The following is a 72089-nucleotide window of genomic DNA, read 5'->3' as shown; positions in this document are numbered from 1 at the left end:
TTCCCTGCTCACAAGCTGGAACTTCTCCAGCTGAGGTAGGCTATGCAGAGTCATTCACTGAGTAGAGGGCACAAATGTTTTGCTTAGAGACTGAAGCATGGACAACATGACACATTCGTTGTTCTTCAAATTCCTGAAATGATCTGAGGTTGGTGCAGGAGCAAGGAAATAAGGGAATTACTCAAAAATGGTTGGTGTAATTAAGAAAGGAAAGAGATCTTTTTGCGCCTGGATTCTCTCCTTTTCCTTCCTGCTGCAATGCACTTCACTACTTTACTTTCTCCTTTCCCATAACAGCATTATAATCTTCTTTTTAACCAGTTCATAACAGGAAGCATAATGACTGAGAGTTCAACAAAATACCTGTACAAACATCCCTTGGGAAACAGTTAAGTGATCAAAGCTTGGAAATGTGGTTTATACTGTTGTATCTGCACTGACATTTTGCTTGCCTTCCCATTCCCTTTTTTGAACATACCTAAATGAAAGGTATAAACTAATTCCCCTTCCACCATACTCACCTTTGAGTCAGAAAGATGTATTCTTCACGACCTAATTTTTACAGGATTTTCCAATAGGACTTTACACAATCCATGGCCTAAATGACACATGTTGTAGTTACCAAAGAATAGAAGTAGTGATTTCCACCACAGTGGTGAGCTAATTTAATAATGGGCACAAATGACAACTTACAGAACCAGAACATCAGAGTATGTGATTATAATCCCTACACTTCCCAGCAAACACTTTGAGAAAGTGGGGATCAATGTCTAATAGTATTGGTGGCTATTAGTATCCTCCTGACACATCCAGCTGGTTTTGATCTTATTTGATACAAAAATGAGGTCACTTTGAGAATGTATTGGCAAAGAAACTTTACAAGAAATGTTGGAGGCTTAGGTGCTTGGGGTTTTTAACCATTCTATCGTCTAACCATTAAGCCTACAGAATGCCTTCCAAAGAACATAAAGCCCTTAGCTCAGGCAGTGTGGGCTACAGGAAAAGGAACTAATTGATGTCAGCACAATTAATTTTTCATTTTCTGTTAGCTTCTTGCTACAAATTTCTTTTCCATGGAGACCACGTGATCTCTGGTACATCTCCTTGAACACGACAGTGGAGCACGTAAACCATCTGATGAAGGTCAGCAGTGTCAAAAAGAAAGACAAAGAGTAAGGCACCAATCCAAACTCTTTATACTTGGGTGTTCAGTTTTATAGTTCTACCCCTAATCACTGAGCACAGGTTGGGAGTGCTCAGTAAAACTTACTACATCTGGAAAAAGAGGCATATGTGTGTGTGAGCAAAACAATGGGTGTCACCAGGTGTCACTATTACACGGGTTTCTTCTTTATGTGTGAGCAAATGGCCAGTTTGGGGAAGATATACTGCATTATGATTTCATGCTTAAGCCTTTGGTTTGGAGCCATCAATGTAGGTAGAAAGAGTTTTGCAAGTGCAGGAGAACTTGCTTTCTTCTCTGGGCTGGTGTTTTGCAAAACATTTATCACTGGGAACAGAGAGCACCATTGGACTGAGGTTCCTGCTATAGGGCGTTGCCCCATGTACTGTTGTAGCACCTCTGTTCTAGAATTTATATGTATACATACAAATAAAAGGTATTGTAATATCTCCTGTAAATACATCACTGCATCTTCTTCACTGACAAATTTCCTGCAGACGCCCGATCATCTGCTGCTATCTAGCAGAAGATAGATGTGGTACTAAAACAAGGTGCACCACTCATGTTTGTTTTACAGTGTTGGTGTATTATATATCAAGCAGAGAAAAGAACTGCAAATATTTGGAAAAAAAAATGGTAGCTCATAAGTATAATGGTGACTGCAGACTTATTTTTACTATAAAATTGCAGACATGGACTTAACAAAGGACAAATATGTGCTCTATTTGAAGCAGCGGCGTATCTTTCTTAGAGGATACCATGCAACTTCCCACAGTACCTTACATTTCAGAAATCCTAACTGATGTGTGGGTAATGCACTGAGTGACTCTCAGACTCAACCCAAGCTAAAGCTTTATGACAAATCGCACTTGCATTCATTAGGAGCACGCAAAGAGCCCCACTTCTATCTTGCCACAGGTGGGAAGGGCATAGGCAAGCACAGAATGAGTTTGGATGTTTGCGGAAGGAAGCAATATTGACCAGCTATTGCATGAGAGAGACAGTAGTCTAGGTTGATATTTGTATACTACCATTGAAGCAGCTGGCATAGCTGCAAGTATTTGATGTGTTCTGTTTGATATCAAGTGAGGTTGGTTAGTTTTAACGAAGCTTTATATTCAGCCTGCCTGACAGCCCCAGGGTGGTAAGGAAATGTGCCTCTGCTGACCCCAGGGGGTGAGCTTGGTGGGGAGCTCTGCAGCGAAAGCTCTGAAATGCTCCAGGGTGTATTTGTTGCTTCAGCCTTAGTAATCCACCAGAGAATGCCATCTGCAGCAAAAGGAATTTCTGGCAAATAAAACTGTTTTCAATAGCTGCCTTTCTCCAAAGCTTACTGGAGGTAATAGGTATCTTTAATCTGATCAAATAGACTTCGCATCATTCCCTGTTTTGAAGGTTTCTTCCTTCCTACCTAATATTGTGGCTTGTGATGTGCTGCATTGCAGCTCTGTCTCTGGAAGAAGCAGTTTTGGAATTGATGAATCACTCTCTCTCTCTTGAGATATTGCCATATAGGCCTATAACTGTCATAAATAATATTGCAGTGATTGAACTTAAAAGTCACGATTTGTGGAAGAATCTAATCCCCTTTGAACACTCACAGCTGCCTGCCTTCGCTCTTTACCAGAAACTTCACCTGATTCACTTCAAGGGGTAAACCTCTTTCAAGATATTTTCTTTCCTTTGCTTAAGAAACACTATCCTTTTCTCTGCATGCTCTGACATTGCTTCTTCCCCTGAAAGCTGGTGCCCTTGGACATTTGAACCTCATTAAATTTAGAAAGCCCAGTGACTTGGCTTTGTTCCCATAGTGATGTTGCAAATCTCATATTTGCAAGGGAATTGCATAGGATTCTCTTTAAACAGATTCATTTTCTCTTTTGCTTGCCAACACGAAGTATAATATCACATCCTCTTCTATTTAGAAAACATGAATCTGAGACCTTTGCATGAGACATGGAGCTTTATAGCACTGTAGAGAAAAGGACACAGTGCAGCAAAGAAGTAACTACTAATGTTTAATAGGAAAATGCAGAAGGTTAAAAGAACAAAAAAAGCTTGAAGCAAAAAAAACCCTCACGTATATGATATGTACCAATGTAAATTGAGGACAAATTTTTGATACCTGGGAAAGCATTCACAATCCTCTACCTGTCTCAGGATAAGGCATGTGACAAGGGACTTACTGTGCTGGGGTAACAGACCCGTGATGAATAACAATTCCTTCTTGTGGCTCAGCAAGCACTGTCCTAGTTGAGACTACTGCAGCCTGCAGGTGCTGACTAGCACGTCTCCATCTTAAGCACTTGCTCCTGGGCACTCAAAGGAGGTCCAGTTTTATTAAGCAAGTTGGAGCCCATCAAAAAGATGATACTCATGATAGCTCAGGACTAAAATAAGGTAATGCATTACACATTGTGTAATGAAGGTACCTGGAAGCATTACAAAATGGCTGGAGAAATCTCCAACATTAATATTTGATTCAAGATCTTTTAGTTGTCTGTGGCATATTTTGATTGAGGAGGCTTGTGAGTATATTTATTTATTTTTAGATTTATGTAAATGTGCGCAGTCAACATCTCTTGAGGCACCAGTAATGACATCCAGTAATATATACTGCATAGCGCAAGCCCATTTCCATCAGGGCAAAGAAGCAACCCTGCTCACCCCACCCAAATTAAAAACAAAAACAAACCAAAGAACAACTGCTGAATTCGCTGGGGGAGCCCTTGACAAAGCAGGTAACAGCTCACAGCACTTCCCCCTGGCCAGCGGTGAGGCAAGCGCGATACCGGGAAGGAATCTGTGTTTCAGGGTCACAGGCGCTGGCCCTACGCAGCTCTGGCAGGTTCAGTGACCCGCAGGGTGTTTGCGCGGTGCCCCAGCCAGCCTGGAAGTGCACTGGAGGAGAGGCAGCTCTGCTGCTGCTCCTGCTCCCCAGCACGTTTCCATGTGTCACCCAGAACACATCCGCGGGGAAGCCAGGAGCCCCGGTAGCAGGCAAATAGCCCCAGGCAGTGGAGCAGAGCCCAGGGCAGGCATTGGGACACCCTCTGTCAGCCCCGGTGGAGAGCACAGTGAGCTCCAGGCTGAGCCATTCCAGAGCCTACCTAAAGGCAGAACTTGTTCAGGCAGAAAGGCACGTGCGTGCAGCCCATGCTCTTTCCCTGAACTGTGTAGCATTGCAGATGTAAATTTCAGATTGAGGTAGATATATGTTTGATCTTTTTAGTTCTAGCTCTAATGTCCTATCTGCCAATGAAATGACACATGATTATCCCTTAAAAACAAAATCTATCCTGCCAAGCCCTAGTAAAGCATCTTTCTAAGTAGGCTTTTCTGATGGGGGATTTGTTGCAATGAAGAGTCTTATGAAAACTATATGCAGTTTGCACGGATTCAGAAAGCCAGTATATAACTAAATGATGGATGTATCCTAAAGCTGAGCAGCTGAGGGAAGGGCTTCCTAGGCTCTGTGCTGCGGGTGGTGTCTGGCACTGCTCAGTGTGCTGCTGGGGAGCTGGCTCCTGCCTGCCGCAGCCCAAGCACTTCCCCTTCCCAGGAATGGACCATGAGGTTGTCTGATACAAGAGTTTTCCTATACAGCCTTTTCCCCACATCCACCCATACAGGTCCCTGCTGGAATCTCTGACAGGGAAATCATGTGCTGCAGGAAGTCCAAGGATGTGCAGCACTTGTTGCCAAGGAGGGGACATCCAGCACATCTCAGGGGGTTACGGTGGGCAGCTCCATTCTGTTCCCCTGCTCCAAGTACTCATTCAAGCTGAAGCACAACTGAAGAGTGGATGGCCGCACACAAAGAGTTGTGGTCAATGGCTCAATGTCTGGCTGGAGACCAGTAACGAGTGGTGTCCCTCAGGGATCGGTGTTGGGACCCATCTTGTTCAACATCTTCGTCGCTGACATGGACAGTGGGATTGAGTGCGCCCTCAGCAAGTTTGCCAATGACACCAAGCTGTGTGGTTCGGTTGATATCCTGGAGGGAAGGAATGCCATCCAGAGGGACCTCGACACGCTTGTGAGGTGGGCTGATGCCAACCTCATGAAGTTTAACCATGCCAAGTGCAAGGTCCTACACCTGGGTCGGAGCAATCCCAGGCACAGCTACAGGTTGGGCAGAGAAGAGATTCAGAGCAGCCCTGCAGAGAAGGACTTGGGGGTGTTGGTTGATGAGAAAATGAACATGAGCCGGCTTCAGTGTGCGCTTGCAGCCCAGAAAGCCAACCGTATCCTGGGCTGCATCAAAAGGAGCGTGACCAGCAGGTCGGAGGAGGTGATCCTGTCCCTCTACTCTGCTCTTTGAGATCTCAGCTGGAGCATTGTGTGCAGTTCTGGTGTCCTCAACATAAAAAGGACATGGAACTGTTGGAACAAGTCCAGAGAAGGCCACGAGGATGATCAGGGACTGGAGCACCTCCCGTATGAAGACAGGCTGAGGAAGTTGGGGCTGTTCAGCCTGGAGAAGAGAAGGCTGCGTGGAGACCTCATAGCAGCCTTCCAGTATCTGAAGGGGGCCTATAGGGATGCTGGGGAGAGACTCTTCATTAGGGACTGTAGTGATAGGACAAGGGGTAATGGGTTAAAACTTAAACAGGGGAAGTTTAGCTTGGATATAAGGAGGAAACTCTTTCCTGTAAGGGTGGTGAGGCACTGGAATGGGTTACCCAGGGAGGTTGTGAATGCTCCATCCCTGGCAGTGTTCAAAACAGGTTGGACGAAGCCTTGGGTGATATGGTTTAGTGTGAGGTGTCCCTGCCCATGGCAGGGGGGTTGAAACTTGATGATCTTAAGGTCCTTTCCAACCCTAACTATTCTATGATTCTATAATTCTATTATTTAACCACTTTGCTCTTCTCCAAGCCTGAGCAGGCCAAACTGTCTAACAAGGGCTGGGCTCACAGTAATTTTGGCCAAGATATTTTTTGCAGGTAGAAATACAACTATCAGCAGAAAATTAATTACAAAGTGTTGTCTTGTATTTTTAGTAAGAGAAAGAGTTGTGACAAACATTTGTGACTCTTCTATTGGCCTGAAAGCACAAGGAAACATCTGTTATTTTGCAAAATCTTTTCATTTTCTTAAGAAAAGTGAGGCAACAGATTTACTTTTTTCAAAAATAGGTTAAAGATGAGAGAAATTCACCCCTCAGCTTGAGGGTGATTTTTTTTCCCCAACAGTAACATTTCAGTGCTCTTAAAATCATTTCGCACTTTAAACTGCTGTTTGGTTAACTGGAATATCATTTTAACAGGGTTTTTTATGCCTCGGTTTTCTTTCAAGTGAGGGCATTTAGCAAAACAAACTTTCTTAAAGGAAAAATATTCCAGAATTATCTTCTCTATTTTACAGCATGAGTGGAGTTAAAATAGAGGCTAAACTCTTCATCTGCATATTTTCCCTCCTAAATTTTCCTGTACTCAAACACAATTATTTTCTCACTTACATCTTCACTCCATGTAAAGAAACGTGAAACAAGAGAGGGGGCTTCTTGCTTCATCTCATTCAAGGGGAAGTTTTGAAAAGAAAAATAGAGGGGAAACCATCAACTTAGAATCTGATTTTCCAGAAATATTTCAGGACAGAAATCGTGCATGTCCACCAGGACACTAGTCCTCCTCACCTTGAGATGTCCCCATTGCCTGCTCTTCCATGAAGTTCCACCCATGAAAGCTCTCTCCTTTCTTCTGGCTCCTCTAAGTAAGGAATAAACACCGGTTTAGAGCTGTCACTGTTTCCGCTGGTAGGCAAACTTCCAGCTTTCTGAGGATGGCTTTTGTCTAATTGTTCTGGTAAGTAATTCAGCTGCAGCCTGAAGAGGACAGCGATTCCTCGTGGCTGACGGGGGCTGCTTTGTGCTCATGTCACAATGCCTGTGGAAAATTGTTAGCTTGCACTGTGGTAATTCAATTTTGATGAATACCCTGTAACTTAATTTACTCTGTGTCAAAACACAATTGTATAAACAAATTGGTTCTGTCCACACCCATCGTATCTTCACAGCGCATCATTTTAATATTAACTGCTTTGAGCTATGATAGATTCTAGTGTAAACCCTAAAGCAGGAACATGTCTGTAAGCACATTATTTTAGTTTCACAGTACAGCTTTTACAGAGGTTATGCATTGAATGTGAGAATAACAGACCAAAATAAAGGAAAAAAAAAAAGGAATTGCCCCAATACATCAGAAAACCTGAGTTGTGATAACAGCAGAGAGACCCTGGCAGGGACACGCACTGCTGTGTGAGGTCCTGCACATGGTCAACACAGTGATAGTCTTTGCTCCAAGGAATGTGTAGCAGTTGTGTTACAAATGTGTAAAATATTCCCCATCACCAGCACAGGAAATTATACAGAGTAGTTAAAAAAATACCCTTAAAACCTGGATAACTGACTAAGTTGGTTGCAGGCATACTGATGGTCATTGACTGTGGAGTTGTGTTGTGGTGAGGAGAGCTGTTTTGGGTAACAGATTATTGAAGGCAAAATCAATAGAGATTTGCTGTATCATGTTTGCTTTAAATTTTGGAAGTGTTGCATGCAAATATTAACAGAATTATAATATTTAAGCCTAATAAAAGAGGGGGGAAAAAAATCAAGGAAGTATTAACAATAGCGAGGCAATTCCAGTCCCTTCATTCCCTTCAGAGCCACCCTGTGAGTTTGACTTCCATTCACACAGTGGCCGCTTTGTGCAGGCACAGCTTTACCTGGGAAAAAGGGTGATGGAAGATGTTCTAAAACAGGCCAAAGACACTGACTGTCTTTGCGCTGCTACAGAAATGCAGTGTCAAGCTGGCCAAGCTCACCTTTGAAAAAATCCTGATAACCCCATTGATCAGAGTGGGATTATATCCAGGGTCAGATCAGCCCAGTGCTATTTCTAGAATCAGTGTTATCACCTCCAATTCCCACTCCATGCTCTCCAAATGTCCACTTTGAATGGACATCCACAGATGTTTCCAGGCGCTCTCAAGGCAAACATGTGGCACAAACTCCTTGCACCTTTTTCTTTAATAGATCAAGATGGTCTTAGGAAGGTGTTTAGCATATGCTTCCCATTTGCCCCCTCTCTGATGCACAGAGGGGTCTAGGAAGTCTGCAGATACCTCCTGCTGCCCAGGTGCCTGGCATTGGAGGCTTGGTGCTATTTTAAAGCCTCACTAGCATTCATGCTGCATCTTTTGACACTTAAATGTATGTAAAATTCTGGCTCTTCTCACCAAACCCTCTGTGCATGCCAAGCTACACCATATTCAGTTCCTTTATAAAGCAAGAGGGGACCCTGCACCAGGAGGGGGCTGTGTGTTCAGAGCTCCTGGTCAGCAGGCAGCTATGACCAGCTTGCCAGTGAATCAGTCATGCTCATTTGAAATCTTTTGTGTAGGTTTCAGTAAGTGGTAAAAACTAATGTAGGTGCAAACAAACTTTTGAGAAATTGACTTGCAGAAAGCAGTTGTGACTTTGTCTTGGGCCCAGGGTGTTCTTTACAGATACTATTTGTTGTTTGGAGCATCTGCCTAGGATCAGCTTTTCTAATCTGTGGATCTGTTATTAAAGAGAAAGGTAGAAATTTAAGACCTACTGATCTAAGCCATGTAGAGGGTATGGATTTAAGCTAAGGATGCTTTGCACAGCAGCCAAAAGCTGTAGGAAGAGCCTGTTACTTACTGTTCCAGATTCAGTGACCTGATGTTGTTTCTGCTCCCTGACTGTATCAGGCCTTTGTTTTTAACAAGGACCTTTGGTTCATGCTATCTTGGACAAACTCAGGTTTCTCTAACACTGTGGTGAATATTTGTGTCTAATAGAGAGCATGATCTTACAGACAGTAGCAAATTGCATTTAAATTGCATATTCACAGGCAGCTTCAAAACTTCTTTTGAGTTTCTCTTGAGTTTTGCAGGACTAGGAATGATTTTTAGCCATAGACTGCATGGCCTTCAAGAACTAGAATCATTCAACAGTGTCATGGGTTATAAACCCTTACCTTACACTCCATATGGTATGTATGGAACTGTCATTTACCAGCAAGTTAAGCACATGACTCAATGCTGTCCTGAACAGGACTGGATATAACAGTGTCCTCATATGCTTTCCTGGCTTGGGACTCAGTAAATGAATTTAAGCATGTACATAAATAGTTGCAGTATGGGGCTATAATAATTGTTCCATTTTATAAAAATGGATAAAAATAGAATAAAAAACGAAATCAAAGTGTTTCACCTTAATGTAGAGCAGATGTCTTTTAACCAACATTTTTGAGTTTGATCTTTTGAATTTTATTGTTGGTTTCAGGATTTGCTCAATCCTCTGATCTGTTGTGAAATGTTAGGTTATTTCCACCAAAGGTGGTCTCTGTATTAAGATGCAAGCTGCTTCAACAGTAGATTAACCATTGTGTAATGAAGATAATGGATGAATGCTTTTGTCACTAACAAAACTGCATGACCACATATTTAAAAACAGCATAAAAAAATAGCATTGTTTAATCTGTTTCAAGAAGACTGTAAATGCCTTCAGATATTGATCCAGCCTGCAAGCCTGCTTATAAGGATACTCTCTGCCTGCTGTACTGTGCTTAGATGCAATCTAATAAGAGCTCATTGAATAATAAACAATGGTAGCCACCCAATCCGAAAAATTTAGATTGACGGAACTCCCTCCCCAGTGAAGAGAAAAATTCTAGAGCTGCCCATAAACCCATTACTGTCCACTCACCCTAAGCCAATAGAAGATCTTGGGTTATTGGAACTCTTAGCTTTAAGAGAAATTGCTTTCCTAAATTTGACCTCCCACACTAAATATAAAATATGGACCATCTGTAATGAAGGGATTGCAGCCCAAATAGCTATCATCTCTCGGTGGCAAAGGTTAGAAGGTTGATGCACATTGGTTCCATGGGGATGGGGATGTTGGTGACCTTTGGCATGAAAATGGTCACTTGGAGCTGTAATGTGAGAGAAAGGGGTCGGGTATTAGCCACTAAAGACTCTCTGATGCTGTGTCCTTGTTAAGCTTTTACAGAAAAAGGCACAGAGGCATTGTGGGAAACAGCATCAAATCCCATCTACCAGATCTGAATATGATACAGAGAAAAAGTGAAACTGGATATATGCTCCATTTAGGTAACATTTCTTCACTTCTTAAAAGGACAAATGTCATTTGAGCTTATATAAAGCATTCATTTCAAAGGAAAAAAAGGTAAAAAGATTCATCTTTTGCCACTCCTGGACTCAACGGTGGTATTTGACTGCACATGGTGGGCCAAGTGTATGTGCACAAAGATGCGTTCCCTTTTCTTGTTTACTTATGGAATTCAACATTGCAGAAGGCAAAACAAAAATACAGTATGTGGTTAAACAAAATTGCTGCCGTCCATACCCTGTGTTTTAGTGTAATTCCTGTAAATGATTGTGAGGGGCTATAGAGGGAAACACAGTGAACACAATGTTCCTTTTTGATCAGCAGCTTTTAACAAAGGAAGGATGTTGAACATCTGAAAGTAGGGAGTGCGGAGTTCACTGCAGGTCACCATTAAGGACAAGAACAAGGTAATGTAAGAGGCTGTGTGATTCCAGGTTGACAGGAGGATTTTAAAAGATCAAAAGTGTTTTCTATATATGCTATAGAGGACCAGAAGTGCTTTCAGTCAACAGATGAAAATGCTAATGTTTAGAAATGATGAAAGCAAGACAAATGTGGTGGTGAATTCCAACTGAGTCATCAAAACAACAAGTATTCTTAGTCTGTGGTTTTTAAAAGATTATTGCAAATTGTCCATCAGTGCAGGTGTGGTAAAAATGGTTGTTCTGTTGCTATATGAACAGTTCACTGCATTTGTTATTTTGGGATGGCAGAGTTGACAGTGAGTTGTGGCTTGCAATATTCATTCTTTTAGATGTAGATGTATTTGAATAAGTCTGATAATTTGTGAAGCTTCACATTGTACTCTCTTCCTTTCAGTAAGAGCAATAGAAACGTTTCTACTGTATAATTAGGGAGCTGGAGAGAAAAGAAAGAAACAATTAATAGCTGTTTCTGATAGAACCTTCATCAGTTTAGTGTGAAAAAGAAAAATGATGGAGTAATATTGCCACCAGCAATTCCTCAGTCAGGTGACTTTTTTGCTAGATCAATTCTGGTTGCTAAGCAACAAGCAAAAAGGCACTGTTATGTTTTGGTAAATCTTTTAGTTTTGAATATTCTGTGCTGGAGTTTCATGTGCTGTATCTATTACTAATGCTGTTGATTCACGCCTCACGGTATCTTCTGAGCCATAAAGGCCCATCTCTTCCTATTTAAATGGGATGATGTTACTTAGTTATCAGAAAAACTTTTGTGGCTAATACACATCTGAAAATACAAAACTGAGGCAGTGATTAGAGAATTTGTTAAAGACAGCAACAGCAAAATCATTAAACAACTCTGACATTTTTGGTTAATGATATCTACATTAATGAGTTAATTGCCAGTGCATCACATTTTATGCTACAATCAAATATTAATGTTATCAATGTTATAATAATAGCATCTATTGATATAATTGAAGCTTGCTTTCCAATAGGTGTCACCATGAATAATACCATTGCAGTATTAAAATCAATAATAAGAATATTAGGAGGGCATTATAAAATGTCAATACAATGAACACCACTTAAATAAATGCTTGATATAAAACAAACTGACTAAATATACTAAGCTATAATTTAAAAGAATAAATTCCCAACCCTATGTATAACAGTCTGGACCATTCTTAAAAGCATCAGATTTAACCTAATAATACAATAAACCTATGAAAAGGAGAAAATTCTTGTATGTTCAGTGAGAGAATATTTAAAGAGTAGAAGATACATATGAAGAAATTATAAATATTGGAAGTGGTTTGATGCTACATTTAAGATAAAGACTTTGTCTTGCAAAAGTCCAAAATCTGCTAGCAAATGTCAATGCCTGTCTTCCTGTGAGAGGTCAGCTCAAGCCAGGCACACAGCTGAGTCTTGGAAGAATGCATGCCTAGCTAGTTTACACAGTATATAAAGAATCAGCAGCACAGCCCTGGAAGAAGTCTGGAAAGATAAAATTCCAATTTTCCAACATGAAATATCTTGTCAATCTGTGGCCATTGTTGTTCCATTTCAACAGTGGCAAATTGGCACAAAGGTAAGGGTCTGAGGGTAATTCTCCATGCCTTTTGGCAGCTGACAATGATGCTAGAAAAGAAAGGTTTCAAGGAGTCTTTGACAATCTCACACATGGGTACAGCCACTGCTGTTTGTGGGGAATAGCAAGCAGGGCAAATATTTGGGGAAAAAAAACACAATTAAGGGGCTTCATTGTTATCTAGGGGACAGGGCAAAATGCCCACAGATGGTTGTTGGCACCAGCCATCATCCTGACAGCCAGAAACAGCTAGGTGGTCACCAGCAGATGCCTGGGATGGGGGCACTTGTTTCTGCATTGAGGTTTTCTTTGTCATATCTGTGCCCTGAAGCAAGGAGGAGGTTCGACTGTCATACAGCTGCATAGCTGACCAGAGGAGCAGAGGGTAGAGAAAGTGACCTGCAGAGACTGCAAGGATGGCCCATCCTTAGAAACACTGATCCTTGAAGACATGCCTTGCCACTGGGGAGTAGTAATCTACAACAGAAAACCAATTGTACATTACTTTCACCTCATGTGGTATGCTGAGCTGGGTGGGAGGCAACAGAGGATGAGTACAGCAGCCAGGTCCAAGCACCTCTTCCTGTGGCTGGAGGTGGGCAGCAGCTGCAGCAGCTCTTTCCAGGGCACCATAGCATAAGTTATAAGTAAACTGACGGAGGCCAATGGTACTTTGAATGAGTATCCAGGTTATTAGTTCTGGTTGTCTTGCCATTCTTGACTGGCATGGTAACAATCTCCATTCCCCACCAAGCAGGGTTTGCTGCTGGAGATGCAGTGCATTTGAAAGCTTACTTGGGAACTCTGTAAATCAAATTTGTTAATCTGCAGGCTTTTTATTACCAGTGTTGTCTTCAGCTATATCTGCCAAAAAAGTTTTAGACAACTCAGACTTATTTGCCCAGAAACGTTTGACATTTACTTCATTATTTAGTGGACTGCATTCTCTTTAAATAAATTTTCCAGTGATCCGGACTTTCACCATGAAAATCTGTACAGTGAACTCCTAGTTTATTATGCCTACTTGAAAAGGGTAATTTAATAAGGCATCAGTACAAATACTTAATTGTGCAATGGCTATTGACAATGCCTTTAAACAGTTGCATATTTGCCAGATTTAGCTAATGGAAGTAGAATTGCCACTTAATGTCTCAGTTTGCACTCGCTGAAAATAAATTGTATCTGACATTCCTTTGGCTTTTAAAGGACATATTTAGATATTTACAGTCAGATTGATCTATTGTTGCATTTATGTTTCTTGTGTGAGAAAGTATGAAGTAATTTAGATGGAGATACTTATTTACACATTCACTATTTGTAATAGCTTCACACAGTCTGATGTTTCACAGACTTGGAATATTGATATCAGAGAGGGTTGACTGAAAATAACTTGGCAAAATCTATTTGTTTCAAAATGTGTGGACTGGTCAAGTATGCACTAATTTACTGGAGCAGGCTCCCTTTAACATTTCCATTTATAAGAAGTTTTAGAAATTAAGTTGAAAATTGTTCATACAGAATTTTGCATCATTTTCTGAAAGTTCATTTTCATTACATTTCCTTTGAAAATGTAATTCCTCATGAAAGTAGGTCAAGAAAAAAGTGTAAAAGCAGAATGATGGCATTTTGAACATAGGAAATCAAAATACTCTGATTGGCATAAGCACAATTTTTTCTGAAGTTTTTGGTTCAAAAAACTTTTACACTGTTTCATTCTGCTTTAGGATGCAAATGAGATCTGCAATATTAAAAACGTTCATAAGATAGCAAACCTATTTCATATTGAGTTCTAGTGCAGATGTATTTAACTCATTTTACATTCTCTGTTAGAAATATAATTACTTATCTGTACTTCCCCTTTCCTCACACCTCATTTAAGAAACAAAAAACTTTTTCTAATGAACCAACTTAGCATCAAATTAAGAGGCTCAGTAGCAATTGAATTACGACTACGGTGATACTACAGTCTTTTCCAATGGATTTTTAACTTTTGTAATGAATGTACCATAAAGCGCAAATCTACTTAAGTCTAATGAAAGAATTTTTTTCATTTAACAGTTATCTGTAAATGTTCAGGTTTGTTTGTAGATTGATATATAAAAAGGTTTCTACTTTAGATTTCTGAATTGTTAAGTCATAGGATTGAAAACATGTAAACATCTCAGGGGTGCAATTTATCTGAGTTAGGTTTCACTTCATCATTCAGTTGGAAGAGCAGTGCTTTGCTGGAGACACGGCTTACTCTTCAAAAATTGAGCTGGTCTCTTGGATAGCATATACAGACACTTTTGCCATTTTAATTTCCTTTGCTTATACAAGCCCAGAAATTACTTTGTGCCTTGTACTGCTCAAGTCACAGGGCAGGAACAGGGTGGGCAGCAAAGCGAAGAGCTCTAAAATTTGGGATCAGATTTTGCTAAGTTTATGTGCTCCGTGGGAGGAAGGGTGCCGAAAGAGCTGCTCCTGGCCAGGGACTGCCAGCTTCCTTGTTTCCATTCTTTTGGATCTCAGTACTGAGAGATGTCATGGCTGGGAGCAATAGCATGTCCATGCATGAGGTTTAATACTGAAAGAGAATTTAAGTGTTTTTTACCTTGTTTCCTATTGCCTGCAAGCATGAATTCATGTCTCTTGAGCTGCCCCTTTGTTTGTGACTACGGATTTGTGGATGATTTGAAAACAGCCCTTGAACCTACATTTTCCAGAATTCAGAGAAATTCAGCCAGACTTTGCTGCCTAGACAAATTGCACCATGCATAAACAATAAGTAGTGGTAGATATCCATATTTTCAGTACTAACTGCTTAGTCAGAGACTTATGAACAGGCATAAACACAGGATGAGGGTTAACCTGTGAGATCGCTGCTGTGCACTTTGACCATCTGGTCTTTCACATTGGCCATACTTAAGCTTAAATCTAAAGTCTATACTCATTTTCTTTGTTAATTAGCAGTTCACTCCCGTTCAGAAGCCCTTCTGTAGCTCTTCCAAGTGTTGACCAAATCCAATGACTTCCATCTGCATGTGTCAGTGAGCCAAGAATCATAGCCCCATGTTTTGGGTGCTAGAGCTCCATCTGGTCATGTTGTGACACTTGTTGAACAGGACTTGATTAATACATTGAGGTTTAAAGGAGGATCAAGCATAATGAGAGAAGGGACCATATAGGTAACATTTCCTTTACCTCTGCTGTCACTGTATTCCCCAAGAAAATGCCCCAACACTCTTGTGGACTATAGTGCTGCCGAGCAAGGTGCCCCATCTTTTGATGTGAACCAGGAAGTCTGATGATTAATCTGAGTTTGGGGCTTTTGTTTTTTTTTTCAGTTCAGTGACAAATTTTGGCACCTGTTACAAGTCCACTCTATTTAAAACCTTAATCAATTGGTTTTGAGGCATTTATGGGTGGGGTTTTTTTCCTGTACATTTGGTGAGTTAATTTTGCTGCTGCATATGCTCAGATGGAAATAACCATTGGAATGGGAAATAGTAGTAGTAATACCTAGATTGTCAACTTCCCAAACTTCTATGTGGCATAGAGAGGAACTGATTTTCCAGTGCGTAATATGATGTCCTTTTGTACTTCCTCTTGCTTGGGCAGCAACATGCGAATTCAGTCAGGTCACCATTCTTTTGATTCTAAAATGGCAGTTAAGAATTGCTTTCTTTTCCCTCCCTTAACTCTATTTTTCCTGGCTGATTTTATTCCTGTCATCTTTGAAATGCTCAGTTGGTTGCCTGTCCATTGACTTCTGCCTGAGCTTTGCATTTCCGGGCATTTCTATGGGCCCGTGCTGCACTGTACTGCATCTTTCTGAAGACTTCATAATGATCTTAAAAGATCACTAGAGAGAAAATTAATTCTCTTTTGAGATCAGTCTGTGCTGAACCATTCCTCAGCTCTGTGTGTTCTTGAAATGCAGATACTATATGTTGATAAGGAGTTACGTTTGGTTTAGAATACACCAAATCTTTCCCTGGAGAAGACCACTGCCTGCGATGTTGTAGGAAGTCATTCAAAGGAGTAGAACACAAAATGATAGTACCAAGTGATGGAAATGGGATAAAGGAGAAAGCAGTAGAGGAACTAGATTATGACCCTTGAGTCCACCAGGATTTATCCCTCTGTACTCAATCGTCTAAGGACAGCTCAACTTCAATGAGGCAATGACGCAAGCTGCCACCTACAGGTTGTCGTATTTGGAGTTTGTTCTGTTCTAAGTTAGATTTGCCAAAGTTCATTATTTCAACATTAAGCAGCACTGGAAAATTCCACTCACTGCTGGAGAGTGAATAGATTTTTGCAGCTGAAATGAGTGAATAAAAATCCACTGCCTGTGATCTGTCTATGAAAAAGTGCACGTGGGACCTCCTGTGTAGGAATATGTATCTCTGTTTGTGTGCACATTATTTCTTTGGTATTTTTCCAACAGTGAAGATAATCCAAACGCTGAGATGTTTACCTAATTCTCTTGAATAGCTGTTGCCAGATCATTGGAAAAGGTCTTCTGTTGCTAGGGCACACCAGCTATGTAAACTATTTCATGCTTCCAGAGAGTACAAACCTGTAACCAAACTTTCATTCAAGCGCCTGTAAATGTCCACAGGGAAGATAACAATTTTCTCCTCTTGCCACAGTTTTGTTAAAAAAAACACAAATAATAGAGGAAAAAAACTTACAACAAGGAGTAATAAAAAGGTAATCCATAGTCTGGGGCCTTGTGTAAATGCAGTAAACATGAAGAATTTATTACGTTTTTCTTATTCCAGGTGGAGATTGTTAAAGACAAGCTTACTTCTCCTGAACTGTTCAAAATTAACTTTCTCTGAGTACAAAGTTTCACTAAGTGTCTCAAAATCAATCATCGAGCTGGATGGTCTGAAAATATGATAGCTGAAGCAGTACAAACAGGGAGAAAGAAGTGGAGGGGGAAGCTCCGTAGGTGCTTGTCCCTGGCAGGCTTCTGGGAGAGGCTGGGGAAGGAAGGCTGGGGAAGGAAAGCTGGTGCCCTCCCAGAGAAGGGAAAGGACTCAGCTGCACTGGGGAAAACCAAACCGACATCTCCAAAATAGTCCTCAGAAAGAAAAAGAAAACATGCAGAGAGGAGCCAGCCAGAAGCCCAAAGGAGCCAGAGCAGCAGAAGCCTGGCCTCGGTTCGCTTTGGGTATTTTCTGTCCTTTTCACCAACTGCTGCTTTGCTGCTACATGAGCCGTGAGTCAGGTGTGGTTCCCTGCACTCAATGTGCTGTCCCCACTTAACCTAAACCCTCACAACTGACCTCCCACCTCCCCCAAAATCCGTACAGGTAACTTCTGGTCCTGGGACATGGTTAGGTTGTGCATTCAGCACCTTATTCCTTTTGTCTGTGCTTTCTATTAAGATTACAAGCTCTTTGGGACAGACTTCGTAGTTTGTTTTTGCAGGCTGTAAAAACAGGGTCTAATTTTATAGTCTCCACATAATGGCTATCATTATGCACTCCACTATAAGCCCAGTTCCTCATAATTAATGAAAACTACTCAGGTAGCAAGGTCAAGGTGAAAAACTCTTCCTGTCGGTTTGAAGCACTTTTTCCATTTACTTATTAATATTCTAACTGCTGTTGAAATGTTGTGGCTGTGAGCTCTTTCTATCTGGGATTTTAGATCACAGCAATTTCACAAAGAGAGAACCAGAATCTGAAAACCTTAATAATTTGTGCAGTCTCAGCTAATGGAAGTGTTCCTATGGAAGACCCTTAGCCTCTCCATGCATGTCCTTCTCTCTCATTGTGTTCAGTGAAACCAGTGTCACAGTTATACTGATTCTTGATATTAATGAAATTATGATTGTTATCTATTATAGTTGAGATAAACTCTAATCTTCATGGAAACCCCTATATTTGGTTCAGGAATTCAAAAGTGAAACATTTGAAAGCTCACTTCTATCTATCTAAGCAACTGAAAACCTGCAAAGTTTGTTTCCAAACATACTTTCCAGTCTGTTTATAACCAAGATATAAATATCTTCATTTCCAAACTATATCAAATTTTGAATTTCATGAGACTTTCAGATATAAGAAGCCATCAGCTACAGGTCAACAGCAAAAACCAGTGTTTTCTTCTGCAGGCAGAGTTAAGATCCTTGCTCCAGTCTCATAATGTTTTTAAGGAAGACTGTTAAGGTGTATTAGGTGTGCTATGAAAAGCTACACAGAATACCAATATGTAACACTGGGGTGAATGTTTTTCTTTTATAAATCCTCCACAAAACCTTATAGGTGCATATGCTGCTCAGGACTCATCGTTATGAGTCTAAAACCACATGAAGGCTTACCAACATCAAATGAGGCTATATTTCAGACACAAACAAAGGAAAATGGCTTCTTTTGAGTGTGTACATCTGATCTTGCAGCAAAATATCAAGTCCTACTCCCTTTATATTACCTATTTTATTATTTTTATTATTGATACTATTACATGTGCTAATCAATCTTACTGAGTTCACAGGTTACCCTGGTAACAAAAATGACTGCGCACATTATTCTGCATCTGACAAAGTTGAGTTTGTTGCTCAGCCCTAGCATACTCCTCTCTTTTTCCTACCTGTAGCACATAAAATAGATCTAGGCATGGATGAGGTAAAGGTGATCAATGTCAAACCTGTAAGAGTATGTCCCTAAATGCCACCATCATGCACTAAGTGAGAAACTTGTAAATATTTGATTAGTTCTGAAATTTGCATAAAAACCAGTTACAGACAAATTGCACGGTGACTCTTGGATCCACAGACACAGTGCAGCACAGAGAAGGCAGAGGCTGGCTGCTTGGCAGTGTGCACGGCACAGCACGTCATTGCCTTCATGCTCTGAGATCAAGCCCTGGCACACCAGCAGCCAGCTCCTCCTGAGCACAGGTTTGGTGTTTGCCTCAGAAGTGAAGCTGTCTGCAGTCACACATGCATAGTTCAGTAAAATCAATGGAAGCATTTCCATGGAGCTCAGTAGGCTTTGAATCGCATCTGCTTTTGTGCACCATAAATGATAGTCATAACACTCTGCGTGCAGGGATCTGTTAGTGCAAGTTTCACCATTTCAGGAGGATGCAGTAGAAAAGAGGTCAGTATCATAAAGGTATGCAAGGGTTACTGTACGTAAAATAGAGTTCTAAGTTCATCCTGCACCTAATGTGCTATAAAAGAGAGGCTGACCGCTTAGTAGATTCCCCAATTCTTCGCACAAATTTAGTGGCAAAATTCAATTCTTAGTTACAGACAGATTGCTAAAAAGGAAATTGCTGCTCAAAGCCAAATTCTGACCTCACTTGCCAGATTATAAATGCAGAGTAATCCCTCTGACTTTGGTGAAGTCATCTCTGCTTGGAAATGTATAAATGAGAGATAACTAGGAACTATATTATTAAAATTCAACACTTGGGGTACTTGATGAGATAATGCATCAGAGCATTAAGACATGAGCAAGGGTACGTATGTATTGTATCCCATGAAAAGTCTACTTCTGACCTACTTGGGGATTATTTGTAGTATTATGTCTTTATTCCACATTTTCCCATTTATGATAATAGTATTAACACTGCAGTCCCCTTCTGATGTGGTGTCAGTTACGCTCTTCACTTTCATGGAGTAACGCTTTGAAATTTCAAAATACTTGAAGATACTGTAACAGCCAGTGCTGCCAATATAGCATGGAACTGCTACTTCACAATTCAAGTAGTCAGCTATTGACTCGTGGCAATCTATATCTGCATTAAAATGGTGAGTTTTGGATTAATGTGGAGCTGAAAGCCCAACTGAGGCTCTTTGCTGCCAGCCTGTCTCTGTAATTGCAGCATGGATTTCACCAACCACAAAGGGCAAAATGAATGTGATCATCCCCAGCAGTCGATAGCACATTGATTTTTTTCACTCTACGATTCGCACAAATATTGAAGCTCATTTTTTAAGCAAGGAGGATTATTAATCTACATTTCTTTAAAAATAAGTCTGTTTTGAAGCATGATACCTTGCAGGGCTTATTTAATGTGCAATATGTAAATAGGATGAGCAAAATATTCTTTTTTTCTTTTTAACCAAAAATTGACATTCTCAGCAGGCGTGAAACCTCATCCTCAGCATTGTGCTGTCATGTGTCGTATTGTTTGGTTAAGAGATTAAAGAAGGAAATGTTGGCAGCTCTCGTTCTGGTCAATGGTCTGCGTTTTCTTAGTTTGGTTTCATTTTCACTAACCCCTGAGGTTGTAAACAGACTGTGTACAACATCACCTGTGGTTCCTAAGATGAAACAATGATTCAAGACCATTTCTTCCCTAAATGGATGCAGTTAATCTGTGGTATAACAAATCTACTTTAAATCAGGGAAACAAAGAAAGTTCCTGCCAAGCAGTGGTAGTGTTTCTGAGAACTGCAACGTTTCTTTTGGTCATCACCTATTTCTTGGGCAGGAGCTTTCTGGAACTATGTCTTCAACTGTATGGCTGTGAGAAAGCTCCAGTACTGAGGACCAGATTTACTGCTGTTCCCTCTGTGTATATGCAGACTGACAGTGGTTGTTAGTATGTGCCCGCTGCAAAATGGGCAGCTGACCTCTGTGAACAAAATATATTCAGTCAGTCCTTCATAAACCATGGTAATGCATATGTGAATGTAATACGAGCCATGTCCTGGCTACAGCTGACTTGTCTGACTGTAGGCATCCCTGGATCTGGCTTTAAGTTCCTAATTTTGCAGGCTGGATCACAGATTCTCCAAAGCTTACATTTCCACATCCCTGTAAGGAGTGCAGTTGCTGGGCCAGCTCTGTGCTGGATTTGGTCTATTTGTTAAAACTTTTCTCAAGGGAAGCACAACTCATGATAAGAAACATTCCAGGAGTGGCTTTAATGAAAAAGTAGCAAACGAGCACAAATTAGATTACCTTTATAAATGTCTAAGGTCAATCAGGGCTCTCCTGTTCCTTCCTTCATCCCAAGGCAATATTAATGAATGCAAAACCCCTCTTTGCCGAGGGGCAGCCTTGAATATCAAGTCTTCATTTGGATGGATTTAATTCAAACCCCTGGTAAACCTTAAAACAAATGCAGGGTGGTAAACTACAATGTATATAATAAGACAGGGAGACACTTCACCCTTTGATTTGGTCTTTTCACAGACATTATACGCTTCCAGAAACAAACCCTTATTCAAGACAGTATCTCTTATTTCCCTCCAAGTTCCCAGTTAGGTTGATGAGGCATCTTTCATGAGTCAGAAATGCCCTTTTAGGTAAATGTGGCAGAATAAGTTAAATTTAAAGTTAATCAGGCTCCTCACTTTCATAAACTCTGCTTCTGGTTTTAACTGTTTGTCAAAGTAAATCCTCAAAGTAGAGCAGTAGTTGTTTGTCATTAGCTGTGTGTTTGCTTTCCTGAGGGTATTTAGCTACTCACTCTGCAGCTTCTGTTGCACTTAGCAGTACAATGACATCTCAAAATGCCCTGCTTGCAATTCCAGAGAACCGCCAAATGAGCAAATGTTAGTCACCCAAAAAGATAATTCCTGAAATAAACTACCATTCATATTATGATCTGAAAAAGCTCAAACTTCAATTTCCCTTACTTCCCTAAACGTAAGAACAGCCTCAAACAGGAAACATTTAAGGTATGAACTGTGCTTTCTGCTGTTACTGCGCAGAACGACAGGACTGTAGTTCTCAGCTCAAAGCCCTTGGAAGAAACCCAGCTCTTGTGAGCGCGGTTCCAGACCAAGTACCTGGTGACTGGTTGAGTTGTTCTGAAAATCTTTTTTTCTTTCTTTCGTGACAGTCACCCGCAACAGAGGCTGAACTATGATGAAAGGGAGCAAGTCATGCAGAGCCTTCCGGGCATGATGAATAATGTAGCATAGCAGGTGTATATAAAACAATCTCTTAACGAACCGTATTCTGAGGTCATTCATTACACTGTGAAATGCCTTAGCTGGATGTTGGACTTCATCTACTATTCTAGACATTTGGAAGTAGGAGGAAGTTTTCCAGATGTACTCTAACAAATGTGTTGTGAGCTTCCCCAAAGGCCCCCTTCTATCTCCTCATTATGCCTTTTTATCTCCAGTTGGTTTTTACCTAACTTCCCTCTGTCCCCCACATGGGGAAGTCCTTTACATCCTCCTGCCTCCACTGATAGAGGGGATTTCAGGTGACATAAAGCCACTCCAGTGGACTGACTCCAGTGATACAGCCCAACAGAATAAAAGGCCTGAAAGCATAAATCAAGAAGGCATGGAATTAAAATAATGTGTCTGCAACACAGCAAAACCACTCACATTTGTTTTTTTTATCTATCTATCTGTCCATCCATCCATCTATCTATCCATCCATCTATCTATCCATCTGTCTGTCTATCTATCTATCTATCTATCTATCTATCTATCTATCTATCTATCTATCTATCTAATGAACAGGAGAGTTCCCAACATGCAGGAGCTCTGCTTGTGTGTTGCCGGAGTCCTTCTGAGCAGTGTGGTTTGTTTTTGCAATGTCCATCCATGAGAATAACTTCATGTGTTTCCAGACCCATTTCTGCCACATCACCTGTAACTTCTGATGTCAGTGACCTTTGCTTTTGCTCTTTTATCAGGTCTTTGGGGATGAACAAACTTGTCACAGGGAAAGAGGGACTATCTCTTAGGGGAAATGTTATTCTTATAATCCAGCAGATTTTATGTATAAGATCATAGACATGGAACGCATTCAAAATCATCAGTGTTCACGAAAAAGAATCATGAACCACTGGGTATTAAAAAGCACTCATCTATGCTTTCTGGAATATTTTAATCCACTGACTAATGGGTTAGTACTTGTAAATAGGTATGCATTATATTAGAATGTCCTATCCAAATTTATTTGAAACTGATCTAACTTTGTATGTTTGCTCTTCTGTTCTTTCAAAGTATCTGCAGTCATCAGCACGCTGAGTTTGTTTAGGCTTTCTGGTTTTGTTTCCATCTGAGTCTCTGTATGCTTAAAATGTAATAGCAAAGTTTTTAAGAAAAGCAGGATGGTCTTGGGGTTAGAGCATAGTAATAGGATTCTGGAGATCTCGGATCTCAGTGTGATGCTGCCACAGTCTTCCTCTGTGTTCTTACGCAGATTACTCAGTCTTTGACTGATTCTCCTCTCTGTAAAAGAGATATTAAGCCCTTGGAGAGTCATGTATCAAAAGTACAAAAAAGAAAAGTACAAAGAATTAGATTTTTTTAAGGGCAAAATATAGGCCCCATGTCCTACAGCCATGAGGAAAAGGCTGTTGCAGTCTTTCCCTGAACAATGCTGTGTCATAAGCTCTCAATTAAAACTGTAGTGGGAACAGAGAATAACCGCATTTCGCAGTGCTAAATAGCTAATGAGCTGTGCAGAAAAAGCTACCTGTGAACAGTTGCAGAAGTGTGCTCTGTGCAGTTTAGCTCATTTACTCTTAGACATATCTGCTTTGTTTTAACTAAGCACTGAGAAGGCTGTCATCAGTTACCATACTGAGGTTAACAGTGTGCAGTTTAATGCAGAGAACATTATTTGAACAAGGTCCAAAGACATTTGTATACAAAGCATCATTGGAAGCACCTCCTAGTTCCTTTGCAAGTGAATAAATATGTTTTCTCCATGGTTAGAGAATCTTCTTTACTTAGTTATTGATTAGCTGAGTCAAGCAAACTTGTAACCTTACCTAATGCATTTTCACCCTCCATTTGCCCCAGCAATGGATTAAAATTTGTACTTAAATGAAAGAACTTTTCCTTCTTTCACCAGTGACTCCACAGTCTGCAGCTCTGGGTGGCATTTCCCATGTTCAGTAGCTCTCTTTAAAACAACCTTAGATATTTCAACGGAGACAGGGCTGCCTGAAGAAGGGGGCAGGTTTTCCCAGGTCTCTTTTCTGAGAGGGCCAGCAAGGCTCATTACTGTATGACACCATCTATAGCAAGAATGATAGTCCCTGCTTTTAGCATTGCTCAATGCTCCTGCATACAGCTCCATGAGGTCAAGCTTTCCCCCAAGCCCAAAGGCAGAAATGTGAGCCTGACCTCAGCCCACTGCAAAATCAGTGCCTGATCGATGCTCTCCTTTGACAGGCCTAGGGACAAGCAGAGGAGTGCATGCCCTTGGTTATTGAGGGAGCTGTGTGGGGAGGCAGAGGTAGCTGTGCTGCTGAGTTGCTGCTCCACATAAAGAACTGGCAATGCTGAATAAGGGCTTAGAGGAATGTAAAAGGTAGAGGAATCCAGATATCAACATATAAGATGTTATTTCTAAAGTGTGCAGGAATAAAAGACAAATGGTAACAGGTCATTCTGGAATCAGAACCATGAATGACAGAAAGAGAGCTGGGAATGGAAGAAAAGGCAGGTAAATGTCAACAGTTAGGGAACAGAGATCATGAACTCTCTCAGATGGAAGAAGGTGCTCAGAATATTCAGCAAAAGCAAGTCCAATTGTAAAATAGTATCTTCAGTCTGACTGCCTGGCTAACAATGTTTTCTAAGGTATTGTGACAGATGAGCTGAAGGAAAGTGAAAACCCAACAGAGATGAGCTATCCAGCCAACACTTGGAGTAAAGGATTGTGATAGAGCAAGATGTTGATGGCACCATATGTTCTGTCATCTGAAAGGGAAGTGGTAGTCCCTCTCACACAAGAGTGCCAAACCCAGGACAAGGTACTAGCCAAAAGGGAAAAGTGTAAAGTAAGAAGGAAAAGTAAACAGGCATGAAAAGTGAAATGTAAAGCAGGTAGATGGAAAGAGGGTACTGCCTTTCCCTTATGGTGAAACAACGTCTACTTTTTTGTAGTCTATAGAGATGAACAAATGTCAGCCAGCTGTGAATCTTACATATGAACATGTTTCTTGTGCAGTATTGTTGAAAAAGGACAAGTTACCCATAAGAAGCTGGTATTTGTCCAGTGTTAGCATCTGGCTATTTTTTAAAGTATCTCTGAAGAGGACCATAAGGCTTCTTGATTGTCTTTAAGATGTGGAGCTTTATGGGTTGACAATAGTCTAGATTAGCAAAGTATAGAAGTTGATTGGTCCCATGACAGTTTGTTGGCTTATGTGAAATAAATGGTATCTGGATTCAGTTTCTCCTGCACACTAATTACTGTGTTATTTGGATTAGTTGATGGTAGTGTTGGCATTTGACTAGTGGTGGGTGGTGATGCAACAGGTGAGACAAAGTTGTTGCCATCAGCAGGAGTTTTGCACCTTCTGAAAAGCAAGACACTATAAAATCTGTGTGAACCACCCACACTGACATGTTTGAGATAATTGGGTTTCTTTTGTGAATAAAAGATACTGCTCAAAACCATTCACAAGCCAACACATTTCAAGTACACCAGTTTTAAATAAATAAATAAATCCATAATCTTCACAGCAAATACGCAGTATTCAACAGATAACAAATCACATTACCTCAGCTCTGAGTCTGTTCGTCAGGCACATTGACATGGAAGTGGTTGGGTTTATTTGGCTTTAGAAATTAGAGGGCACAAACTTTGTAGCAAATGACAGGGTACAGTTATTTGTTCTTTTTCTGTTTGTCAACTGCCTACAAAGAGTCCTGTTTTGACAAGTGTGCCAGTTATTTTAGTCTTCAAGTTGATCTTTTCACTTTAACTATACACTGCGTATTCATTGTTTGCTGTTAACAGCTCAGCTCTGCCATAAAATATCCTTCTTGATCTCTGATCAGATATCTGAAAATATCCAGCAGAAAGGAACAGGGGGGACATTCAAGATGGGTGTACAAATACTTCTATCTTGAAGTTCCAACCAAGTGCATTCACATGATTATAGGAAATTTTTATTTTTCATTAACACAGAAAGAAAATGTCCCTCAAGCAGTTCAGCAGATGACTGCACAAGATAAGATGCATGGTGCAGCCAAAATGAACTTCTTTCTTAATTTGAACAACTGTTATCAAAGTACTTTTATGTAGCAATTGCCCAGCTCCATCCAGAGCCTTGCAAACCACAATAATAAAAAGACTATCCAGTGCCCCAGCTGGAGAGATCATCAAATGCTTCTTACCTTTCTGACAAACTATTTGTCACTGTTTTTCCTCTCCCACTGTGACATTACCTTGTCATGAGTGTAATTTTTTGGCATTTCAAAAGCCTGCTGTTGATCTTCAGACAGAGATTATAGATCTCTGCAATACTTCTCCTTCATTATTTGTAATTTACATCTTTCCCTACAATCTAAATACTGTAATAGTCCTGCTCTCAATTCTTGTCCTGCTGCTACTTTATACTGTCCCTTTTGGTCTTGCTGGTGAAATTAGTATGATTGGATTCTGATCTTTAATTACTATAAAAGCTATGTGGCACAGGTGTGTCTCTACTAACCATGAAGTTCTAACACTTGTGCATGCACCTGATCAGAACTCCATTGCCCCGCTACATCTGAGATGAATTATTTAGTGTCTGTGACTAGGACAGAGAACGGTCTTGCTCTTTGCATCCCTCTTTTCTGGGGGGTTTCTGAGGTGGTGGTGTGGTGTAGGTCCAGCTCCACGCCAGGATGAACAGGAGGTGCTGCAGGGAGCGAGAACACATGGAGGAGCATAGGCTGTACCAGCTCCCCAGGAACTCCTGCCATGGAGTTAGTGTGAGCTGACTTGCATCTCCAAACTGTATTTGAAAGTGTGACTTTTTGAATAGGTAGTTTTCAACACAGAGTAGCTTTGGAAAACTTTTTGGACTGGATTTGCATCCTTTTAATCTTATATTGTTAATCCTTAAATAATAAATAGAACTGCTCTGTTTGATGCTTTTCTCTGCAGATATATAGTATTTCTGAGGTTTCCTTCTGCTCAGAGAGGGCTTCAGGGTTAATTTATATCCATTTAGCTAACTGGTGCAATTTCTGTGCTTGTACTCTTTTATGTCGGCCTAAGACCAATTATGCAAATTTAGTTCATGCCTGTAAATTCATCAACACAAATTAAACCAACGTATGAATACTCCCATGCAAAAGTTGCTCCAATTTAATTAAACCAATATCAAACAACACTCTCCATGCTTTCTAGCGTAGGCCAGGCCTTAATTGCATAGGTCACATTGCAAAAAGTAGACAAGTCACCTGCTGCAGCCTTAAATTCTTTGGGAGAAGCTTCCTCTCCTACAGCATGCAATTTTACAGTGCCAGGCACAGCAGGAGACTGCTCTTTGCTCACAACCTCACTGCAAATCCTGTATAGCAAGTAAACATTTGTTTTAGAAATAAATAGAAGCTCTGCCGATTATTATAGCAGTTACATAGCATCTTAATTGGGTTTCTTGGTTTAGGGGGTTTTGTTATCTTTGCTGTAGAGAAAACCAGATTTAAGCAGTGGAACTGATTTCTAAAATCATCTAAGAAAAAATTCACTTCTGGGCTAAGAGCCAAACGGAGCCATCAGATGCATGCGAATGTAGCTCCCACTTTCCTAAGCAGAAACTGCTGTTTTCATCTAAGAACAAAATTTGTCTCTTCCAGCCTGGAAAAATGTTTAAGGGCAACAAGGAAAATGGTATTTATAAAAGCAGATGCCATTGGAAATAAGAGTGCTCACACTGCTGTGATTTCAAAAGTTGACCCTGAATACTTAGCAGAAGCACAGAGTGCTTAACTTTTTACCATCAAAGACATAGCAGAATTTTGTAGTGAATTACAGAGAGAGATAAAGCAGCTAAGGGAATCACACTGTTTCTCTTGTTCTAATGAACTTCTTTGTTGATGATGATAAGTTACATTTCCTGTGTTCCTTTCTGTTGTCTCAGATCAAGCAGTAATGCTGCAGTTTCATCCATACAGCATAATTGGTGCAGCTCTTTTTTGGCGTTTTAGTGTTTTAATATTTGATGCATCATTTTTTCTCCTTTTCTCAATCCCTTCACTTTTACTGAAGGTGGAGAACTGAGGGAGTTTAGTCCTAAGGATGCTAGAAACAAGAAAGCACATAAAAAGATTCCCCATAGGAACTCATTTTAAGAAGCTCAAATTCTTTCAGCCTAGCTCCTTATTTTATCAGGGCACTCCTTCCTTCTGAATGTTAATAGTACTGGAATTTAAAAGGTATTTGTAACCTCTACCTGTTCTATTGGTCGGAGGACAATTTTTACTTGAAATAAAAGAAGTTGCATACAGCATCCATGTCCCGTAAGTAATACTTCTTCCTAATATTTGTCCTTGGCTGGAAAACTGAAATCCACATTGTAGTAGCAGTAGCCTTGTGAACACAAAAATACATCAAAAGACTTTAGGGTAGTACCCACAGTGTTTATTGGTTACTTGTCTTTTAAAAAAAAAATATGGTTCTTTCAAAATTCACTGCAGCTGATAATGAAACCAACAAGGGCTTAAGCCAACAACTGTTTCTGAAGTAGGGAGTACCCTTGCAGCCCTACAGTGGGGACACGAGTCATACTCCAAATTATCCTTTGATATATTGCAAGATATGACAAGATTCCCTATATTAATTCCATTTTTATTCATGCAGTTATATTGTGTGACACCTTCTGAAATATATATAATCACTCCATAATAAATTGCCAGGTGATTTATACTGCCATTTTAGCTCTTCTAGATTTCTATTTGGGTGCCAAATTCCCAGGGTGAATGTGTGAAACTCACCATTGCAAGGTATTTGCTGTGTTTTCTTCCTTCTCTTGTGAATGCTTCTCTCCTCTATCAGGAATACACTTTTATAAAACAAATGTGAGATACCTGTGCTTACAGGTACATATTCAACAAGATTCCTATTTTTCCTTGATGAAAAAGGAACACTGTATTTCTGACCAGCAGGATTTGAGCCCAAGTCCAGGATGCTGGGTATTGTCATTACAACTACTGGAGTTAAACCTGGGAATCAGTATGCACTATTAGTTAAAATGACAGGTCCTAGTTCTTCATTTTCCATTTTATTATTCCTATCTCTTTTCAGTGAAGAAAATCCAAACCTACATTGCTCTATGTGCAGCATATTTAAAAGAAAAGTTCTAATTTTTCACTTATTACTTCAGAACAGTAAGTGGAAAAGTACCTTCCTCACATCTATCTACTGAATGTGTCATTGTCAGCTTTGATTGCAGAGATATTGGGACTCTGACCTTCACTGACATTGCTAGCAAATTTTGACTGACAGCATGCAACACTGCAAACCCCTGCTGCACATGCCCATCCTCCCAGAAAAAACCTTTCCTCTTTAACAATGTTCTTATGCTACTTACTGTAGACTATCCTAGATGCTAAAATACAAGGTAAACCCTGCAATATCTAATTACACTTATCAAACTCCATCTGAAAGACATTTGCAGTTCTTGTGTAACCAGTTACACCTTCAATAAATATTTTAGTAGGGTATAAAAGATATCCTGAATCTCCAAACGTAGAGTATGTATCAATAGTATCTGAGAGTGAATGCTGATGCCATGTGCCATGAACACTACTCACATTTACTTCCTCATGCTTTACTGTGTGAAGAGAATGCTCTTTTCACAAAACCATTGTATAAGAACATGAGATAGACATGTGGCTGACACATTCACAGGCTCTGAGAATCAGGACCAGACTGAAGGCTGTCTGTAAATCAGAATGCAGTTAATGTTGGTAACTCTGCAAGCAACTTCAAGCAATTAAAAGGAAACAACAGATTTTGCCTTCCAATGACAGAATCATAGAATCGTTTAGGTTGGAAAAGACTTTTAAGATCGTCGAGTCAAACCTAATCTCTCCAAAGGAACAGCGTTCAGTCTGTGTATATCTCAGTGGAGAAACTGTGCTTAGGAAGGTGTAGCTTTCAAAAACTATGCCTTGTGCGTGGTCCCTGCAGGTTACATCCTGATCAGGCTGTTGGGCTGCACAGCAGCAGTGCGTGCTCTTACTCAGCTCAGACACTGTGGTATCCATTTAGGGCACCTTTCAGGCAGGTTTCTCTGCTACCTGCAGGTTGTGCAGTGCACAACAAATGGTTTGCTTACAGGATCCCTGCTGCACCATGCCCAGCTCGCTAGGGGTGCCCAGTTTAATCTGAAAGTCTGACCCACTAATGGTAAAAGCAGTCTAATCCTTGCATTTCTCAGTCCTGGAGCAGTATAAACCCTGCCTGAATCCAAACTCTTGCTCAGCAGTAAACTGAATAGATAGGCAATAGCCGCCTGGATAGGGCACTCCTACTTATGCCCTGCCTTTCATGCTAGGCTGCCCTTGATGGCCAATGGGACACTGACCAGGGCAAAAGTCAGTGGCACTGGGCTCCAGTGAGACGCAGCCCTGTGGAAGCAGCACACATGCACCTACCCCAGCCTGGGTGGGAAGAGAAGAATTAGGGCCCTTAATAGCACCACGCAGTGCATGTTGAATCTTAGCATGGCACAAGGACCCCTTGATCCCATCCAGATGTGGCCTGCACCTCTCCCTGCTGCCCACTTGCAGCCAAAGCCACTTTACTAGGGGGGCCCAATGCGCCTCCTCCTTTCCAGGTCTCTCTCAGTCTCTGTCTCCTTGTGTTAAAAATATTCAAAATATTTTAACAGTGTTTTCAGTTTGATTGTTATTGACCCCAGATGAATAACATCTCTCGCCCTCTCCCTTGATCAGGTTTTTATTAAAACTTTCAGGCTGTGGCCCTTTAATATACTTTTTAATGCATTTTGAATTATTTCTGGAATTTTGTGTGGTGTCCCAAATGCTTGAAGAGAGTGAGGAGATTTATAAATAAAATTATTTTTATTACACTATAAAAGAAACTGTAATATTAGTGCTGCAATTATAAGATAAAGTATGTGTGGAATCCCTTTTCCTCCATGCCGTGTGCTCCAAGAAATTCTGCTTATATGCAGTATTACAAATGAGCTAGACTAACCCAGAACAGTATTCCCAGTATCAATCAATAGAGTATGAACACATTAGTGTATTAGCAGTTTATGACAGTATTTAGGATCATATAGTACAATAATGGAATACACTATCTTCTGAGATACCAGGCAGTCACATTGTCTGGCGTGGTGTGAGTCGTCATGTCCAGCTCCTGCTGTTTCCTAGGCAAAGCAAATAGCTTTTGCAGGTACTGATTGTTTTTGCAGTAGCAATACCCTGTGCAAAGGTCTCTGATACAGTATGTTTGAACAACCATTGCTGTATCTTATCTACTCTAGGTAACAAAGAGATTCAGATTTAGGGGCACCTAGGATGACTGTGGTCACAACTGCAAAACAGAACAACGGTCTGTTGTGTCCTGTTACTTGAATTTTAGAAATGAATTTTCAGAGCCAGAGAATGCCCCGTAATTCATTCCTTTAGTCTTGACGGTACTTCCTTTGACAGCATGTGCTCCAGTCCTGCAAAGACTTAATCAGGCTCTTACTTACTGAAATTGCTTCTGTGGTGAACAGCGGAAGACAGGAAAATGTAAAATTTGTTAATGGGTATGTTTCTGTCATGGAGAGGGGCTTTATTATGTGTCACCTGGGGATCCCTGTATGGCTATCTAATGAAGACTTACTGAAAATGGAGATAGATTATGCAATATTTATATGATTCCCCTACTCATAGAAAAAAAGCCTTTTCCAGCTGTTTCCTTTGCATGCAAGAAGGAAAAAAAAAATAGAAAGAAGAAAAATAAAGCAGAAAACAACCCTTTGCGAAAGTGAGCAAGCACAGCAAGTCATGATAGCAAGTGGCAGTGAAGGAAGCCTGGTCTGTGGGTCCAGCTGTGGTGTATTGTGTCATGTAGAGAAGTCTGTAGGGGATGGGACAAGACAGGACAATATTCAGGCATCCTCCTGGTCTTGTGAGCCCAAGGTGAGACAGTGAGTGGGAAAAGGCAGTGTGCATGTTTTTTTGGAGTGTGGAGCAAAGTCAAATTCAAGAACACAGCACTATTGGCAAAAGTAAAACCTAAAATAAAACTGACACCACAGATTGGGAGCATTTGCTGCCAGAGCTAGAAACTATCCAGAATGCAGGAAGCTGGTTTGCGATGGGAAATGCATTTTGTCTAAGAGAGCCCTCCAGGATGTTTCCAGCCACAAAGAGGATGGGGAACTGACATTGCTCACTGCATGAGCATTTACTTGTCATCCGCAAGGTCACAGTGCTCTCTTCATTCAAATCCTTACTGGAAAGGTCCTTTTGCTTCACTGCCTCTGAGAAGGTAATGGCTGGGTAGAGGAAAACAACCCTCCCCACTTTTCCCTCCCCCCAGAAGAGGGCTGTAGCAAAATAAACTTCCACGTGAATTAGCCCTAAGCCTGCACACTCATGCTGCCTACAGCAAAGGAAAGCTTCCCTGTCCCTCACCTGGCAGGCAGGCAGGCAGGCAGGCTAAAACACCTGGCTAGCTGAAAGAGGGAGGCTGCATGAAGGGATAGCAAAAGACCATTTAGCCTTTAAAGTATTAGGACTTGTGACTTCGTGCCTGTGACAGAGATTCATTTCAAATAGATAATGAAGGACCCTGATTAAGTAGGTATCCACAGAAAAGACCGTCCACATCTGCTGAACAATGATAGCCACAGGTTATATGAGAGAAGTTGGAGGGGCAGAGTGGATGGCCAGAGAAGGGGCACTCTGAGCTGTAAAAAGTACTTCAAGTAGTTGTGGTCAAGTCAATGATGGATCAAAGGACTGGTGGCTAAAGGATTCCTGAAGAATAAGTGTTTGAAAGATGTTCCAAAACCCAGTGAGGCCAAGAAGCGATTGGCACTGCAGTAACATAGACCTTCTTTAGAGTTACCCTATGTTTATGTAGCTAATGAATTTGAATTTGTCTAAGAAATCTAGATATCAGATAAGTTACCCTTGAATTTACGCACTGATTTGCAGCACCCACTCATCAGAGGGTGTTCAGGGAGCCTGCTAAATGTCCTTGCTTAGTGTTTGCAGTTTTAGCATGCCGGACTTGTCTGAAAGGCATAGTTTAATAATTTTAGTCAGACATATGTTCCACCAGTACAGGAAAAGTTTTTCTTCAGAGGAGAACGATTCAAAGACATTTTTCTTTCCACCTCCTTGTTCTCTCACTGTTTCTGCTAGCAGGGCTTCCCCATGAAGCCCTGAAGTCCCTGAGCAAGCAGGACTCACTGTGACTTAGAATACTGGCTAGGTACAAGGCTTTGCTAATGACATCTTTCAAAATTCATTTCCTAGGACAAGAATATACCCCTGTATGTATTTATATACTCGCAACCTATGTAACAAATAGCATACGAAAAGCTTCAAGCAAGCAAGTCTCGTCAGAAAAGGGCTTAGCATGTTCAATACTTCCTACAGACAGAATAGAAAAAGAAATAGTTTGTACTGTATAGTACAATTTATATTTCATAATAAAATCATTATTTCATAATTATCTTTTCATAATAGTTTCTTTTAAAATTGTTCCAAAACAACTTGGCAGCAGTTCCACCATGACTCTTGAAGATTTAGACAAACATTTGCTCCTAACAACCTTTTTTTAGTATGAAAAAAATCAGTATTAACACCAGATATATCCATGTCCTATTCTATAACTGCACCATGAGATATACCATCCTATTCTACTTTTCTCTGTGTTTGTTTAGTAATCAGTATATATGAGTCTTGTGGACTGAGTGAATGATCAAAATGTATAGCATCACATGTCAGACTTTTTCAAAGCTCATAAATGATCAATATATCTTTGAGAGGGAATCTGATTTCTGATACATTTATGTTAATAACAATGGAAACACGGGCCACTGGAAATTGAGAGATAAATCAATAGAGAGGTTGGACCTTCAAGAACTTCAGTGTACAATAAAATAGACAGCAAAATATGCTTGCTGCTTGTCTGCAGTGCTTGGAGTGACTACAGCTGACCAACAAGGTAAATCAAATCTGCTGCCAATACATTCTTCTGCTGTCCAGATAAAACAGCGGACTAAGCCGGTGAACTTTCACCCTTCACCCGAGCTCTCTAAGCCAAAGTACAGATTAAAAAAAATCAATAACCCCAATCGATGGGAAAATATTTTTAGTCTCTAACTGAACGATATGTTTTGACAAGGCCAAAGAGGCGCACAAAAGAATGGGAAAAGATAAAAGACAGAAAATTAGGATTTTGTTTTATTGGTTGAGGTAAGATCACTATTCATTCCCCTTTCCTACAAATCCCATTGACACTGGCTAAAATTATCTCACAGGAAGGAAATGAAATGAAAGGTTATGAATTCATTAAATTGTCTGATTTACTGTGTATCCTTGTAACATGTTATATTTGCTGGGGTTTGTTGCCATTATTGGACACTTAACATTGAGAGGAGACTTTGGGAGGTATTTACATGGAAATGGGCACTATAAGCATTTTGCAAGAGGAAAAACCAACAAATATTAACAACTTGTGCCTTATCCTCATGCTGCTTTTCAGCTCTGAATCCAGTGTACCTAGCATGCAAACCACAGAACACCAGAAACCCCAAAGCAAAGCAAAAAGCCTGTGGTACACCACTTGCAGAGCGTTGTAGAGTTACTAGAGGTGAGTTAGGACTTGTTAAAAGAGACATTAGGGTCTCAGAGACTGACAGAGGAAGGTTTGGGCAGTGGTTTTGCTCAGCAGCTCCTGTGCTGTATGAGGCACTAACTGCCACCCTAGAGTCCCAGCTGAGCAGTGAGGCAGTGCACAGGCACAACGTGGGGAACTGGGACCTTCCTCCCCATCCCTCTCCCTGCTCCCTTCCCGCACACCCCAGGGGTTGCAGCCTCTCACTGCCAGCCCTACTGCTGGGATGACAGGACCAATGGGACAGGGTTTATGGGGGGCTGCCAGGTGACTGGTGTGGTTCAAGGCATGATGCATAGGGAGATTTTCCAATTACTTGCAATTAGTAAGTTTTATGCAGCATCGGACATTTTATCCCAAAGGGTCTCAGCAAACTCTTATACTCATTAACGTGTTATCTGAATGGTCTTTGTCGTTCTGTTTACAAAACACACAAGGGGTGATTACAGGCAAGGAAAAGGTGATGTTGAAGGCTACACTCCTCTTCAGAGAAAGGCATCAGATTATTAGGAATGCTGATTTTATGATGTTTTTTGCAGTAAGAGTGATTATTGTTGCCTCTGGCAGCACCAGAAGTGTGCTGTCAGTCCCAGGTCACTGGGAACCCCCAGGCTGCAAGAACACAATGGCAAATGGCAGGCAGGTATGTGGGTGAAAATAAGGTGACAACAACCAAATCCAGTGTGCAGAAATGGGAGCATGGATGGGTCTGACCAGCACTGACACAGGCATGCCTTTTGATGCTTGCTTTTCAGGACAGATTTCTCCCTTAGGATATGATGGCCATAGTGCAGTTTGTGAGGTGGGGCATCATGTACGTAGTTATGATAGTATTGCCTTCTCATTTCCTTGCGCTCTTGCATCTGTGACTACCTTTTGCTTTGAAGCTGCAGTAGGGCAAAAGACTTTTGTTTCATAGTTTCACAGGAAGCACTGCTATTCCAGGCTGTTTATTTCTATTGCCTCAATTTAATCCCGAATATAACTACAATAAAATCAAAAGACAGCATTTTGAAACAATTCTCCCTAATTCCTTTGGTTATTATTTTCACATTCAGCAGGTGTTTCACCTTGCGTTTCTCTCACTGACTTTTCAGAATGAACTATCCTGAAGCTTTTATGGAGTAGTGTTTACAATTCAAACTCACAGGACTGAAATGCTGTAGGTAGCTCTTATCATCCTTGAAAGCTTTCAACATATGCAGTGAAGTATGATGACTGCTAGAATTAATTAGAGAAAACAGATGTCAAGCATTTGCTAAGAGTTATTTAAAGAAAATCTATTGTGTACAGATAGTTGATGTTAGGGTTTGAAATGTTACTAGCAGCTGAGAAATAGCTAGACATTTTTCTGCTTTGCAGAAAGCATACCTAAAATCATTGAAAAGAGCACTTTGGACACCCACAAAAATACAAGCAGAATAACATGATGGTGACCATATTTTTCTTCATATTAGTGCTTCTGTGAGACCTTTAAAGATGATGGGCTTGCCTGGGTTGTGAGCAGGAGAAGAATTTGACCCCTGGGACAGCTCCTGATACATTCATGGACAAGGTGAGACCTGGGATACGGAGCCCATTTCTCCAGCAGAGGCATCAGGAAATGAATCTTTCAGAAACGACAGGAAGAATTAGGAGGGTGACTTGGCCCTGGCTCACACACCAGCAAGAAAATATCTTGCTCCTGTTCCTATGCAGATTATACCTATGTTTCCATCATCAGCTTCCACCAGCTCTCTGACAGAACGAGTTTGTGCGCTCTTCTCACTGCAGCAGCCAATGCACCCCATGGCCCTTTCAATCCTTTCTGCTTAAATGACTTATGTCCCGGCCTTCATAATTCTGTCAAAGAAAATATACAGCCTTCATCTTTGTTATCTTTCATTGTGCCTAAAGAGGTCAGAAGTTCAGAGCAGTTCGTGTAGATAGCCTGGCTGAATGTAAATATGGCCATCACTTTTGGTGCAAAAAGCCTGTGAGAAAAAAATTGACAATCTTCTTCCCACAAGTTTTGTGTGTGCAAGCATGAAACTTGCCTTCCACTACCATTTGTACTGTCATAGAGTGTTAATGAAAAGCACAAATACATGAGAATGCAGCTAAAGCCAGTTCAGAGAAAGAGTGGATGAATGTTTGTAGGAAATTCAATTCTTCTCTCATCCATCACTATTCACATTCCCTTTCTTGCCTGCAGGTAGAGGCACAGAGACTTATTGGATAGGATTCATCTTACCTAACTTTAGACATGTATAGTGTGGATATCTCTATCTCAGCTTGTTGTCTAGACTCTTGTGAAAGTCAATAGAGAGAAGCAGGCAGTTCTAAGCCCAATTTATCTGACCTGTTTTAAAACACCTTCTTTGGGAAAAGATGAAGCTTTCCCTAAAATGGTCTATTTCTCTTTAGTGACTTAAGGACAATTTAGGCTATTAAATCAGTGCAGAGGCGTACGTTGTGCTATCTACATGTGGTGAATCCCACCCCTCTAGCACATTTGATAATATTTTTCCCATTGTTGGATGAGCTTAAAGGGACCTCTTGGCCCCCAAATTACCCAATATTCTCCTGGGCTTTCCTCCCTCCCCAAAAATGACATCAGTTATATAGAACAGTTATTTCTTTGGTCTAAACCTGTTTCCTTGACACAGGCAGAGGCAATTTTTCAGGTCAGGATTCCAGACCAGCCTGCCAGCAGCCTTAAGACACAGGGAGTGCTGCTTCTGCTCACACCTGAATGTTGATACGTCCCCTCCTCCCCACTGCTCTCCATGCACTCGCCTGCTGCTAGCTGCCTTTCTGAGCCAGGCCCAGGGCACCTCTCTGCCTGTCTTTCTTCTGCTGAGGATTATGGTGCTTCAGCCCACACACTTCTGATAGGGCTTTGGATAATGGCTTTTGCTGTTCCTGCTGTCACTATATGAGAGCCATTTAATTGCATCTTCCATTCAGCCTGAATAAAGGGTGAGTAGGACATCTATTTGCTTTGACCAGGCTTGTGATTGATGCAACTGTTAATACTATCCAGCGTAACACAATCTTCCCTCACCTCCCAAGGATGCTTTGTGGGTAACATGTCCCTGTGTAACTTTTTCAAGGACAGACAGAAAGTGGTATAAAAGGTGAGAGATGGCAGTGGAAATGCCAGTGAGCCTCTGCCCCTCTGCTGAGGTGTTACCTCTTCCCAGCGTCTGTCCCACCTTCCACAGCTGCCTTTGGCGTCAGCAGAAAAGGTGCTGTTTCCTTGCTCAGCAATCATTTCTAATGGACCACTGGCAAATTCTCTGTGCAGATCTGCCTGCAATGTCCTAGGGTCATCTTTCCCCCTGGGAGAAAGCCAGGAGAGACACCTTCTGCCGTTAGGCACATAATGAGCTTTCATTCTTTCAGGTAAAGCTGAGGAAAGTTATCTTCTCAACAGGCCCTGTACTGAGCAATCCCCTGTCACTTGTCTTGACATGGTGAAGTTGTCAGGGATGGCAGGTCCCTCTTCCTTACCCTCAGTCCAATCAGACACCATGTCATATGCTTTCCCCAAAGCTAGGCAGAAAGACAAGACCCCTCTCAGGCCTAGACATGCGTCTTTGGAGGCAACAACTACACCCAGAGAATAAAAAGCATAGGACAATAGTAAAACCAGTCCAACTTGTATTACATTCATGGTGCCACATAACAGCATTTAAGCTCTCCTTCAAAAGTCCTGGGAAAATACAGCAGGAGTAAGGAGGCAGGAAGGGAAGGAAGGGACAGAGAAAGAGGCTGTGACTATAGCCATCAGGAGAGTCACAGGGCTGTCAGGGAGGCTCCTGGGATCAAACTTCTTTACTCCCTGTTCTGCACAAATCCACCCCTGGGCCTCACCACAGAGTGTATATAACTCTGTTTCCCTTTTTAGCAACCTCAGTAGAACTGGCTGCATTCAGAGATTTTCAGTTAAAGACCACCACAGAGTTACAGCAGTTTACACATGCTGCAGGGTTGTTGTCCTAACACAGCACACAAATAAGCACAGCTCATAAATAGCAGTCAAACCACAACTACCTGCAAATGTAGGGGTGCTGCAACAAGGTAAACTGAGCATAGCAGTAGCAACACAGGCAGGAGATATCCTACACTATGAGTACTGCTACTGCAAGACATGGCTGGTGCACTGCAGATGTTGGCTGTAATGTGGTCAAAACAGCAGGGGAGGCAAAGAACCTCCCAGCATTTGCACACAGGGATTCAGTGGCCTTACCTTCAGCATAGAAACAATCTCATTACCTTTGTGCAGTCAACAAGCACTCCTATCAATAGGAACATATCTCAGGTACCCTAAAGTGTCATTAGTCATTCAAGAATCAGCAATAGGTGGTAAGTAGGACTGGACGGCTATGTATTATTGCAGTCAGTGCCACTGACTGTGTAGGACAGGACAGAGACAAGCTTCCTTCATACATGTGCTTATTTTCTTGTTTGATTTCTGACAAACATCAATGCTGGTGATGGTATACAGCCTCTGGCTTTGCTTTGGGATGTGCTGCCCAGTATGTTTTGCTCTGAGCACTGGGCTTTTTCCCTAAAAACACGCTGAAGCGTGTGTCAGCCTTTGCTATGTGGCTGCTGCTGCCCTAACAAACAAACCAGGATCAGGCCAAACAGACTGGTCTGTGACTTGCTGCCAGAGACAGGTTGAGTGTCTGTCCTCACCTGCCTCCTCCAAGGTCCTCAGTACCTCTGTCTTCTGCCCCTTGCTTCCCACTACCTATTGCAAATGCTCACAAGCCTGTGCTGTGTTATTTGGAGCAGATCATTCTACTCTTTTGGACCCCTCCCGAAGATTACTATCTACAACGAGATGAGATTGGGAAGTGCTGAAAAAATCCTTAGTGCAAAATATTTATTTTTAGTAGAAAATAACAGAAGAAATATACTAAACATTTTGAAAGCTTTTTAAAAATTGTTAAAAGAGCTATAAGCCTAACTGGAGTCTTTGCAGGAAAATGGGAAATACAATAGCAGTGGGAGGCCCAAGGGAGATGAAGTTTAGAAACTTAGAGAATTATTGTAAAACTATCAATCCTGGGATATAGAAAGATAATTTAGATACTGTAGAGCCTCACAGTGCTTTCTGCCGTTTCTGTCATAATTTTCTGCCATGTTATTTTCTGTCAAGTCTCACAATATTTCTATAATGACTAACCCATTTGTTTCCCCAAAACTTATCTTTGAAAATTATACACAAGGTCAGAGTTACACAACTGAACACTCCATTTATTATCAGGAACAAGAAAATCTGTCTGGGCCACATCACCAGTTGTAGCTGTCCACCTAATAGGATGAAATAGGTTGCAGAGAAAGTAACTGAGCACTGAAGAGATGCACTGCAGGTGACAGAAGAAGAGTGATAGGAGTAAGATCAGCAAAACTAAACGAAAGAGAAGATATATCATTGGCAACAAAACCAAATCAAGCTAATGTCTTCTCAAAGCAAGATGGGTAAAATAGGGTGACTCTGTAAATGAAGTCATTTGATGAAAGATCTCTATAGCAGATCACTTTATTCATAAAAAGATCTGATTGATATTCTTTGCAACTGGAGTTCATCCCAATACACAAGCATTTTCAAAGTGACAAAAATAAAATTCTGCCTATCTAGGAAATACATTCATTCCTAAAATGTGCTAATACCAGAGGTTGCAACATTTATTGTTAGTGCTTTCCTACATGTTTGTGTGTGTGCTGCTGCATCTCCCAGTCTGGCATGCAGAAGCATCACCAAAGCAAGCTGAACCATTTACTAGAGCTTGTCACAAAATATAGCTCAGCTCTGAAACCCTGAGCTGTGGGACAGTCCCACTGAAGTTGACAAGAATCACAGTGTTGAAATACCTGAATTTTCTGCAGGTCATGAATTCTGCCTTTTGAGGAACTCTGATCCAGTACCAGTGGGGTGCACTGGCTCATACCATGGGAAGGATCACACACATGGAAAACCTAAAAATGTTGGTGCCTCATGAAAACACCAATGGTGAAAATGTGACCAAGGACACGCTTCAGGGCTCATTTAAGTGATGTGATATGTTACGAATCTCATCTCGGTAGAGGGCCTGTCTTCAGAAGGGGTGTAATCAATAAATCAGGTGCCAATTGTATTTATTCTGTTTGTCAACTTGTACTCCACTCCAGCATGCCTGGGCCAGTGAAGAGAGCTGGGGCTGTCTTTGCTGGACCTCTCACGTGCCCGACTCTGAGTTAGGGTTTCCTGTCTGGCAGCTCAGAGAAACTCAGCTCCATCGCCTCCTTCCAGAGGGAGAAGGGAACTGGAAAGAAAGTAGCAATAGGAAATCCCACACATGGGAGTCAGGGGACCGTGAAATGCCAACGCAGGGTGCAGCGTACTGCTTGTCAGGGACAAACTAAGGAAGTCATGCCCCAGTGCCCGAGCAAAAAGATTAGGATCTTGGGCTCGGGGTCTCCTGGAGATTTGGTTAGGTCTGTTGAATGGCTGAAACTTTGAAGTATCATAGACAGTGCAGTGCTGGTAATTTTGGTTGGCGCATGGCAGGCATGCAGGCAGAGCAGGAGATCCAGGCATCTTAGAGTATATCAAGAAACAGTAACTGTGCTGTTGAGAGATTTCTTCACCTCGTACTGAAGAATTATGTTATTAAAGACCTGATGCAATGTACATTGAAGTCCAGGGGAGACTTAATGCTGCACTCAGTGTGCTTTGGATCAAGCTTTAACATCCCGCTTACTAATTCACAGCAACCATGTTCCCTTTCCACACCAAGCACATGCTAATACCAGCCCATATTTTCTGCAGCCACCCACCACCCCATCAGTCCCCAAGCTGACAGCAGCGAGGCTGTGGGGCTGCCCAACTGCCTGCTGCTGGTGCAACCCCATACTCCACACACCCCCAAAAATTCACCCCATCTCCAGGTGCAGTCTGAGACATCAAACAGAACACCAGCCAGGCTTGGAAACAGCTCTCTGCAAATTTAAGAAGTCTGAGAGATTTTTGTGTTTATAAAAAAGAGAAATCAGGTGAAATAAGCCTGAGAGACTTACCTTGCATTTAGACCTGGATTATTGTTTGTGCTGTTTTTCCTCTCCATTCTCCTGCACACATATGGTGACGGGGGGTAAAATGGAGGAACATAAGAGCTGTAAGAAGTGTAATTGATGGCAAAAGAGGTTCAAATGTGTGCACCAGATCCAGACAGTCTCCAAAATGTAATCCTTGTTTGTCTATATGATGGGAATAATAGCCTTCCTCACAGGGGTACTGGGAAGATCAATAAATAGTTAATGTTGGTCTAGGGAAATGCACGATGCCTGCAGTGTAAATCAGAAGTAACCCGTTGAAATGCATGTAGTTACATATGGATAGACCCAATGTAAAAATGAGCAGATGCAATTTCCTTAAAGAACAGTGGTAGTTGCCCTGTAAACACTTTCTCATGTGCGTGAGGCAGAGAGCGGACTTCAGACAAGATTCTGTGCTGGTGTAAATCTGCATCATTTAATTGACACTGCTGGCAGTATATGAGTTTAAACAAGAGCAGACTCCAGCCCCTGATACCTGCTGGTTACATAGCCTTTAACCATGCCTGTAGCTTTCCCTTTGCATGCTCTCCCTATTCTGGCTTCAAATATCTCCATTTCAGAGTCCCCAGTATCTCATCAGTGCTTTATCTTCAACAGATTAGAATAAGCAACACCAGTACAGGGGTTAGTTTTTAATTGTTCATATATTTTTCAACTCTCATGCCCACAAGGTTTCATACTGTTTTACATAGTTATTCTGGAGAAAATACCTGTTCCCTATGCACAAGGCCAGCTTCTCGAAGGGAAAGCATGTACAGCTTTTGGTGCAGGCACCTCTCGCCATACCTCTGAAGTATGTCCATGATGATCTATTCCAGCTCATAATATTAAGGAATAATACAGCAATTTCTGTGATACTATAAATTCTAGTCAAGAAATCAAATGCTGAGAGATAGTGATTAAACTGGAGCAGCTGTGAAGGGTGCTCAGTGGAGATGAGGGGTGAGGATGGTGTCTTGCTTGGGGTTAGCCAGCCAGACTGAGTCTGTGCATCCTCTGGGAACATAAAGGAAGGCAGGTGAGGGCCCACAAAAGGCATTTTTGCCACAAGCAGGGCAGTCTCTAAGGAGATAAAGGAACAAAAATTCCTGTGAATCTAAGCTGAGCCAAAGGACTGTTGTAAAAGGGGGATAAGGAGAATATAAACAGATTCCTGGTCTGAGCAGAGGTGTTGAGCACTCAGCCCCTGCAGCCCCACAGCCTAGGAACATGATTAACCCCCACAGGTCTTCTAAGGGAAGAGAGGAGCCATTTCCAGTGGGATTCTCCTTCCCCTCTTTTGTCTGAGTGGAAATACAAATGTATGAATACATATATTTGCCTGTATGTATTCCCTCAGGGAGTGGCAAAGGGGAGGTTTGCACATGTGAGTGCAGAGATGTGATCTCCTGAAAGGATACCAGGGCTGCATATTTTGATTGCCAGCTCTGTAGGCTGCTGTTTAATTTTCCTCTCCTGCTCAGGTATGTGCACTTTGAGGGAAGGCTGGGAAGCAGGAAACAAATAGCAGTGCTTTTCACAGAAGTTGTCTACAGTGGAACCTCTGTCAGTCCTCTGCGAGACTGTATTTACAGAGGACAGCCCCTTACCTGCTAATGTCCTTTTTATCCTGTCATGCCATTGTGTTTGCTGTCTGACCAAGTGTTACTGCAGCTTCGGCAGCCAGAGGTACGAGGAGGATGAAGAGTAAGAAGGTGAACCCAAACTCACCTAAAATACAGTCCAAGGGGCTCAAGCAGGGCAAAGCATCAGCATCACTCCACACTGGGACTGGCCCTGAAGCCAGGGTGAGGTGGACTGTGGGACATTGCTCCCCAGCTGAGGAAGACTGTGGCCACCAGCAGCAAGTTTCCCACTGTCACGGCTGAGACATAGCTTAGAGGCACCACCTCAGACACCAGAAAGAGCAGCCTCTCACTCACTCAATGCTTGCCTCTCTGTGGAGAATGATAAGCCAGATTGCTTTTTTGTGATGTGGACATCTGACCGCTGGGAGCTGTCTGGAAACTGCACTAATTTCTTGTAAGGCTCTGAACCGGCATCAGCCAGGAATAACTTTCAATCACTGCTGACCTGGGCTCCATTTGGACTGGCAACTAGGGGGTGGAAGGCAGTGTATGTCCCTTCTCCAATTCAAACCTATGAGCTATCGAATGCCCCATGGGACTCTGAAATTCATGCAACGTGTCTGTTAAAACATGCAGAGGTTTGTACTCACACAGATGAGTGTGCCCTTTTCTGGATTGACTGAGAAAAGAGGAAATTCCTCTGACCCAGTATAAATCAAGGAATCGCAGTTACAAGCAGTGATTAGATGCACTTCAAACACCTGTTAATGACAGGGAAAGATCTGAAGGGAAGCAGCAAAAGTTTTAGCTAAGATGAACTGGCTGGATAGGCAGGGATCTGCTGGCTTTCCTGAGGAAAAGGAGACAGGAGGCAGAGAGTGGGAGTGGAGGTGTGTATTCCGGGTAGGGAGAGGAAGAAAAGCCTGGCACATTTGCCAGTAGCAAATTGGGCTCCCGCATGGTCTAATTCCTGCTGCACCACAGACTGCTAACACAGCTTGGATAAAAAGGGAAAAAGGGAGAAAAAAATCTATGCAGGAGGCTGCAAGAGCACATAGAGTCTGTTCTGAGCTCCTTCCACAGGCAGACAGAAATCAATAAATCAATAGGAAATGTTCGCTGGCTGTAAAATGGGTAGAGAAGCCAGTGTCAAGCTGCTTTAAGATGGATGGACAGTAGGTTTGCAGTTTGCAGAAAGGCTAGAGGTGACTATCACCTTGAGATGGGATCAGCGGCCAGCAGCCCAGCAAGGCTTTGAACCTCGAGTTTATGATTAAGGGCTGGGGCACGGATTGAAATACTCCAGTGTCCCCTGCACAGCCCTCCTGGGCTCTGCTGGCTCTCCTCCTCGGCAGCACCAGTGTGCTGGCAGTGGGACCCGGCAGCTGCCGGCACTGGCCCTGCTGTGCCACTTCATTGAAGTCGAGTCTACAGAAGACTGAATAAAAATTGACTAGATGCCTGGTGGTAGTGAGGATTGATTGAAGACGGGCAGGGGTTTTCTACCCCACAGTTGGATTTTTTCCTTTCTATGAAGGATTTGACATAATGTAGGCAACAATTCCTATTCAGAGTATTGCACCTTCATTCTGTCCTTAATGAGACAAGCACCAGGACATGAAGCAGTGCCAATGTTGCTTAGGGAGAGCTGGCATGAGTGGCATCCTTCTTTTCTTTTAAAGGCAAAGTACTTGCAGGGGGTGGGACAGCTGTACTTGCAGCAGGCTTGCTGTGTGTCTCCATGTGTCCATTCAGGTCCAGAGGGTGACTGCTCTTCAATGTGTATTTTTCAAATGCAGAGATGATCTCCACTGTGGTGTGGCTCCTGCAGAGACAGACAAGCAGTCTAGCTTCAGGCTTCCCCACTTCCACAGCCTTCCCTCCAGGACTTGCGTTTCTTTCGGTTTCCATGAACTGCTGCTTATCCTGTTCTTTGAAGATAGATGTGCCCTCTTAACCTCTTGTAACGGAGACTCTCTCTTTCATAGCCCTCAGAAGCAACAGATTTGTGGCCAGCTTCTTGTTCTTACCAAATAAGACTATTGCAATACCACCATTGCCGCATATACTGGGCATTACTATTGCTTCTGTGCAGGTCTGCTGAAAGGTCTGCCCACCACCCGGCTGCCCACACTGAGCAGGACCTTGGCCAATGCAGTGAGGGGGATTTCTGCCCAAGCCTAGCATTATACCAGATTACTTCCTTTCATTTATCTGCAGATTTTCCAAGACAGACTTCAGCTTGTATGTGCAGCATACACAGATGAAGTATAAAGGGTAGAAAAACTCCCAGGTTCTTTACTTGCATTTAGTAGCTTACGTTCATGCACTATAGTATTGAGAACTAAATATGTATATTGAATTAGTATGCTTTGGTGTTAATAGTCTGACTTCAACGAACTGTACCCAAAAAATGTAAAGTTTAGTTTACAAGGTTTTCTTTCATTCACTCTGCTAAGTTAACAGTCTGCTCATTTTAAATAGAATTTGGGCAAGAAAATGCCAGATTTTGGTACATAGATTATAATAGAATAAAAATTGAAGTCCAATCTGGTGAAATGGGATGTGGTATATTCCCTAAATGCTCCCCAGAAGTTACATGTCACATTTTTGTAATGCTGGTTAATCAAGAATTCCATTTTCTGGAGTGTTTTCTGGTTCTTTATTTCACTCAGATTTAGTAAGTCTTACAGTGAAACTCCCATTAACAAGCTCAACTAGGGCTCTGCAAGTCCAACAGCAATCTGAAACTGGGCACTCTGAGTGCATGAGGTAGTCAAGTGAGTGATTCTGGATAGAGAAGCCACAGAGATACTGTCCTGGGAGATCAGCAGGAGCCAAACTGGGGCTCGCTTGGCATAATGGAAACCATCTGTGAAGAGATTTTTGTCTACTTGCCTACTTGTGAAAAACAAGAAATTCTGGAAAACTGGTGTCATTGCTTTGGACTTCAATATCTGTCATCTTGGGCTGTGCTGACCACTAACACTCTCCTCTTCTGAGGAGAGAACAGGAGCATCCTAACACCGGGCAAAAGAAAGGGAAAAGACTACAAAAAGCCAGGTGTTCTGGAACTGCCCCTTCCTACAGGTTACATATACAGGCCAACTAGCTGGCTCCACAATGCTCTGATTTATTCCTGGAATGTTTATGGGAAGCTGCATGAATGCCACACATCAAAGCACAGCTTGGCATTTGGTGTCCAAAAAGGCAGACCTAGATGCACCAGCTATGGTTATTGGAGAAAGATCAAAATAAAACCCCCTCCACTTGTTAGTAATGCAAAATAATAAAAAAAAAAGAGCCAGAATAAAAAACAACTGAGTAAAGTAACTAATATAGAGTGCTAATATAGAGTGATGAAAGGGAAGGTTTGCTCTCCTTTAATTTCCTGTTGGCTTTCTGATTTAGGCTGTGTGATCCTCTGCAAAATATCCACTTGCTGTAAGAAATTTAAGAAATGAGAAAATTTATTAAGGGGGAAAAAAATCTGCCTAATCTCTGTTGGATGGGCCAGTGCTATTGTCAAAGTTGGATATGACAAAGGTGTGAACAGTGATGGAAATGGAAACAGGCCTTGTCAATACTTAGCTGTTGCAGCAAAAAGTGGGTTACCCAGATGAACTTCTGCAGAAATCATCTGCAGTATTTGGACCTATTGAAGTTAATGGGAGCTTCAGCTTTGAACAGACTTTGCCTCAGTCTCTTCAGAATAAAATCCCAGGATTGTCCTCTTTTACTACTCGCATATTAGTGCCCAGAACAGCTACACTTTATTACAAACTTATTTTATGGCTTCTAGGCTAGGTACATCACAACAACGATGAGGAAAGGCAGCGTTTTCCATCTGAACGCTCCCCCTTTGCTGCCGCCAGTGTACAGTGCAACCACAGACTGCAACACCAGTCCCACTCATCTGGAGCAACAGCAGATGCAATAGCAATTAGCGATGCCTTCATTAAGCAGTGAACTTCAGAGGCCTTCATGTTACATGAGCTCGCTCTGCACTCATCCCATGAACACTTGGATGTTATGTTGAGATACAGATAAGGTTTTGCTCCAAAGAAAGCCTATTTGGTGAGGTGGCCCATGACACAGATAGTATGTGTATTGCCTGATAGCAGTGAGGTTTTTCAGATATGCCCATGCCTGTCAAAACTTTCTGAAAAAGAAGTCAGCTGCAGCCAGTTGTGAGATCTGATACACAGAAAGAGAAACACAGATCTCTGCAGTTAAACTCCTTAGCAAAGTTAGGAACCATGGAATAAAGTCTCTACTGGGGGAAGTAGAGGGCAACTTAAATTTCAGGTGCAACTGTTAGGAGACACACACACACCTGCTCAGGCAGCATAAAATAAGCAGAGGCTTAACAAGGGCTTTTCAGCCCAAGCGCATTGCTTGTGCTTAGCCTAATTTAGATCGGCTGGTAGCAGTCCTTCCTAAGGTAAGGAGAATTTGGTTTCTCTCTCTCATGCTGTATGATTGTTTTGTAGATTTTTTTTTAGTTCATCTGTGGTGGAGTGGAGGGCTTGTAATGAAAAATTCATTAAATTAGTTACTTTTGTTCTATTTTAAATCACTTGGAAATAGATGTTGACTTTGATTGATTTGCTTGTGGCTTGAAGTGGTGTTATGCTCTCTATGCAAACATAGTGTATCCTGTAGGAGGCTTTACTATGTATCTTCACTGCATCTGCTGTCTTTGTTATTAATTATGCTTGGTAAATTCATAGTGCAAAGTGTAGAATGTATTTTCTGGATGCCTAGCAAGAATTTCAGTTCCATATGCGCTTTTTAAAGCAAGATATTTACTTTATAGGAAACAAATTACAAGATAACTAGTTGAGGAGCCTTGCTTTTGCTGTGCTATATTCACTCAGATGTGAGAGATCCTCAGGTTTAGCCAGAAATATTTACAGATATAGATACTGATCTTGAAATGAGTCTGTTAAATAGAGTAAATAGTTATGTGTTGGTGTTGGTCTCTGTCTGCAAAATCTCATTAGAAGCTCAGGGCCTTAATTTTTCTGTTCAATAAAAAATAGCTGCAAATCCCACAATACTTTCGGGCACCTTTTGTCTCAGTTTGATTAAAGCCTGCTTTTCTTGAATTATTTTTTTTAGGAAATGATTGTTATTTTTAAATTATTGTTTACATTTGTTTTTTTTTTTCCAGTGCTATCTATATTTCAACTTTTTTAATCAGAAATGTCTGACAAAGCACATCAGTTGCTAGGTTTATTTGAATACATAAATAATTATAAGAGAAAAAAGTAATTTCCTTTCAAAAGTAATGAAGAAGATTTCATGTCACTTGCTACAAGAGGAAACAATACAGCAGGAGCAAATATTTCATATATTGAGTAACAATGAGTTGGCACATAATCATCTGGTGTATAATGAGAAGGCATTCGTAATTCATTCATCCCACTTAGTCTTTCTTTCCTCACCAGTCTCATACAAACAGCAAATCCCCCCATTTCTCTTAACCACTTGCTCTCCTTTTATTCTTGTTCTCCATTATTTCATTTTTCCTGTTGTTTTACCAGAGCTTGGTGCCTAAAGCCCGGCAAAGGATTTGTTTTGCTAGTATCCCACATGATATTTCTTCCTGTTTAATGTGGGCAAATCAAGGCACATCCCTAATTGTGCAGCGGTGGGAGCCATCCCTGTGAACACCTCACCAGTGCTTTCAGAACGAAGCCAGGAGTCGCTCAGGCTGAGACAACAGTTTCCTTTTGAGATTACTCAGCTTCATAATGGGTGTCGATAATTTCCCTCTCCAGCTTCTCCTACAAGATTAATTGGTTTAGTACCTGAGCCTCTGTAAATAGCAGGTCCAAAGTATTACACTAGAGCCCAAAGCTGGCTCTGCATTTGGCATGGGGAGAATCTGCTTCCCAAGCCCTGTGCCAGAGTGGCACATGGGGCAGGCGGGCAGCATGCCGGTGGCTTCCTACTGCCAGAGCTGTGTTTGGAAAGCAGTGGCTGTGCAGTCTGCATGCCCTTGCCCACCTCTTTGCTGGGTGTACACGTCTGTAGGGAGAAGCGGGAAACTGGCTGAACACTGATGGAATCATAAAAACCATGATCTTATCAGGGTGTATGTTGCTGATAAGAACCTACTTCTGACTTACAAATGGTTTGGCACTGCTGGCAACACAAAAGCCAGAAATACAGCAGCCTTTCCCACAGTGAGGGTGCCATGCTTGTGGCTAATAACATTTAATGCTTAGACAAGCAGATGCAGGACAACAACTCTCCCCTCTACGATTCCCTCCTGCTCCCCTCCCCCAGATCCCTCCTGCCACTTGCTGACGCCATTTGCCTGGGACTGGAGGTGTCTGTGAGCTCTGAAAATTGGATCACAGGGATAGCTCTTTGCTGGCCCTGGTCACGCTGACGGCAAGACTCGATCAATCAATACTCTGTGTGACACTTTCAGAATTCATTGGAAATGATGTCCTTTCCAAATGACACCCACATTTTATCAAGGGCAGCTCCAACAGCAAAGCACCAAGTGTGTTTTCACAAGATACGTTTTGTTAGTAGTAAACTTCACTTTATTTGTAAGGTTCTCTGTATTTGGAATTTCTCCATCTTTCCCTTCAACCTCCCTTTTGAAGAGGGCAGAGATTTAATCTTTAAAGGTAGCTTTGTAGCCTGACATTTAGAGTGTGAGCTGCTCCTAAGCCTGATGTTTATTATGACATATGGCCTCTTCATGTAAAAAACAGTAAGCTTCGGGGGAGAATTTAAAAAGTAGCCTGAAGCTCATAGCACAAAGCTAAAAACTGATTCACAATTTCATCCAAAATATTATGACTTCTGGGCAAAACTATTGCTCTGCTGTGGATTCCCGTGAAACTACTTGGCACGGCTATCTCAGAGCCAGTTCCTGTGGGTGGGACTACATAGGTCATTCAAAGCAACTCTTTGGAGCCATTAATTGCTCATTCTGACAAGCAGCAAAGAAGAATGGTGCTTGCAGCTACAGGCTTCAGGAGTGAGATATGTAGAGAAGGGGAAATGGGGGAATTGCTGGGAACCTGTTTTGAAAGACTCCCAGAGAAACAGGCAACCTTTCCATTGAATGTCAATATTGAAAAGGAAATTTTAGCCCTTATTATGTATCTCCAAAGTAAATAGCTCTGGTAATAGCTCTGGTAAATAGCTAGCGGTGTTCAAATGCTGCCTACCTGGCATCCTCTGGGGACTGCACAGCTGAGACATGAGCATCCAAACTGAGTTTTATGTCCTCATCAAAAGTAAAGCCAGATGTATCATTTGGACATGGACTCAAACCCACCCAAAATGCACAAGAGATTCAGTCACAATCAACGGGGGGGGGGGGGGAGGGGGGGGAGGGAAAAGCATTTTCCCAGAATATAATCCTGTGTAATTTGGGATTTACAATATTCATTGACCTGCACAATGTCTACGGTTTGGCAAGTCTGTGGCCAGTTTAGCATATGAGTAGTCTTACAAAAGAAAGTGAAAAAAGAGCAAGGCATCATTTGTGAACTTGAGGTGTGTCTGCAGGGGGCAGGAGGGGAAGCTCATGGCACAAAAATAGTTGATGTGGGAAGGTTCTTTCCAAAGATATTTTTGTGTTTTCACTCTGTTCACACATCAGGCAGAAAAACTTGCTCTGCACTTCGCTGCTGTGCCCCTTTAACACATGGATTTCATTTAATTCTGAGATAAAATCTTTCCTGGGCTGTAACTGCTGCACTGCTGCCAGTCCTGCACTGTCTGTGCGCTACAGTGAAGTTCACTAAAGTGAAAATGAACAGAACGTTACAAGGTCCAAAAGCTGGTGATAGGGGGAAAGAAAATATCAGAGGTGAACTATGGACTTATTAATCTGTAAATCTGGTTGCCAAGAAACATCAAAACTGTCATAAATTATTAGATGGCAGTTCACAGGGAAGTTTTCAGTTGCTAATCCTGTCCTTGTAATAAGATCTAATAGTTTCATTTACTTTGTTCTTAAGGAATGTGACCTGGCAAACTGGGTAACTACCAGCCTGAATTATAACATGAGGCCTGAATGGGAGAAAGTAGATCTAGAGATCAGAGTGACTATTGCCTGATCTTTTAAAAGTTAATTCCTTTAGATCTGCATGCAGAAGTAACACAGCTTATTGGAAAAACCATCATCTGTGTCCTTCACGAGGGATAGCACACTATAAGATGAAGTGTCTGGGCTTTAAGTGCAAGGTAGCTTCTAGTTCTGGTCACTGTCAAGTGAATGGAAGTTTTTCCAGGTGAGGATTTCAAATGCTGTACACAAGCATCTTTAGGCATGCATCAAACTTCCCAGTTACAGCATTTCTCTCAACAGAGCCACAAAAGATGAGTTTAGTGTATCCACATCCCTTAGTTTAACCTTGGTAAACTTTTAGCTCAGGAGATCTCTGGTTCAACTGTTGCTGTTAGAGACCGCAAATAAATAAATATTTGTGGAGTGAAAACCTGTAAATTATTAGAGCTGCTTCTCAAGAAATAGTAGTTCTGTTTTGACTGAAACTTGTGTATTCTCTGCGTTTGGATGCTCTGTTTCTGCTAGCTCTTTACTTGTTATGCCTTAGCTGGTTTCTTACCAAGTTAACTTTAAGCAGTCTAAACCTCTGAAAATAAAGGCTTAAGAGTATTTTCATGTTGGGAATCTGTATTGCAAATCAGAACTCTAATTCTCCTTGTAGACAAATGGGTGGTACTTCCCTGTGTGAACACTTGGGATTGAAGTTCTGCTGGACTCCAGTTTTGAAATGTCTTGCCTTAACACCCGGTAGGAAAATTGGTAGGATGGAATGTTTGTATTGTGGCTACACTGTCAGAGTAGGCTGTCAGAGTTGCATGTTTATAGTCAAACTTTACAGAGAATTAAGAGTGATCTGTGGTATTTCTCTCTAATTGCTCAAATGGTCTGAATGCTGGTCATGGAGGCACCTGATACCCAAGCCTTTTACGGGGGGATTAATGAGCCTAAGTCTACAAAGGTCCCAGGCGGGCTGTAAAAACATGGGAGAGAGAGAATAAGCATCTTACAAGCATCCTGAAACCTCCAGCTCACACATAATTGTTGGGCAAGAGGCACCACAGCGTTTGTGGGAAGTGAATGGGCTTTACTATAGTCTGACATCAATTTTTTACTAATTCTCATTTATGGTTTTCTCATAATGCAGTTCCACCTGAACCATTCTTAAACTGCAAACAAGTACTTCTTTTGTGACAGACTTGATAATGGAGCTCATTGCTGTCTTAGGTGGTCAGTTTGTGAGCAAGCTGCATCAGATTTTGAGAGTCTTAGAGCTTTTAGTCCAGGAGTATCGATAGTAGCACAAACCAAATAGAGCAAATACAATGTAGAGTAGAGGAGCAGCAAGACAGTCAAGATGCTATTTAGCTTATGCCCTTTTAAAAGTATTCAGGAGTCTTGGAAGAGTCTGGTTTCTTGAGACAAGCTGGAACATACAGGCAGATGGCTGTCATACTGCATCTCCTCCACCCCCCAGTGGCACGGCTGTCATTTCTCATACTCAAGGATAGCATTAGGAATTTTGTTCCCTACCTATATCAAATGAAACAACAAAAATAAACCTAAGCCAATGTATTCCTAAAACGGAAGTGTAAAAATGGCACATTTTGTTGCCAAACCAGTTAATTTCATAAAAAATAATGAATTTTGTACCAGGTTGAGGTTGACCAGAACACACCACAGACACACCATTGTGGTCCCTGCTTCCAAGCAGACCGAGAGAAATGGATTAAAAGAAAAAAAAATGCCATGGATCTGCAACTTCTATTGACTTCACCTTCTATTAAAATCAAGAGCAGTTTTACTATTAGCTTAAACAGGTTCAGGGGAGATTCAGCATAACAAAACAGGTTCTGCAAATATTTTCTTTATCATGACAGTTAAATCCATTTCACACATTTTAAGTATTCAGACACTTAACCTGCACTAGAATCCTTAAAAGCTCCAAAGATACTCTCAGTGAAAAAAAAACACCTTAAATCTCCTGGTGGTGTGTCCTGTATAACTGACCAAAACGTTGTCAGCAAGGTGAAGCTTTTAGCCTTAAAGTGCAAGGAATCTTTTAGTCCTGCTGGGGTTTAATGAGTTGGGATTCTAAGCTGATTCAGCTCTTAAACAGTCTGATCATTAGTGCTGTATCATCTGTCACCTTTGGGTGATAATTAGAAAAAGAAAGTCAATAACAATAGTACATAACACTACTTTACTAAGATTTAAACAAGTTGTAATATTGTTGAACATCTATTGATGAGTCCAAATGTGCCACAGGCTATTGAGCACAAAGAGTGCTTTGATGTGATGTTTTCCATTATTAATTTGATGTGGTGGAGTTTGTAGAAGTGAGAACATTTGTTTTCATTTTATTACATGTGGGAAGAGACTGAGATACTTTACATATTCATTTTCTTTTTTCTATTGTTTATTCCACTAAAGCTTTTGAGGAACAAGCACAGAAAAAAATAATAGGAAAATTATTGTTCTGAATCGGTTAATAAAATTAGGCTGTTTGTTTACCATAACTCTGGTTTGGTTTGCTTCTCATTGATTTATTTGACCTCCAAAATATATATCCTATATGTATGCCAGCAGCCCTGAGATGAGAGGGGAAAATTTAAGTGGATCTATTTTTTTCCCAGAATAGAACAAGACCTCAGTGATACAAACATGGGTCAGGATTCATTATTGCGTTACTTTGGCAATCCAGAGATTTGGCCTGATGTGTATGAGATACCCCAGTAATGCAGTGGTCAGTTATAGTTTCTTATTGACCACTTCCTCATCTGCCTATTGGTTCTTTCTTTGGGTGATTAAACTGGCTTGTAAAGAGCACAATTATGGAAATCTCTGAAGAGTGAGCCTTTTGGAGTCTCTTTTATTGCCTTGTTTTGTCTAATTAATCTCTTAATGAAAATTCTTTCCCTTCCTCCAATCTGTCCTTTTTATGCTTTCTGCAACCACAATATGCTAACACTTTGGTCGTGGATCAGTAAAGTGCAGTTTTGCTTAGCTGATGTTTTGCAGTGATTTAAACAGGAAAGTTGTTAAGCCAGAAATAGAACAGTACAAAAATTATCTGAGTATAAGAGAAATGCCTTTTCAGATTGACTAGGTCCTGTCAAAGAAACACAACTGAGACAAGCAGTTTTCATCTCATGTCTGGGAATATCCATATGCAGCACACTTCAAAGAAGGTCTAAATCTCTCAGACCTGAGAGGCATGTTTTTCCTTAGCAGCTAAATGAAGATATTTTACTTCTCCTTCCTTTTTGGAAAGAATAATATCAGTCCTGCTTGGGACCCTGCAAAGAGTCAGATAGTCCTGGCTAAATCACACAGATGTTCTGTGTGATGGATTCAACAGCTGGATTATGGTCTTCTCCTTTGAGGTGAATGGCATCTAACAGCCATATTGCTGATTTAAATTCTAAGAAGTGAAACAAACTTAGTTTTGAAATCCAGTTGTATTTTGGACAATAACCACCCCATACTTCTTCTTTCTTCCAAGGCTGTTCAGTACAAGAGCAACTGCAGCTAAGCAATTAAACAGTAACATACAATGTCTCAGGTTAAGATTAATAAAACATTAAAAACAGGAATTGTTCATATAAAGTATCGAGGCACTATGTGCTGCCATTCTCAGTACGAGATAGAATCACTTTACACAGATCAATCGCTTCACTATAAAATGGGAGAGAAACATGCAAATGTAAACTCTAGTTCAACCAGGGGTTTATAGCCTCCAAATATTTTGGGAGGCTTAAAATAGGGATTCCCTTCAATTTCACCACTAATTTAAAACAAAACAATGCACTTCATAAGCATTGGAGAGAGGTGAGAGGTGGAGCTATTTCCAGTAGCCCAGTGTCCAGATTTAGCGAATGAAGATCGATGAAAACCAGGAACTTGCATAACTATAAACAGTTTCAGGCTTTGGTTGTCTACAGATCTCTGTGACCCTCAGCCTATTCACGTCTCTATGTACAGAAGCAAGGCAGCATGGTTTCTTCCTGGCACTCAGCAAGTCCCATTCATTATACATCACGCTGAGACATTTCCTTGACAAGGTATCCACTGCAAAGGTGGCTGCAAAGTCCAGTCCTTAGACAAGGGGCAGAGAAAGGTGACTGGGTTCTCCTCCTGATAAGTAAACTCTACATAATCCTTTGGGATGATAAAATTTGTCTAAAGTCCAGAATCTAGGTCAGATCATTGGTTACCTCTATGGCAGTTACACCAATAACTAATTTGAACCTCAGACTTGAAAACTCAAAATATTCTTTGACATCTACAACTTTATTTTGACACATGCATAAAAAAAAGTACCTATGTCTGTGAAAAACCGCAGTAAACCCTTCATAAACCAGAACCATCTCAATTTCTTTCCAAGCCGGACTTAACCATCTCAAAATGCATTAAAACCTAATTCAAGGAGGATATTACTGTAAGAAGTGTTAACCTGTCAGGGTGCCCAGCATTAGATTCTGTAACATAGTAGCTTTCCTAATTATTGTAAAATTAACAAAATAAATTTTTACATTTACATATCTCCTTGTCAATCAGCCAAACAGAACTGATGACTCTTCAATTACTCTGAGCTCTAATGAAATGATGTAGGTTTACCTTTTGTACCAGCCAAGTGTTTTGCAGCTGGAAAGCTTATCCAGGGGCACTGGCTCAGCCCGCAACAGGACACGGTGCTATCCTGGATGCAAGATAGATCATGGAAGTGGAAAACTGCAGGGCTGCACACACCATGTTGTGCTGACCTCCTTTCTCCCTGTGGCTTCAGCAACAGAGAACCAGGTTCACCAGCAACTGCTTTATAGCCCTGTGTTTCACAGCCCTTTCTGCAATGGCTAATGCTAAGCCCGAATGTAAAACTGCTGCACCCAAGTGAAAGTATGCAAAATGTCACTTATTGGGCTGGATATAGCCCGGAATCCTGGGAAACCTTCTACAGGATCTGTAATGAATTCAGCAAGTTAGTTCCTTTAAATTGATTGCCCCTGACCCCCTTGTTGGGGTAGCAGGGACTCAGTGCCAGGTAGCAGCGCTGTGGAGGGAGGAGCAGAGAAACACCATCTCAGGGGCCTGCTAGTAGCTCCTCCCAGCACACCGAATTTTCTTGCATGGCTGAGCATCTGATATTTGGTCCTTCAGCTGCCTACTTGGTTTGCGAACCTGTTGGCTGGCAAAGCAGCAATATCAATGTAACATTACGTAGCTTTCCAGATAAAAGAGAGTTTATCTTATTAAGCGAATGTCTCACCCATGTATTTAGCATTATTAAGATATGAGCTAGTTGGTTTGTGGCTGTTTGCCACTTTTCCCCCTTGAAAACCCATTGAAGGTGGTGCTTGCTGTTCTGTCTCAAACTTGCCACCCAAATGTTACCAAAGGATCAGGTGGCTCCATGCCCATGTGGTGCATGCTGCTGGTAGGGAGGAAAGACTGTGATGCTGCTCACTGAGCTTCTGTGTGAGGGCAGAGCTCTCTGGGTCCATGGGACACCTCCATGATAGCACAGCTCCACTGGACTTGCCTTATTCTGTTGTTGATTTGGGATCTTGAATCATTAATTAGGTCACTGATTAGTTAATGCTTGTGCAGTGCTCTCTATTTTCAATGTTGCATAAGAAATGGGAATCATTATCATAAGTAATAAACATTTGTTTATTGATGTTTGTTCTTAAGCTGTTCACGTCACCTTCATGGTTTTCTGGCCTGCCCTCTCTCTTCCTCCACCCTTCCTTTGGCAGGGTTGGTCACATGTGAATTAAATGTAATTTAACTGAAAGACTGATGATGAAAAGTAATTGAAATTCTATTTTCATATTCCTACTCACACTTCACTCACCCAGGAACTGCTCAGGCCATCCTCTTCCTCCGCGGCCAGCACAAGTGCAGGTTACAAACCAACTTAAAAAGCATAGTTTTTCTAAGTTTCAATTTGGCAGCTTCATTGAGAGACAGCCTAAAAGTGACTCTCAGCAAGTCTTTCTTATTCAGAACAGGTATATGTCAGTATGCAATGAGTAGCAATCTCCTATCAGAGCATTTTGTGGTTTTGCTCAGATCTGTGTATTGTAGGAGGAATCTCTTCCCTTGTCTTGCTCCTGGTGTCCTTTTTGTTAGAGATTTTTCTGCTATAACTATGTGGATTTGCAGGTAACACTCAGAAACCATTTCTTTTGTTGTTGTTTTTGTAGTTTTCCTTGTTATTCATTGATTTGTTCAAACCAAAAACTCAAAGCCAATCTTTGAGGCTGTCAGCCTATTTAGCTGAGGAGGAAAGTCCACCAACTCCTGCAAATAGAGATGATAGTGTGTGGCCAGCGGTCTGTTGTAACTCGGGGCCTCCCTGGCGAGGCTCTGTGCTCAGCCCTGGCTCTGAATGGCCACGGGTACTGATGATGGTACTCCTTCCCTGCAGCCACCTGTGGCAACATGAATGGTGCTCACAGTAGTGCTCGGAGCATCCATCTGCAAATCGTAGTGCAATACTCCTCACACCTCCTCTTTTATTGCTAGGTATTAAAATGACTGGTGCCAGCAACACTTTGTAAAACAATAAGAGCAATGCAAGCTCTGAAGACTTTTTTTTTATCCACCTTAAAATCTGACCACTTAAAAATGTTGCCAATATTTGTAGTTTGAGTTTATTTTTTTTTTAAGGCAGTATGGTTAGAAATGCAAAAACAAGGCCTGACCCAGAGGCTGTACCAGGGGGGTCATTCTGTCACCCCTGGGCAAACGGGAAGGTGAGAAAGCTGCTCTGCAGAGTGGGTGCTCATCATAGCAGTCAGGTTTGTTTTATCGCTAAAGGTGTGTATAATACAGGGGAAAGCAGCTGGTAGAATGTCTTGCTTTTTGTGTTCATTTTCCCTGGCTGGCCTTTGCAAAAGACTTCCATCACAGAAATGCAACCTTAGCACAGGTCTGGGGGCCACAAGCATTGCATCATCAGCTTGATTTGTTTCCCACTTGTACCACTTCAGAGCCTTTCTTCTTGCCATTAGCAAACTCACTAACCTCAACAATTGTGAAAACCCTGAAAGCAGATGAAAGGAAGTGGATCCATTTTCTCTAAACCAGCTCCGTGACATTTTATGAAGAGCCTCTTAACAGATCCAAAGCTAGGAATATTTTCATCTCTTCAGCTCAAGAATGCCTTTTGATGGCCAGCAGGGTCCGTAAATGGGACAGGGATTAATGTAATCTCTTCCCCTGCCCTGTCTAGAACCTCTGCTGGAGGAAGCCTTATCTGCTCCCATCCTCTGCGTCCCTCTTTCTCCCTGCATGGGTTCTGAGCAGCTTTGGTCTGTCCCTGAGAATTATGTTTTTCTGTTACAGCCCACACACCAAAAGGTCTGCAAGAGCAACAGAGCTTTATGCTCTTGTTTTGGGGGGGGGGGGGAAGTGTTATGATAAATCTTCCTCAAGCAAAGAGTGGCATATAACTCAACAGAAACTTTTATACTTGCTTTCAAACCTTTACATTGATAACCAGTTTCTATGACTACCATTTAGTGGTATTCTGTGTTATTCCTCTGTATTGGTGATCTACAGGGCATAGAATGATGGCGTTTGTGATCCCTTCAGTTGTACATCAGTTGCAGCCATTAAAACACGAGGAAGCCCATCAGTTAGTTTATAAAGCCATAGATGCTGCTGCTGTCTAATCCGTATCTCTAAACAGACAGGTTCTAGTGGTAACAGAGTGTATAGGCTTTTTACACATTATAAATAATGTACAAGCCTGGGCTTTGGACATAGCTGTTTTTCTTAGAATGTCTTTTTCCTGGACTGCCTCCTCTTCTGGCTTTATTGCAGATAAAGATAAAAAAGGAGAATTCCTGGAGATCTCAATATAGTTCTTTAGTGCATTAATAGTGCTTTCACTTTTCTTCATTTATAGAAGCAGAATAAAAACAAAACAACTTGATACATATTTCCTAATACCATATAGGAAAACTTTGTCAGCAGCTTCACTTTCTTCTTGGTAATGTGTATGTACAGAAGCCACAGGGACCTCTGTGCCCCATGCACTGCACCAACATAACATACAAGTATTACTGTCCTCAAAACCTCTTGGCCCAGCTCTCCCATATGAGCACAGCTAATACGACAGTATGAAAGACAGGACCATTTTCTCATGTCCTCATCTTCTGTCTGGTGGTTTGGTCCTTTTTTAAATGGAAAAGGTGTTTATCTCACCAATAAGTTTATGCAGCAGACCAAATGTAAAGAATTTGCCTTCATTAAATCTTTGTAGGAAGAAAGGGAATCTGTAGTGTCAGAAAAGGCTTAAAAACACATTCATTTGCCATAAGGAAAAAAAAACCTGTTTCTGACCCTGATGGGTTCTTGCAACCAGCACTTAGGGCTGATCTTAATGCCCCCTTAAGGTATCACAACTCACTCAAGAAACTTGCCCAGAAAATTCAGGGGGCTACGTTGAGATGGTCTGTGTTGAGAATGTCAAATACCAAATACAACTTTGTATTTAATGTAGCCCAATACAGTCATGGTTTTGGCTTTATCAGAAATTACTTGGCTTCAAGGGATCAGTTAGAATTAAAGTTCTTGATATTCCTACTGCCAGATGAAATAGATGTGTTTGTTGAGTTTGTTTTTTTTTCTTTGCATTTCATAAAGATGTTAAAATCTGTGCAGATATTTTTTTGGTAATCCTTGAAATTACATCTGTGCCAGCTGAGGAGTAAAGTTCAGTGAAAATTCACATAGTGAATTAAAAGCATATGTTACAATCTTAAGAGAAAGCGGATGTGCACCCACATCCACAGTGAAGAAACACTGAGGTGTGGATCTGATGGTTGATTCTCACTTGCCAGGGGCTGGTAAACCAAAACGGCTCCACTAAGGCCAGAAGCATAAAGGTGCAGTGGTGTCAGTGGAAGCTGACACTGGGCACGCATTCCCATTGCACGTATCCCATTAACTGAGTTGGATAACAGACAGTCCAAACTTGGAAGAACTCTCTAGTTTCTTTGATGGTTTAGTTAGACTTCTGCTAAACAGGGCCTGCCTTGGTCTGAGTGGCCATAGCCATTTCCCAGGCATCCCTCTGCCCTGCATCCTTTGGGAAGGTGCTTCACTGAGACTTCAGCATTTAGCTAAATGTGCCAAACTCCACTACAACATCCCCAGGTGTTTATTGATTGTTTATTTTGGAGAGACAAGTGGGAGAGAAGGAATACGAAGAAAATGCTGACTCTTTCTCAAATCTGGAATTGCTATCTTACAACAACTGTCTTCATTTAAAGCTAAACAGTTGTAATTTTTATGGATACACATCTGTGCTATACTGCTCTCCATTTATGTCCTATGTACAGGACATACTACGTACTCAAACTCGCCCACGTTTGCATTCTGCGAACAGTATGCTGCTAGGTGTGGTTTTGATCGCACTCCCATTCATCCTTTTCTGCATTTAATATAACAGTGCTATCCAGGAATACTCTCAACTCCACATAAATACTGATGAGTGGTTGTGTTTTGTTGGGGTCACTTATTCCCTAGGAGCATCACACTAAGCAGAATATACCTAATGTCCAAGGCACTACTTTCAGGACAATTCAGATGTTGTTTCACTGTGGCTTCCTTCACAAGATAAAAAACAAGAGCCAATAATTGGTTCTCCCACCACAAAAGCAAGCGGAGATGTGAGCTAGAGCAGGCAAGAGCTTCCTCCTGCCTCCATTCACTCTTTTCCCTACAGGTTATGATGTGTGACATTGTATTTCTATGTGGGTACATCCACTGCACAAATATGCTCATTGGTTGGAACAGCAGGACAAGGAGTCAAGGCTTCAGTTGCCTCTTGCCCCAAACTTACCTGCCCTCGTGGGTTGCCACAGGCCAGCCCTGGAGAGATGTTCTTCCTCCTTTGCACAGCTACTGCCCTTCCATGGCACAGCTCAGTGCCCTCCACCTCTGAATAAGGGTCTTGTTTCTAAAGTGAATGTGAAATACAGAAAAAGAGGTGGCCAGAACTCAAATGAAGGAGTTAAAAAGAACAGATGAATCAATTTTGGGATGTTCTTTTGATGCTTTTGCCCTCTATTTCCCTACTCTTCTTCCAGGCTCTCTTCAGTGTGAGTGCTGCTGGCCACATGGTTAAGATTCAGCTTGCAAAAATGTATGCTTGCAGCAAGGAAGACTTACCCTTTAACCTTTAGCAGCTATTTCCTCTGAAAAGCACAAGTTTCATTTTCGCTTACAGTGAAAAACGTGTGGAGGGGGAAGGGGAAGAGAACCTCATCTCTTTGTAGAGCAGCCGATTGGTCCTATTTTCATCATCTGCACCAAACTTTTCACGTAGCTTTTTGCATTATGCAGTGTGCCCTCAGGAAAGAGATCTGGCAGGAAAACCAAATGTGCAGACTCTCTCGTTAGTCTTGAAAGACCTGTTCTTGAGCATTTGGGGTCAATCCCCTTCAGCGGGTTCATTTTTCTTCATTGCAGTTTCATGAATTTGGCCATAAGCAAAAAGCAGGCTTTAGTTTAAAACAACAAAAAAAACCCAAGCCCAGTATTCGTTAAACAAAACTGTAAATTACATGCGACATGGAAAAGTTGGGAAGAGAGAAGGACTTCCACATCCCTGCAATATATCTAAATATTTTTACAAATAATGTATTGTAGCACCAACAGCCAATGGGGCCGTGCTTTCACCTGAGGTAAATCCATGTAATTCATGCTAAGAATTCTAAAAGCAGGACAAAGAGATTTTCACTTGAATCTCCTGCACTTAAGTGCTTTCTGCGTAGAAAATAGGTACTTGGGGTTTTTTTCAGGTCTGACATGAGCTGAAAGATGACTAAGAACATTCCAGAACTCCCCGCTGTATTGCAAGTCCATGATTTTTGAATTCAGCTCATCGTTAATAGTCAGAAATGCTTAACAAGAAAGAGAAGTTTAGTTGCCTGTTTGTTGTTAAGTGCAAGAGGAGGCCAAACTCCCTACACCTGCTCCTTGCTGAGCTTAACTCCTCCTCCTTGGAGGTTCCCCACGTCAAGTGGGTGGTTTCTAGTTTTGTCAGTCTGTATTCTTCCACAACAATCAAAACAGCTTAAATAAACTGGCTGCTTCCCTTAGCAAATTGTCCAACTTGCCAAGTACCAAGGCCTGTTTCCCTAGCTCAAAAGCATATGGGCTACTTCTGTCCTGCAGCCTGCCTGGTCTTGGTACAGCCTGGAGAAGGACCATCGGGACATACAATGGAGAGTGCCCTATGCAGAGGTCCACATGCCCCAGAGCCCTCCTCCAGCAGCACCACAGCACTCTGAGCCACCATCTGTCTTCTCTGGGCTGCCTCCTGCCTTCAGTGGCATTCCTGAGGCTTTCATATATTTTTAAGCTGAGCTGTTAGGTGCCCACCTCCTGAAAAAGCTTTTTAAATTATTTTTGAATGAAAAGTCCATGATCTCATGAAAAAAATAACTTTCAAACAAGTATCATGATATTTTCTTATTCTTGCCAAATGATGATCCAAACAGAGCCCCTGGTCCCCTGACTGTAAGGACCCTGTTCAGTCACCAGCCTCCTGTCACATATGCATTTTAGGGACAGCATCTCTTGTGACATGTGCTGCCTTACTAAACCTCTGTGGTCTTTGTGGAGGTGAGCAGAGAGGAGAGCATCCCCTCCCAGACAACAAAGGCTGCTGAAAACAATGCTGTTGCCTGTACCTTTCACGAGGGGTCATTGTATACCAATAAGCATATAAACCACAACATACCAGAAGAAATAATAAGATATCATAGATATCACATAGTAAGCAAGATGAAGAGATTTGACTGAAAATAAAAAGGTTACTGGTGAAATATGAATAAGTGAACAATTTCCTCAAAGTATTGTGAGCTGATAGAGCTGTACTAATTCTTGCAATGTTGGGTTTCAGTTTTTCTTAAAAAAGGAAAAGTGCAATGGGTTAATTCTCTCATTGAAGTAAATGTAAATGAGGTGGATGTATGGGATAACAGTGTAAAGGAGGGAGTTGGGTGTGTGATAACTGAGAGTGCATAATGCATTAGCATCAGCGATACAGCCTGATGGGTGAAGGCTTTTATACTACCTCTCTATTGATAGGTATTTCAACCAGCAGCAAAAAACTGCTCTTGACACTCATCTGTAGGGAAAAATATCCATGTAGCCTTTGCTGTAGGACCAATTAGCCTGTGAAAGCAGTTGGGGGGAGGGAGCAGGCGCGGGATATAAATGCGGGATGCATCCACACTTGATTACTCTAATGAAATGTCCATTGATTCCTATAGATTAATGTGAGAAGAACGGCAGCTGCGGAGTGGCTAACACCTCTAGGTCAGCAGCTCTGTGTGTGTGTACGTCTGTAATGGAGGGGGCAGCGAACAGCCGGTCCAAGGTAGACAAGAGAGGGTTAGTCTGGCTGTGGAGGGAGAGGTGGCTGAGGTGCGTGGATGTGACAGCCTGCAACGGAGGGAGATCCGCGGGAGGCCACAGACAGGGGCTGCAGGAACCGCACGGGTCCTCCCTGCCTCGCTCGCTGCTGCCGTCGCTGCCCCTCACTCCCGTTTGACTTTGCTGTAAGGCAGGCTGAGCTCACAGGTCATCTGTTTTTGTTAGATTAATTTGATTCAGCATGTAGGAATAGAGGGCTGAGAGGGCTAATGGCTCTCTGCAGGTGACATTGGGAATGGTCAGCGCTCCCATCCTCCTCCTCCTCCCATCCGCAGAAGTCACCAGCGAGGGGTTCCCTGTCTGCCAGGGCTGCACCGCAGCCCCCACACGCAGCACCACCTCACTCCAGTGTCTTCTTCATGTCTTACATACAAATCCCTTATCTCTTGCGCCATGTCATGTAGAAGGACTTAATTATGATAAGGGCAAGGGATTTGCTGAGTGACTGTTTGGCGTGAGGCTGTTTTATCACACAGGGAATAGAGTTACCAGGGACCCTGCCATAATTGTCACAAAAGATGCACCGTGTCCTCTCACATGGTAATTCTGGTGTGTTGTCATCGAAGGTGATGTGCAGGCGGCAACCTGCCTCCTGGGCAGGGAACCCTAGAGGAGTGACCCCACAGTGAAAGATTAGAGCCGTAAACTGCACTGAGGATGAGGCTGATGTGAAAATATGAAGGGGTAAAATAGTTAGACTGGGATTCTAGAAATGAAATTTCAGATAAAGCAAAAATACCTCTGGGCCAGATTCTTGCTGGGATAGCATCCAACAGCAATACAGGTTGTCTGGTTCCTCTGGTTACAACAGGGGAAAATCTGTTATTTATTACTGAGGCTGAGGAATCTTGTAGCTGTACTGCATTGTGAGGGGAGTTTGGTGTCTTCAATTAAGAGCACAAAACAATTAGCTACATTGTGGCTGTTACTTCAGTTCTTCTCGATGCACACTTTACCACAGCACTGCAGTACTTGGGAAGTCAGTGTCAGCCAAAAATATAAGAAACTATGTTTCTTAGCAATGCGTACAAATGGGGTCAGGCAATTGCAAGGCCCATGTGGTGCTGCAAAGATCAGGGTCCCCTGGGAACTGCAAGATCTGGTGGCTGGGTATTAAAATTCCTGCTGTGTTTTACAAACTCTGGGGAAAAGATGTATCCTCATTCTGCATCACGGCTTTGAGCAACATTGCTACTATTGCAGTTATGTCAGATGCCTGAAACTGATGCCAAGAGGTAATCTGTTCTCTGGTAAACATGCATTTATGCAAACACAGGCAGGAAAAGGTCAGAATGGTGTCATGCAGAGGTTTCTCCAAGGCACACTCTGCCCAGGCCACACCAAGGGCTCTCTAATTTACTTCAGTGGGTGCTGCCGCAGATTATTCCCAAAGACTGTCGAGCTTTCTCAGCTGACCCAGCACTGCCAGCGCCAGGGCTTTGGCCAAGCCTGGGCAGTACTTGTGCCTGTGGCTGTAGGACTAAACCCGTCTCCATGCAATCAAGTGACAAAACTTTCCATCACTGTCTGCAGAACGTAATTTATCACTGAAAGCACAAATAAGCACAAACACATGGTGGTTGCAGGCTGTTCTATGAGTGCTTACACCCAACAACCTCTGTTCCTTCTTGGGGCATGCACAAATCCCTGTGGAGCTGGGACTGTGCCCCTGCTGTGAGCAGTGGCCACAGCGTCCCTGACTGTCCCTCCTGGCAAAGGGCACGACAGTGGGACAGGAAGGGAGTACCCTCCAGTTGCAGGGCTGACCTTCACTAGCGCAGCCTGGCCTGCCAGAAATGCTGCCACCAACTTTGACCACTGAACATCACAGGCTTTTAGTTGAAAGTTTTCATTTCTGCCTGTTCCAGAACATGCTTATCAATGATTCCTCTTCTCAGTTCAATATTTTTATGTTTGTTTTACTAGCATTTTAATTTCATGCTTTCTCCTGCAGAAACAGCTTGCTTCTCTTGGATAAATAACTGTATCTGAGCAAAGATTTTGTCATGACACTTTTCCCCCTTTCCCAGCAAGGCAGGACATGCAGTGTGCTGTCGGTGTAGATGCACTACGTATTAGGAATTAAGCAGCAGTGCCTAGTCACATCTGTGTGCTCCAGCGCAGGGTGCATGTGTGTGTGCAGCGCCCATGGCAGCAGCCGGGGCACTGGCAGCGGGCTGTGCCTTTAAGCCTGGCTGGTGTATTTTTAGAAAGCATAAATAGGATGCATTCTCCCACTTGCTCACTATCCAAGACATAAAGGAAGGGCTTTCTGCTTTCTTCAAGTCTCCTTCCCCCGCTGGCACCATGGAAGTCTGTCTTTTAAGCAGTACAGGTCCACAGCTCCTTTTTTTTTTGCCTTTTTTTTTTTTATTGAGAAGCTGCAGAACTCTAACCGGTGGTTCAATAAATTGTATTACATCCCCTTCGTACTGAATGCCCTACAAGCTTTGGCTTTCCATGTGTAATTGCAAGCTGTTATTAGCCCAGAGCTTTGTCCGTTACTGTGCCACACTATTGCTGAGCGGTCAATTTTTTTCCCCTGCCATTTCCTTTGCTCACACCATGCTGACCACGTTGGCCAGGGGCTGCCCGAGGTTTATAGTGCAGCATTGATTTTTCTTTTCTCTCAATACTGACAGAATCATAGATCCAAGGCAAATAAAGAAATGCATTCTGTGGTGATGAAATGTCTTTCGTTCAGCCTGGATTGAATCAAAGGCCATCACAGAAATGTTCTACTCTAAAATGCTAGTGAAGCTTAAGGCATTGTTGGAAAATGAATTTTCCATTTTCTTAGCTGTAATTTGGATTCTCAAATCACTGTGCTAAAAATAATCAGATAAAATTGAATATAGACTACAAGCCTATGTAAAATGTTATTTGTTAGGTTTTCGCAAGCTGCTGCAGCTGATATGAATCTGGCAATAGATCAGAAAAGTAATTGCTTAGGTGGGTTTCTAGTAAGTATGTTGCATTACTCTGAATACCAAGGTATAAGAAGCCTGCTCTATAATTCATACAAAGTATGGTAAACAACCAAACCATAAAGATACATCTTGCATACATACTGGAGGGAGAAATTTCTAGCAAAACGAAAGTTATCACCTTCTGTCACCTACATCTCAATGATGAGTATTTTTACTTTAATTTGGGGATGTGAAAGGACTTTTTTAGGTGGGCGAGTGTCATTGTCTCCATTAAACAGATAGAGAAATAAAAGCAAAAAGAGCCTACGGGGGCAGAATAAAGTCCCACAGTGAATCTCTGGTGGGGCCTGGAAGAGAACTTCAATCCTCAGAAGCTTAATACCATTTTGAATGCAAAATAAAAATAGCCATGACTTTAATTCTATGTATGTACAGGAACCGGTCACTCAGTATGATACTCTCACCAGCACAGGCTGTTAGAGACAAGAGCAGCCCCAGTCTGCCCAGTTGGCTGTCCTGGCACTTCAGCTGTCCATGGAGAGGGAGCACCTTTAGTAATTTTTAGGCAAATGTCATTTATCATTGCACAAAGCCAGCTTAGTAACTCTCTTCCTCTTTTCTGTATTATCAAGACTTAATATCTGGTGTATGCAGCCATTAGAGATTCAACCCAACTCACCATCAAGGGTGACAGTACTTTCTTCCTTGAAAGCAAACATGTAAATTGTCCAGAAAGACTGACCAGAGGATATTTGTGTCCTCCCCCTCACAGAACATGGTGCAGTTTCTTCTGTAGCCCTGCAAAGGTAAAACCCCAACTTCCAGAGGCTCCTAGGTTGAATGTCAGCTTATCTAGCACTCCAAAATGTTCTCGGACTCCGCACCTCGAGGAGATCCCGTGTATTTTAGTGAGAAGCTAGGTTTATAAAAAAGGGGGAAAAAAAAAACGAAAAAGAGGGGAGGCAAAGGTACCAGAAGACAGAAAGAGCAGGGTGTTTATAAATGAAATTAACAGATGGAATTGGCAAAGTTAAAACTACAAATTGGAAAACTAAATGTATTTGAATGTAGCCCCTGGGCAACACTGCATTAATTCCCTGGCTTTGGACCTTCCTTTTTCTCCTTTCTTAATGACTACACATCCGACATCAATACGCACTGTTTACAGCTGTTTCTTCAGGATCACATTCCCAGCAACACACAATAGGTCTTTACATTGCATAACATGTCAGATTATTTTTCACCACTGATGATCCCAAAAAACATTCACAAAAAAGAAACCAACCTTTTGGAATCCAATTCAGTGTCTTATCCAACCTGAAATGCTTCTGACCACTGAGAAACTAAGTTAAAATAGAAAATCTGTCAAATCCTAACATCCTTCCTCCATCCCAAATTGTGAAAGAATTTTCCCTACAAAATTTCCCAGAAATTTCCAGTGTAACCGAATCTATGTTACTCATTGTAAAAGCCTTTGTTGTAAGAAAGGCTATGTGGCTTATGCCTGTAATTTTGAAGGACACTCCACAGTGGAAACAAAATCAGCGTTAGTTCCCTCCCATTTGTCTTCCCAATTTGATTCTCCCCGAAGGTTCAGAAACACTTGAGAAACCCATTACTTTATTTTCCTCCCATTTTGTCCCACTAGAGCCTTGTGGGGTTCAGCGAGATGTAAAACTATATTCTGCAAGTTGACCTGAAATCAGTTGTAAATTGGATCAAATCCTGAAGCGTGTAGATCTATCTAATGATCCTCTATATTGGACCTGGAATGATTTTCATGTTTTGCACTTGCTATGGATATCATTATACAGTTATCATAACTGTTCCTATTCTTGGAACAATTAACTTGATCTTTTGCTTGCTGGCTCTCTGATGCAGATCAAGGATAGACCTCAGCAGTAACCAAAAAGAGATACTGCTATTTAGTGCATTGAAACCTTCAAAATTCACTTGCCAGGATTCTTGACAGCAGCAAATTTGGGCTGAGATTTAAAGTCAAATTCAGGGCTTGTATTTGGCCAATATCCCTGTTAGGAGTTGGACCAAATAATGAGTGAAGGTTTCCAAGTGCTAGTAAACAGTACACCAAGGTTGGAGAGTCACAATGAGCAAAGGTACTGTGGCTACAGTTGTACAAGGCAGGGACAAAATGAAGATGCGTGTAAAATTAGGAACTCGGCTGCCCTTCTGCCACTATCTATCACTTTATGGATTTGCAACATCACTTATGGCTAAATTCCAGCCACTGCTTTGTACAGGCTATAGTCAGGAATCTCCACTCTAAATCCTAGAAAGGGGAAAGCGAGGAGAATCTACAAACAGGATTAGTGTCAGAGAATGTAAGCGTGATGAATACTTCCACATATTACCAAATTGTATATAATAGCCTAAGTATGTAGGAAATCATTGTGAGGGGAAAAAACTGTTAATTGGATCATATATGAAATGTGATGTTTTCTTAATGTCTCAGCTGGTGAATAAGTGCTTGTTGACTGGTGCGTGATCTCTGTTTTTTGTTAAATGCTCCTACTAGCAAGCAGCCATAATTTATTTTTAAGGGGGATGAAAAAGATCAGCTATGCTTGCAGTCCCTAAAGGATGTCTTTTCTCTGATACACTGGGTTCACAGCTTTAAGTGTAACAAGCAAAAATGGTTGAACAGGCAAAAAGCAAAGGAAACTAGAGTGGCATCAAAATGCAGAGCAGCTCCATTGTAACCCGCAGTTCAGCGGAGAAGCGTCATTCTGCTCTCCATCTTCTGCTAAGCAAGGAGCAGCTTTTGGTTTAAAATAAAAAAAATGTCAGCAGCAGAAAGTCTTTATGTGTATGGGGAGCTGGAAAGTTGTTTGGTTTGTGATGCACTTTCTCTGGGAAGAATATGTGCATATAAAGCCCAGCTCTCCTTTGAGGAGCCCGTTTTCCTCAACCCCATTGAATGTCATCTTTCAGCAAAAGATCAGCAAGGACTTCTTGGTGTTTAGTAGTCATCCTCCTACAAATACTGAACCAGCCTCAGAGAACTGATGCTTCTCTTTGTCAAAGGTCCTCTGCAAAGATACCCAGCGCCTTCAGCCCTTCCTGGGTTGAAGTATCCCTTAGCACCTTGCCCAGCCCTATAGGTGCATGCCTCTAAACAGCTGCCAGTACACATGAATTTGCATAAAGCATAGAGAAAACTAACAAAATTATGATGTTCATTGGGATGTTCTGTCTAAATCGAGACTTTTAAGCACTAATAATAATTAACTACTTTCTTAGCAACGAAAAAGTCTTAAATGCCTATTTACTTAACAGTCCCCTAGGGTGTCTTTGTTCTGAATGGGCTAAAAAATCTTAGCAGCAAAATAAGCAGGCAATTCCAATCAATAGAGCCAGAGGACTATATTGATTACCAGAACTCCATTCTTTAGTCATTAACCCTGTGAATTCTTTACAAAAGCTGTACAGGACAATTCCTAACCACTATACCGTTTGAGGAGTCATTCAGATATTTGAATGGCATTAAACTTTCATAGCTTGTTTACAGCCCCTTCAGCCTTGCCTGAAGGATTGTGCTCCAAGACTCCCTGCCACAGCCACACTGCCCAGCTAAACTGACAAACAGCATTAATCAAGTCTGGAAATTTTCTCTGCAGATATGTTTTTCTTGTTGTTTGTTGCTAATATTGTTACAGAGCAGGGAGGCAGATCACAGAAGGAGTGAAATAATAATCTTAGTTTTCCCACATTTCAGCTCCCAGCCAGAATACTCTAGCTGGAGATAAATACACCTTTTACTCACCCTTGCATGGAAAACCACCCGTGCACCCTGTAGGTCCCTACCTCCATACCAAATGCCACAGGGGTCTATGTGGACAGGAGGGGAATGATACGAAGTGGGGCAGTGGGAAGGGAAGATACAGTGAGGTGGGAGGGGGAAAAGGAGGAAGTGATGCTGGGATTGCTCATCAGGTCTCTCCACCTCCTTCCCCTCTGCTGGGTCCTGTGGGACCTGCCCCCATGACACCTGCCTCTCAGCAGCCCCGTATTTAAGAGAAGATTCTCGCATTTCAGATTAAGAAAGTTCATGACACACAGTAATGGCTCTAAATGGTAAATTGAATCACACAGACAACAATTGAATAGAAGCGGCACAAATGAGCCAAATGCCAGCAATTTAAGGGGATGCTGAAGGAAGTCCCAGCAATCACAGACCCACTGCGAGGACAGGCACTCTTCCTCTTCAAAGTTCAGGTGGCTTTATGGTATAGAACTTATAATGTTCTATTACGTAGTGCTGCTTTGCTATGGAAACTTAAGCTGACCAGCATCTTTGCAAAGACACAAGATGGGAAGGGTTATTTCTAAATATTTCTGTAACGTTTATAGAAATTTCAGCCACAGCTTGTCCCTGGGTTGCTTGCACCAACTGTTCTTGTATTGGTTATGGCTTTGACCCAATGCCCAGTGGGTATGGGGTTTTGGCTTAGGCTGCATTTGTGTCGGTTACACAACACAAACATGGTATTGTTCTTGCTTCTCACTGTACAATGAACATTTTAGCCACCACGTAGCAGATGAACACCAAGCAGTCATTTGATCTGAAACTTGAGGATATTCTGAAGTTAAGGAACAGCTTGAGAAATACACAAGAATCTGCCTAAGCATTTGTAAACAGGGAATATAATTTCAGGGTCATAACTGAGCAATATTCCTACATTTAGTCACAAAACTGCCCTGCATCTTGTTTTTACAATTAGTCCTTAATCCAGTCTAGTTTCAGTGTTCTGCTGTTATTCTTATCTATTTGACACCCTCACCCCCCAAGAGAGCTATAATGAGCCAGGGCCATTTTCATGACTATTGATTTCATGGCTAAAATTATAGTATTTGATTGCTATTTGACCAAACTGAGATTATTGCATGTTTTGAAAACAAGAGCAGCAACAGCAGAAGTCGTGTCTGTAGAAAAGCACAAAGTTAGGAGCAGCAAAACAGCACCTCATCTCCTTTGATCCTGCAGTGCTGTGGGAATGCCCTCCTCAGTGCTGCTGCTTTATAGACAGCAAACAGAAGGCTCACAGAGCTTCAGTGACCTTTCCAGTGTCACCTCGTGCATC

General features: G+C 41.7%; 1 long non-coding RNA gene across 1 annotated transcript; it reads right to left on the bottom strand.

Moving 5' to 3' along the window:
- Positions 1 to 42223: 42223 nt before the first annotated feature.
- Positions 42224 to 70865, bottom strand: LOC130592973 (uncharacterized). Its single transcript, XR_008970726.1, has 4 exons — positions 70772 to 70865; positions 45134 to 45376; positions 43694 to 43920; positions 42224 to 43045 (listed from the first exon to the last, which is right to left on the bottom strand). It is a non-coding gene; the product is annotated as an uncharacterized LOC130592973 (long non-coding RNA).
- Between the last annotated feature and the right edge of the window lie 1224 nt (positions 70866 to 72089).

Source organism: Pezoporus wallicus, unplaced genomic scaffold (assembly GCF_028554395.1).
Source record: "Pezoporus wallicus isolate ANWC-B61680 ecotype Strahan unplaced genomic scaffold, APGP_CSIRO_Pwel_v1 contig_3952, whole genome shotgun sequence".
In the NCBI taxonomy this organism is placed as follows: Eukaryota; Metazoa; Chordata; class Aves; order Psittaciformes; family Psittacidae; genus Pezoporus; species Pezoporus wallicus.
Note: the sequence above shows the minus strand (reverse complement) of the source record. Positions and strands in the feature narration are given on the sequence as shown.